At 39.0% G+C, this 72,089-nt stretch overlaps 1 protein-coding gene, 1 long non-coding RNA gene and 2 pseudogenes across 2 annotated transcripts; 1 reads left to right on the top strand and 3 right to left on the bottom strand.

Annotated features, from left to right (window-relative positions):
* Positions 1–31,842: 31,842 nt before the first annotated feature.
* LOC132636236 (uncharacterized) lies at positions 31,843–37,352 on the bottom strand. Its single transcript, XR_009581109.1, has 3 exons — positions 34,362–37,352; positions 33,348–33,414; positions 31,843–32,273 (listed from the first exon to the last, which is right to left on the bottom strand). It is a non-coding gene; the product is annotated as an uncharacterized LOC132636236 (long non-coding RNA).
* Positions 37,353–47,712: 10,360 nt separating this feature from the next.
* Positions 47,713–49,457, bottom strand: LOC132638520 (UDP-glycosyltransferase 91A1-like; annotated as a pseudogene).
* A 3,821-nt stretch (positions 49,458–53,278) lies between these two features.
* LOC132638518 (uncharacterized) lies at positions 53,279–54,276 on the top strand. Its single transcript, XM_060355366.1, has 3 exons — positions 53,279–53,367; positions 53,451–53,819; positions 53,903–54,276. The coding sequence occupies exons 1-3, from the start codon at positions 53,281–53,283 to the stop codon at positions 54,077–54,079; spliced, it is 633 nt and encodes a 210-aa protein (XP_060211349.1). The 5' UTR covers positions 53,279–53,280; the 3' UTR covers positions 54,080–54,276.
* Positions 54,277–54,489: 213 nt separating this feature from the next.
* Positions 54,490–65,975, bottom strand: LOC132636235 (pre-mRNA-splicing factor ATP-dependent RNA helicase DEAH1-like; annotated as a pseudogene).
* Positions 65,976–72,089: the final 6,114 nt, after the last annotated feature.

The raw sequence follows: 72,089 nt of genomic DNA, 5'->3' as shown, positions 1-72,089 counted from the left end.
GTCTTCTTTGTATGAATAATGAGGAGAAAGACCTGGAATTTCATTTAAAAGGGTGTGGGTAATGGGCCTAACCCGGTTGGGCCCGAGTTGGGTCTAGCCCACTGACCGTTCGACCTTAAAACGTCCATATCTCCTTGTACCGACGTCACCTGGGAACCCACGACCTATGGTTGGAAAGCCAATTCAATTATCTACAACTTCTATTTCTTGGTAATGTTCCAAATTCCAAACTTATAATACCGTGTTTGCCCCTCAAAGTCAGGTCACCCAAAAATATTTTCTTAAAAATATTCGTTTGGAGGGCTTCCACTTTGATTTGGCCCAAGGGTCCTTCATGAGTTGTGTTTAACTTTACATATGTGATTCATATAACTTGTCACATGTTCCAAAAATATATCGATGTGTGGGCACCACCCCATCAAATAATCTGACGTTCAAAAATACGGGATATAACAATTACTATCAAATTTCACATTATATACAATCATAGTACACATGTTATCACATCCTATACATCATCACGTACGTCATCATATACATCATCACATCATAATCTGTATCGTTACCCGCGTCCGGGTAACCCTTATATGCCGCCCACTAGTGGTGATCATGCCCGGCCCTCTCAGCTCGGTGTGAACATCGCAGCCCGCATTAGCGGTGACATACCCCGCCATATAGGCGCGGTGGAATCATATGCAGCCCGCATTAGCGGTGACATGCCCGGCCATATAGGCACGGTGGAATCTTTTCATCACAACATCAATCATAACACGTCATTATTATACATCTCAAGCCATAGCATCATGTTATCATTTCTTAGTGTTCCATGTATCCCATAGTGTTACAAGTTAGCATTACTTATCATCTTGTTGTCATAACGTACAATAGCATTAAGAGCATTCATTAGGCTTTAAGACAACCATACTATGTCGGGGTGACGTAAGGTCGTGAATCCCCGATTGTATTATGGACATTTATGAGTATCATGCCTCGCCTTGAAGGGAAGAAAACGTAAGGCGAGTGTTAACAATAATAGCATCATTAGCATTGTAGGAACATCATGCCACAATTTCTTGAGTCTCTAGACTCTAGCTCATTGTCATCACTATCATGCTCATAGGGGATTTAATATATAGAAGGACTCTTAAGCTTCATCTTATAGAAGGATTTGTGGAAAGCTTGAAGGATTCATGCCTTTTGAAAGAAGAGTTAAGCCTCGCATACCTTCGTCGTTTAAGCAATTTAGCGTCAGCTTATTCTCCTTCAATGTCACGCCTCTACCTTCAAAAATAGGATTCGTACGGTCGTTAGTTAACCAGCTATAAGAACGCACTATTATTTCTAGAGAAAATTGGGCAGCACTTCCTTTGTTTATACTACTTTTCCCGTATTCCATATCAACTCCCAATCACCCAATATAACAATCACAATATAGTAAATCACAATTATTATTCATATACAATGGCCATGATCCACCATTTCTCTCCATTTTTCCCCACATTTATGGTTTTGGGTTCGCTATCGGATTTTTCCATGTATCACACTTATCTCATGGTCTTCATGTCATTTGTAACATATTCATACTCACAACACACTAACATTCATGATTCAATTCAACTACCACTCACTCATAACTCTATTCACTCTTGAATGACCCATTTGCTATGTTCTACTATAATTCGGGTATCTTAACCTTCCAATACCTTAAACAACATAAAATGGTAATGAAACTTACCTTGGATGATGGTTGAACAAGTCTTGAGTGGAGTTTCTCCTCTAGCAACAAAACTCTATCTCACCTCTTTTGGTTTTCTTTTAGGAGGATGAACTTTACTTGGGTTTCACACTCTTGTTTTCATGAACTTGGTGTGGTTGATCTTGATTTTCACTTGGATTCTTGTATTGGAAGAGTTTTGGAAGGTTCTAGAGAGATGTTGGGTCGTGGAGAGAGAAGATGAAATAAAATAAAATGAACTTGGGTCCTTATTTAAAAATTGAAATCTGTCCCGACATCATTATACGGTCCATTATACGGTCCGTATAATCGACCGTAAAATTGCTCCAATGACTACCCTTTTTCTGTGTCAACTTGACGGTACATTATACGGGCCGTATAATTTTATACGGTCCGTATAATTGACCGTAAAATCATCCCTTCAGCAACCTCATTCTGCCACATTCTGTGACTCTTTTACGGTCCATTATACGGCCGTATAATGTTATACGGTCCGTATAATCGACCGTATGACCCATCAGTTCACTGAGTCTTATTCTCGTCATTTCGCTTGATCTCTGATCCTTATGGAACCTTCTCAACAATTATTTAGCACCTCAATACCAGTCTAAAGGACGTTGTCCCTCGTCAAAACACCTTATACGTCATACCCTTCATTAGCCTAATCACTGTACGCTAGCGGGGGGGATTTCCAAGGTGTAACATTCTTCCCCCCTTTGGAACATTCGGCCCCGAATGTTAAACACTCGGGATTCTAGAAAACTTTTGCCAGAGTTTCCCCTGTAATTTGGCACTACCAACCTGTCACAACAACCCATAATATCATTGCCTCACGGGGCTACATTACAATATCAACATATCTATGGCCACACACGACCCAAAGAGTAAAATAAAGCATACATACCTTATACCGTTGACGTCTCAGCTTGGATCTCCCCTGGGGGTTGGAACAAATGGGGGTACTCGGATCTCATCTTCTCTTCCGCCTCCCAAGTCATTTATTCCCGATTGTCGTTCCGCCATAAACCTTTGACTGAAGCTACCTCTTTATTTCGAAGCTTTCGCACTTGCCTATCCAAGATGGCAATAGGCACCTCTTCATAAGTTAGCCTTTCTGTTATCTGCACATCGTCTATCGGGACAATCTTTGTGGGATCTCCAACACACTTGCGGAGCATCGAAACATGAAAGACTGGATGGACTGATTCAAGCTTCGAAGGCAATTCCAATTCATATGCTACCTGTCCCACCTTGCGAATGACTTTGTAGGGTCCGATGTACCTAGGACTTAGCTTCCCCTTCTTCCCAAATCTCATTATCCCTTTCATTGGTGACACTTTCAAAAATACCCAATCGTCAGTTTGAAATTCCAAGTCTCGCCGGCGGTTATCCGCGTAAGACTTTTGGCGACTTTGGGCTGTCAACAACCGATCTCGAATCACCTTGACCTTTTTTACTGCTTGTTGGATCAATTCAGGACCCACTAATTGTGCTTCTCCTATTTCGAACCATCCGATTGGAGATCTACATTTCCTTCCATATAACGCCTCATACGGATCCATTTGTATACTAGAATGGTAGCTGTTGTTATATGCAAACTCAATTAATGGCAAATGATCATCCCAACTACCACCGAAATCCAACACACACGCCCGTAGCATATCTTCTAAGGTTTGAATGGTACGCTCGGCCTGCCCGTCAGTTTGTGAATGAAATGTCGTGCTAAGCTTCACTTGCGTGCCCAACCCTTCTTGAAAAGAGTTCCAGAACTTAGCTGTAAACTGTGCTCCCCTATCCGTGATACCATGGAGTCGCACAATTTCCTTGAGATACAGCCTTGCATAGTCTTCTGCTGAGTACGTGGTTCTAACTGGAAGAAAATGGGTTGCTTTTCTCAATCTAACCACGATCACCCATATAGAATCATATTTACCACGGGAACGAGGTAATCCCACGATGAAATCCATGTTAATCACTTCCCATTTCCAAGTGGGTATTTCTATCGCTTGCAATAAGCCTCCTGCCTTTTGATGTTCTGCTTTTACTTATTGGCAATTTGGACATTGTGCTGCAAATTCTGCTATGTCTCTCTTCATGCCATCCCACCAATACATCATCTTGAGATCATGATACATTTTGGTTGAACCCGGGTGAATAGAATATCGAGAGCAATGTGCTTCTTCTAGAATTCGTCAGCGCAATTCCGCCACATTCGGCACACACAACCTGCCTCGGTATCTAAGAATTCCATCACTAGAAACTTCAAACGGAGACTTTCCCTTTCCATGCGATGCGTCTCTATAATGACATAACTGAGGATCTTCATACAGCCGTTCCTTCACTTCCAGATCCAAGGACGAAATTGTGGAATCTTTGATACTAATACTTACATCACCTGAATCGATTACACGCACTCCAAGATTAGCCAATCGATGAAGTTCTTGAACCATCTCTTTCCTTTCCGGAGGGATTTCACATAAACTACCCATTGATCGGCGGCTCAGTACATCGGCTACCTCATTCGCCTTCCCGGGGTGGTATAAAATGTTAAAATCATAATCTTTTAATAATTCTAACCACCGCCTCTGCCGCAGGTTCAACTCCCTTTGCTTGAAAATGTACTGGAGGCTCTTGTGATCTGTATAGATATCAACATACACACCATACAAATAATGCCTCCACATTTTCAGGGCATGAATAACCGTAGCCAATTCAAGATCATGCATCGGATAGTTCTTTTCATGTTTCCGCAATTGTCTCGAAGCATATGCAATAACTTTATCATGTTGCATCAACACGCATCCTAATCCCACACCGGAAGCATCACAATACACAACGTAGCCATCTGGCCCTTCTGGAAGTGTTAAAACTGGAGCTGAGGTCAACCTGTTTTTCAACTCTTGGAAACTACGTTCACAAGCGTCATTCCATTGGAATTTAGCCGAATTCTGGGTTAACTTCGTCAATGGGGCCGAAATGGATAAAAAGCCCTCTACAAACCTTCTATAATAGCCTGCTAAACCCAGAAAACTACGAACTTCTGTGGGCGTCGTAGGCCTTGGCCAAGTCTTCACTGCTTCAATTTTCTGAGTGTCGACTCGAATACCTTCATTGGAAATAACATGGCCCAGAAATGTCACAGAATTCAGCCAAAACTCGCATTTCAAAAATTTTGCATATAGCTCTCAGGCTCGGAGAATGCCAAGAACAATCCTCAAACGATCTGTATGTTCTGATTCTGTGCGAGAGTACACCAGAATATTATCAATAAACACTATGACAAACAAGTCCAAGAGTGGCCTGAACACATTGTTCATTAAATTCATGAACACTGCCGGAGCGTTAGTCAACCCAAACGACATCACCCGAAATTCATAGTGGTCATATCTCGTTCTGAAAGCTGTTTTGGGAATATCCGCTTCTCTAACTCTCACTTGATGGTAACCCGACCTCAGATCTATTTTAGAAAACCACTTGGCACCTTGTAGTAGATCAAATAAGTCATCAATCCTTGGAAGAGGATATCTGTTCTTTATCGTCACTTTGTTCAGTTGCCTATAATGGATACACATTCGTAGAGAACCATCTTTGTTCCTCACGAACAGGACCGGTGCTCCCCACGGTGATGAACTGGGCCTAATAAACCCTTTCTCGAGCAAATCCTTCAACTATGTCTTTAGCTCTTTCAATTCTGGCGGAGCCATTCGATAAGGAGGAATAGAAATAGGCTTGGTATCCGGCAACACATCGATGGAAAAATCAATCTCTCTTTCTGGAGGAAGACCTAGAAGTTCATCTGGAAATACGTCTGGAAACTCATTCACCACTGAAACTGACTGGAAAATTGGTGGGTTTTCCTCGGTATCATGAACTCGAACTAAGTGATAAATAAAGCCCTTGGCTATCATCTTCCTTGCCTTGAGGTAGGAAATAAACCTACCATTCAGAGATGCTGTATTACCCTGCCATTCGAGCACGGGCTCTCCCGGAAATTGGAATTGAACCAATTTTGTGCGACAATCAACATTTGCATAACACGAAGCCAACCAATCCATACCCATGATTACATCGAAATCTACCATTTCTAACTCAATCAAGTCAGCCCTGGTCTGTCGATCACATATCACAATAACACAATTTTCGTACACTTGTCTTGCTATCACAGGATCACCAACTGGAGTGAGTACCTTAAAGGGTTTAATTGACTTGGGTTTTACCCCGATACAACCAGCAACGTATGGAGTAATATAAGAAAATGTAGAACCCGGATCTATCAACGCATACACACCACAGGAGAATATAGACAATATACCTGTGACTACATCCGAGGACGACTCGAGATCCTGTCGTCCCGCTAAATCATAAACATGGGGCTGAGTGGCACCCGAAGTAGATGCTACCCCTCGGCCTGCTGTCATCTGAAAAGTCTGCCCTGCGGGGCGTGCTGATAAGGAACCCGCTGCTAAGCCTGTGGGATGAACCCCACCTAGACCATATCGCGAGGGACAATCTCGCATCAAATGTCCAGTCTGCCCACAAACATAACAACCATCAGTGTCCTGACGACACGGCCCTGAATGTAATTTGCGGCACCGACTACATCATGGAACTGGCGGTCGTCTCTGGCTGTAATCACCCCCAAACTGAGAACCCGGAGCTCTCGAGCTCTGACCCTGTCCCGACGGAAAAGAGCAATCAAATCCCCTGTCCGCGAACCGGGGAGGTGCACTAGTCGCTAACTGGCCTGAATGTCGGGAATAAGCCTGCCTCGATCCCCCTCTGTAATCACCACATGTGCCCTCAGATCTAGCCCTTTTGTTTTGCCTCCTATCACTGTCGCGATCGCCCCTTTGTTGTCGTTGTCGCCCCTCTAAATTCTGAGCATGGGCCTGTATCCGGGAAATGTCCATCCCGTCTTGCAAGGAAGCCGTCAGACAATCTCTAAATAAATGCGGTCCCAAACCACTCAAAAATCTATGTACCTGATCTTCCATGTCGGCCACCATAGTCGGAGCATATCTAGCCAAAGAATTGAATTGCATGCTATACTCCCGGGCACTCATGCTTCCCTGTCTCAAATTCAGAAATCTATCCGCTCTAGCTCGGCGGACCTCGGGTGGCAAATAGTGGCGAATGAATGCATCTACGAACTCTTGCCAAACCGGAGGAGGCGCATTCTCCCCTCTTGATAACACCCAATTGTTGTACCATAACACCTCCACATCCCGGAGTCTATAGGATGCCAACTCCACGGATTCGGTGTCGGAGGCATGGACAATTTTCAATGTCCTCAATATTTCATCAATAAAATCTTGTGGGTCTTCCTCCGGCTTTGACCCGAAGAATTCCGGGGGATTTAGACTCATAAAATCACGGGCCTTTATACTTGCTACCCGATCACTTGAACCCACATGACCCACGTCGAGTATCTACGAGCCGCTAAGAGATGACACCTACAACTGTACACAAAAGAATCATCATAGGCACCTCCGGGATAATGGAGGGCTTCCAATCAGCTAGCAGCCTCTAAGAATCCGGAGCAAGATCTCCTCCCTGTCTACCTGTGGGCATGAACACAGCGTCCATAAAAAAGGACGTCAGTACGAATATTGTACTGAATATGTAAGGTAGGAATGAAATAAACAAACATAACAGAAAGATCATGAGTCATGGGACAAAGATATAACCTGCACACATGTCATAGGCAATCGTATTACTATCATATTTCACATTTTACACAATCATAGTACACATGTTATCACATCCCATACATCATCACGTACGTCATCATATACACCATCACATCATAATCTGTATCGTTACCTGCGTCCGGGTAACCCTCATATGCCGCCCACTAGTGGTGATCATGCCCGGCCCTCTCGGCTCGGTGTAAACATCGCAGCCCGCATTAGCGGTGACATGCCCGGCCATATAGGTGCGGTGGAATCATATGCAGCCCGCATTAGCGGTGACATGCCCGGCCATATAGGCACGGTGGAATCTTATCACCACAACATCAATCATAACACGTCATTATTATACATCTCAAGCCATAGCATCATGTTATCATTTCTTAGTGTTCCGTGTATCCCATAGTGTTACAAGTTAGCATTACTTATCATCTTGTTGTCATAACATACACTAGCATTAAGAGCATTCATTAGGCTTTAAGACAACCATACTATGTCGGGGTGACGTAAGGTCGTGAATCCCCGATTGTATTATGGACATTTATGAGTATCATGCCTCGCCTTGAAGGGAAGAAAACGTAAGGCGAGTGTTAACAATAATAGCATTATTAGCATTGTAGGAACATCATGCCACAATTTCTTGAGTCTCTAGACTCTAGCTCATTGTCATCACTATCATGCTCATAGGGGATTTAATATATAGAAGGACTCTTAAGCTTCATCTTATAGAAGGATTTGTGGAAAGCTTGAAGGATTCATGCCTTTTGAAAGAAGAGTTAAGCCTCGCATACCTTCGTCGTTTAAGCAATTTAGCGTCAGCTTATTCTCCTTCAATGTCACGCCTCTACCTTCAAAAATAGGATTCGTACGGTCGTTAGTTAACCAGCTATAAGAACGCACTATTATTTCTAGAGAAAATTGGGCAGCACTTCCTTTGTTTATACTACTTTTCCCGTATTCCATATCAACTCCCAATCACCCAATATAACAATCACAATATAGTAAATCACAATTATTATTCATATACAATGGCCATGATCCACCATTTCTCTCCATTTTTCCCCACATTTATGGTTTTGGGTTCGCTATCGGATTTTTCCATGTATCACACTTATCTCATGGTCTTCATGTCATTTGTAACATATTCATACTCACAACACACTAACATTCATGATTCAATTCAACTACCACTCACTCATAACTCTATTCACTCTTGAATGACCCATTTGCTATGTTCTACTATAATTCGGGTATCTTAACCTTCCAATACCTTAAACAACATAAAATGGTAATGAAACTTACCTTGGATGATGGTTGAACAAGTCTTGAGTGGAGTTTCTCCTCTAGCAACAAAACTCTATCTCACCTCTTTTGGTTTTCTTTTAGGAGGATGAACTTTACTTGGGTTTCACACTCTTGTTTTCATGAACTTGGTGTGGTTGATCTTGATTTTCACTTGGATTCTTGTATTGGAAGAGTTTTGGAAGGTTCTAGAGAGATGTTGGGTCGTGGAGAGAGAAGATGAAATAAAATAAAATGAACTTGGGTCCTTATTTAAAAATTGAAATCTGTCCCGACATCATTATACGGTCCATTATACGGTCCGTATAATCGACCGTAAAATTGCTCCAATGACTACCCTTTTTCTGTGTCAACTTGACGGTACATTATACGGGCCGTATAATTTTATACGGTCCGTATAATTGACCGTAAAATCATCCCTTCAGCAACCTCATTCTGCCACATTCTGTGACTCTTTTACGGTCCATTATACGGCCGTATAATGTTATACGGTCCGTATAATCGACCGTATGACCCATCAGTTCACTGAGTCTTATTCTCGTCATTTCGCTTGATCTCTGATCCTTATGGAACCTTCTCAACAATTATTTAGCACCTCAATACCAGTCTAAAGGACGTTGTCCCTCGTCAAAACACCTTATACGTCATACCCTTCATTAGCCTAATCACTGTACGCTAGCGGGGGGGATTTCCAAGGTGTAACATTCTTCCCCCCTTTGGAACATTCGGCCCCGAATGTTAAACACTCGGGATTCTAGAAAACTTTTGCCAGAGTTTCCCCTGTAATTTGGCACTACCAACCTGTCACAACAACCCATAATATCATTGCCTCACGGGGCTACATTACAATATCAACATATCTATGGCCACACACGACCCAAAGAGTAAAATAAAGCATACATACCTTATACCGTTGACGTCTCAGCTTGGATCTCCCCTGGGGGTTGGAACAAATGGGGGTACTCGGATCTCATCTTCTCTTCCGCCTCCCAAGTCATTTATTCCCGATTGTCGTTCCGCCATAAACCTTTGACTGAAGCTACCTCTTTATTTCGAAGCTTTCGCACTTGCCTATCCAAGATGGCAATAGGCACCTCTTCATAAGTTAGCCTTTCTGTTATCTGCACATCGTCTATCGGGACAATCTTTGTGGGATCTCCAACACACCTGCGGAGCATCGAAACATGAAAGACTGGATGGACTGATTCAAGCTTCGAAGGCAATTCCAATTCATATGCTACCTGTCCCACCTTGCGAATGACTTTGTAGGGTCCGATGTACCTAGGACTTAGCTTCCCCTTCTTCCCAAATCTCATTATCCCTTTCATTGGTGACACTTTCAAAAATACCCAATCGTCAGTTTGAAATTCCAAGTCTCGCCGGCGGTTATCCGCGTAAGACTTTTGGCGACTTTGGGCTGTCAACAACCGATCTCGAATCACCTTGACCTTTTCTACTGCTTGTTGGATCAATTCAGGACCCACTAATTGTGCTTCTCCTATTTCGAACCATCCGATTGGAGATCTACATTTCCTTCCATATAACGCCTCATACGGATCCATTTGTATACTAGAATGGTAGCTGTTGTTATATGCAAACTCAATTAATGGCAAATGATCATCCCAACTACCACCGAAATCCAACACACACGCCCGTAGCATATCTTCTAAGGTTTGAATGGTACGCTCGGCCTGCCCGTCAGTTTGTGAATGAAATGTCGTGCTAAGCTTCACTTGCGTGCCCAACCCTTCTTGAAAAGAGTTCCAGAACTTAGCTGTAAACTGTGCTCCCCTATCCGTGATACCATGGAGTCGCACAATTTCCTTGAGATACAGCCTTGCATAGTCTTCTGCTGAGTACGTGGTTCTAACTGGAAGAAAATGGGTTGCTTTTCTCAATCTAACCACGATCACCCATATAGAATCATATTTACCACGGGAACGAGGTAATCCCACGATGAAATCCATGTTAATCACTTCCCATTTCCAAGTGGGTATTTCTATCGCTTGCAATAAGCCTCCTGCCTTTTGATGTTCTGCTTTTACTTATTGGCAATTTGGACATTGTGCTGCAAATTCTGCTATGTCTCTCTTCATGCCATCCCACCAATACATCATCTTGAGATCATGATACATTTTGGTTGAACCCGGGTGAATAGAATATCGAGAGCAATGTGCTTCTTCTAGAATTCGTCAGCGCAATTCCGCCACATTCGGCACACACAACCTGCCTCGGTATCTAAGAATTCCATCACTAGAAACTTCAAACGGAGACTTTCCCTTTCCATGCGATGCGTCTCTATAATGACATAACTGAGGATCTTCATACAGCCGTTCCTTCACTTCCAGATCCAAGGACGAAATTGTGGAATCTTTGATACTAATACTTACATCACCTGAATCGATTACACGCACTCCAAGATTAGCCAATCGATGAAGTTCTTGAACCATCTCTTTCCTTTCCGGAGGGATTTCACATAAACTACCCATTGATCGGCGGCTCAGTACATCGGCTACCTCATTCGCCTTCCCGGGGTGGTATAAAATGTTAAAATCATAATCTTTTAATAATTCTAACCACCGCCTCTGCCGCAGGTTCAACTCCCTTTGCTTGAAAATGTACTGGAGGCTCTTGTGATCTGTATAGATATCAACATACACACCATACAAATAATGCCTCCACATTTTCAGGGCATGAATAACCGTAGCCAATTCAAGATCATGCATCGGATAGTTCTTTTCATGTTTCCGCAATTGTCTCGAAGCATATGCAATAACTTTATCATGTTGCATCAACACGCATCCTAATCCCACACCGGAAGCATCACAATACACAACGTAGCCATCTGGCCCTTCTGGAAGTGTTAAAACTGGAGCTGAGGTCAACCTGTTTTTCAACTCTTGGAAACTACGTTCACAAGCGTCATTCCATTGGAATTTAGCCGAATTCTGGGTTAACTTCGTCAATGGGGCCGAAATGGATAAAAAACCCTCTACAAACCTTCTATAATAGCCTGCTAAACCCAGAAAACTACGAACTTCTGTGGGCGTCGTAGGCCTTGGCCAAGTCTTCACTGCTTCAATTTTCTGAGTGTCGACTCGAATACCTTCATTGGAAATAACATGGCCCAGAAATGTCACAGAATTCAGCCAAAACTCGCATTTCAAAAATTTTGCATATAGCTCTCAGGCTCGGAGAATGCCAAGAACAATCCTCAAACGATCTGTATGTTCTGATTCTGTGCGAGAGTACACCAGAATATTATCAATAAACACTATGACAAACAAGTCCAAGAGTGGCCTGAACACATTGTTCATTAAATTCATGAACACTGCCGGAGCGTTAGTCAACCCAAACGACATCACCCGAAATTCATAGTGGTCATATCTCGTTCTGAAAGCTGTTTTGGGAATATCCGCTTCTCTAACTCTCACTTGATGGTAACCCGACCTCAGATCTATTTTAGAAAACCACTTGGCACCTTGTAGTAGATCAAATAAGTCATCAATCCTTGGAAGAGGATATCTGTTCTTTATCGTCACTTTGTTCAGTTGCCTATAATGGATACACATTCGTAGAGAACCATCTTTGTTCCTCACGAACAGGACCGGTGCTCCCCACGGTGATGAACTGGGCCTAATAAACCCTTTCTCGAGCAAATCCTTCAACTATGTCTTTAGCTCTTTCAATTCTGGCGGAGCCATTCGATAAGGAGGAATAGAAATAGGCTTGGTATCCGGCAACACATCGATGGAAAAATCAATCTCTCTTTCTGGAGGAAGACCTAGAAGTTCATCTGGAAATACGTCTGGAAACTCATTCACCACTGAAACTGACTGGAAAATTGGTGGGTTTTCCTCGGTATCATGAACTCGAACTAAGTGATAAATAAAGCCCTTGGCTATCATCTTCCTTGCCTTGAGGTAGGAAATAAACCTACCATTCAGAGATGCTGTATTACCCTGCCATTCGAGCACGGGCTCTCCCGAAAATTGGAATTGAACCAATTTTGTGCGACAATCAACATTTGCATAACACGAAGCCAACCAATCCATACCCATGATTACATCGAAATCTACCATTTCTAACTCAATCAAGTCAGCCCTGGTCTGTCGATCACATATCACAATAACACAATTTTCGTACACTTGTCTTGCTATCACAGGATCACCAACTGGAGTGAGTACCTTAAAGGGTTTAATTGACTTGGGTTTTACCCCGATACAACCAGCAACGTATGGAGTAATATAAGAAAATGTAGAACCCGGATCTATCAACGCATACACACCACAGGAGAATATAGACAATATACCTGTGACTACATCCTAGGACGACTCGAGATCCTGTCGTCCCGCTAAATCATAAACATGGGGCTGAGTGGCACCCGAAGTAGATGCTGCCCCTCGGCCTGCTGTCATCTGAAAAGTCTGCCCTGCGGGGCGTGCTGATAAGGAACCCGCTGCTAAGCCTGTGGGATGAACCCCACCTAGACCATATCGCGAGGGACAATCTCGCATCAAATGTCCAGTCTGCCCACAAACATAACAACCATCAGTGTCCTGACGACACGGCCCTGAATGTAATTTGCGGCACCGACTACATCATGGAACTGGCGGTCGTCTCTGGCTGTAATCACCCCCAAACTGAGAACCCGGAGCTCTCGAGCTCTGACCCTGTCCCGACGGAAAAGAGCGATCAAATCCCCTGTCCGCGAACCGGGGAGGTGCACTAGTCGCTAACTGGCCTGAATGTCGGGAATAAGCCTGCCTCGATCCCCCTCTGTAATCACCACATGTGCCCTCAGATCTAGCCCTTTTGTTTTGCCTCCTATCACTGTCGCGATCGCCCCTTTGTTGTCGTTGTCGCCCCTCTAAATTCTGAGCATGGGCCTGTATCCGGGAAATGTCCATCCCGTCTTGCAAGGAAGCCGTCAGACAATCTCTAAATAAATGCGGTCCCAAACCACTCAAAAATCTATGTACCTGATCTTCCATGTCGGCCACCATAGTCGGAGCATATCTAGCCAAAGAATTGAATTGCATGCTATACTCCCGGGCACTCATGCTTCCCTGTCTCAAATTCAGAAATCTATCCGCTCTAGCTCGGCGGACCTCGGGTGGCAAATAGTGGCGAATGAATGCATCTACGAACTCTTGCCAAACCGGAGGAGGCGCATTCTCCCCTCTTGATAACACCCAATTGTTGTACCATAACACCTCCACATCCCGGAGTCTATAGGATGCCAACTCCACGGATTCGGTGTCGGAGGCATGGACAATTTTCAATGTCCTCAATATTTCATCAATAAAATCTTGTGGGTCTTCCTACGGCTTTGACCCGAAGAATTCCGGGGGATTTAGACTCATAAAATCACGGGCCTTTATACTTGCTACCCGATCACTTGAACCCACATGACCCACGTCGAGTATCTACGAGCCGCTAAGAGATGACACCTACAACTGTACACAAAAGAATCATCATAGGCACCTCCGGGATAATGGAGGGCTTCCAATCAGCTAGCAGCCTCTAAGAATCCGGAGCAAGATCTCCTCCCTGTCTACCTGTGGGCATGAACACAGCGTCCATAAAAAAGGACGTCAGTACGAATATTGTACTGAATATGTAAGGTAGGAATGAAATAAACAAACATAACAGAAAGATCATGAGTCATGGGACAAAGATATAACCTGCACACATGTCATAGGCAATCGTATTACTATCATATTTCACATTTTACACAATCATAGTACACATGTTATCACATCCCATACATCATCACGTACGTCATCATATACACCATCACATCATAATCTGTATCGTTACCTGCGTCCGGGTAAGCCTCATATGCCGCCCACTAGTGGTGATCATGCCCGGCCCTCTCGGCTCGGTGTAAACATCGCAGCCCGCATTAGCGGTGACATGCCCGGCCGTATAGGTGCGGTGGAATCATATGCAGCCCGCATTAGCGGTGACATGCCCGGCCATATAGGCACGGTGGAATCTTATCACCACAACATCAATCATAACACGTCATTATTATACATCTCAAGCCATAGCATCATGTTATCATTTCTTAGTGTTCCGTGTATCCCATAGTGTTGCAAGTTAGCATTACTTATCATCTTGTTGTCATAACATACACTAGCATTAAGAGCATTCATTAGGCTTTAAGACAACCATACTATGTCGGGGTGACGTAAGGTCGTGAATCCCCGATTGTATTATGGACATTTATGAGTATCATGCCTCGCCTTGAAGGGAAGAAAACGTAAGGCGAGTGTTAACAATAATAGCATCATTAGCATTGTAGGAACATCATGCCACAATTTCTTGAGTCTCTAGACTCTAGCTCATTGTCATCACTATCATGCTCATAGGGGATTTAATATATAGAAGGACTCTTAAGCTTCATCTTATAGAAGGGTTTGTGGAAAGCTTGAAGGATTCATGCCTTTTGAAAGAAGAGTTAAGCCTCGCATACCTTCGTCGTTTAAGCAATTTAGCGTCAGCTTATTTTCCTTCAATGTCACGCCTCTACCTTCAAAAAGAGGATTCGTACGGTCGTTAGTTAACCAGCTATAAGAACGCACTATTATTTATAGAGAAAATTGAGCAGCACTTCCTTTGTTTATACTACTTTTCCCGTATTCCATATCAACTCCCAATCACCCAATATAACAATCACAATATAGTAAATCACAATTATCATTCATATACAATGGCCATGATCCACCATTTCTCTCCATTTTTCCCCGCATTTATGGTTTTGGGTTCGCTATCGGATTTTCCCATGTATCACACTTATCTCATGGTCTTCATGTCATTTGTAACATATTCATACTATGGCCACACATGACCCAAAGAGTAAATTAAAGCATACATACCTTATACCGTTGACGTCTCAGCTTGGATCTCCCCTGGGGGTTGGAACAAATGGGGGTACTCGGATCTCATCTTCTCTTCCGCCTCCCAAGTCATTTATTCCCGATTGTTGTTCCGCCATAAACCTTTGACTGAAGCTACCTCTTTATTTCGAAGCTTTCGCACTTGCCTATCCAAGATGGCAATAGGCACCTCTTCATAAGTTAGCCTTTCTGTTATCTGCACATCGTCTATCGAGACAATCTTTGTGGGATCTCCAACACACTTGTGGAGCATCGAAAAATGAAAGACTGGATGGACTGATTCAAGCTCCGAAGGCAATTCCAATTCATATGCTACCTGTCCCAACTTCCGAATGACTTTGTAGGGTCCGATGTACCTAGGACTTAGCTTCCCCTTCTTCCCAAATCTCATTATCCCTTTCATTGGTGACACTTTCAAAAATACCCAATCGTCAGTTTGAAATTCCAAGTCACGCCGGCGGTTATCCGCGTAAGACTTTTGGAGACTTTGGGCTGTCAACAACCGATCTCGAATCACCTTGACCTTTTCTACTGCTTGTTGGATCAATTCAGGGCCCACTAATTTTGCTTCTCCTATTTCGAACCATCCGATTGGAGATCTACATTTCCTTCCATATAACGCCTCATACGGAACCATTTGTATACTAGAATGGTAGCTGTTGTTATATGCAAACTCAATTAATGGCAAATGATCATCCCAACTACCACCGAAATCCAACACACACGCCCGTAGCATATCTTCTAAGGTTTGAATGGTACGCTCGGTCTGCCCGTCAGTTTGTGAATGAAATGTCGTGCTAAACTTCACTTGCGTGCCCAAACCTTCTTGAAAAGACTTCCAGAACTTAGCTGTAAACTGTGCTCCCCTATCCGTGATACCATGGAGTCGCACAATTTCCTTGAGATACAGCCTTGCATAGTCTTCTGCTGAGTACGTGGTTCTAACTGGAAGAAAATGGGTTGCTTTTCTCAATCTAACCACGATCACCCATATAGAATCATATTTACCACGGGAACGAGGTAATCCCACGATGAAATCCATGTTAATCACTTCCCATTTCCAAGTGGGTATTTCTATCGCTTGCAATAAGCCTCCTGCCTTTTGATGTTCTGCTTTTACTTATTGGCAATTTGGACATTGTGCTGCAAATTCTGCTATGTCTCTCTTCATGCCATCCCACCAATACATCATCTTGAGATCATGATACATTTTGGTTGAACCCGGGTGAATAGAATATCGAGAGCAATGTGCTTCTTCTAGAATTCGTCAGCGCAATTCCGCCACATTCGGCACACACAACCTGCCTCGGTATCTAAGAATTCCATCACTAGAAACTTCAAACGGAGACTTTCCCTTTCCATGCGATGCGTCTCTATAATGACATAACTGAGGATCTTCATACAGCCGTTCCTTCACTTCCAGATCCAAGGACGAAATTGTGGAATCTTTGATACTAATACTTACATCACCTGAATCGATTACACGCACTCCAAGATTAGCCAATCGATGAAGTTCTTGAACCATCTCTTTCCTTTCCGGAGGGATTTCACATAAACTACCCATTGATCGGCGGCTCAGTACATCGGCTACCTCATTCGCCTTCCCGGGGTGGTATAAAATGTTAAAATCATAATCTTTTAATAATTCTAACCACCGCCTCTGCCGCAGGTTCAACTCCCTTTGCTTGAAAATGTACTGGAGGCTCTTGTGATCTGTATAGATATCAACATACACACCATACAAATAATGCCTCCACATTTTCAGGGCATGAATAACCGTAGCCAATTCAAGATCATGCGTCGGATAGTTCTTTTCATGTTTCCGCAATTGTCTCGAAGCATATGCAATAACTTTATCATGTTGCATCAACACGCATCCTAATCCCACACCGGAAGCATCACAATACACAACGTAGCCATCTGGCCCTTCTGGAAGTGTTAAAACTGGAGCTGAGGTCAACCTGTTTTTCAACTCTTGGAAACTACGTTCACAAGCGTCATTCCATTGGAATTTAGCCGAATTCTGGGTTAACTTCGTCAATGGGGCCGAAATGGATAAAAAACCCTCTACAAACCTTCTATAATAGCCTGCTAAACCCAGAAAACTACGAACTTCTGTGGGCGTCGTAGGCCTTGGCCAAGTCTTCACTGCTTCAATTTTCTGAGTGTCGACTCGAATACCTTCATTGGAAATAACATGGCCCAGAAATGTCACAGAATTCAGCCAAAACTCGCATTTCAAAAATTTTGCATATAGCTCTCAGGCTCGGAGAATGCCAAGAACAATCCTCAAACGATCTGTATGTTCTGATTCTGTGCGAGAGTACACCAGAATATTATCAATAAACACTATGACAAACAAGTCCAAGAGTGGCCTGAACACATTGTTCATTAAATTCATGAACACTGCCGGAGCGTTAGTCAACCCAAACGACATCACCCGAAATTCATAGTGGTCATATCTCGTTCTGAAAGCTGTTTTGGGAATATCCGCTTCTCTAACTCTCACTTGATGGTAACCCGACCTCAGATCTATTTTAGAAAACCACTTGGCACCTTGTAGTAGATCAAATAAGTCATCAATCCTTGGAAGAGGATATCTGTTCTTTATCGTCACTTTGTTCAGTTGCCTATAATTGATACACATTCGTAGAGAACCATCTTTGTTCCTCACGAACAGGACCGGTGCTCCCCACGGTGATGAACTGGGCCTAATAAACCCTTTCTCGAGCAAATCCTTCAACTATGTCTTTAGCTCTTTCAATTCTGGCGGAGCCATTCGATAAGGAGGAATAGAAATAGGCTTGGTATCCGGCAACACATCGATGGAAAAATCAATCTCTCTTTCTGGAGGAAAACCTGGAAGTTCATCTGGAAATACGTCTGGAAACTCATTTACCACCGAAACTGACTGGAAAATTGGTGGGTTTGCCTCGGTGTCATGAACTCGAACTAAGTGATAAATATAGCCCTTGGCTATCATCTTCCTTGCCTTGAGGTAGGAAATAAACCTACCTTTCGGAGATGCTGTATTACCCTGCCATTCGAGCACGGGCTCTCCCGGAAATTGGAATCGAACCAATTTTGTGCGACAATCAATATTTTCATAACACGAAGCCAACCAATCCATACCCATGATTACATCGAAATCTACCATTTCTAACTCAATCAAGTTAGCCTTGGTCTGTCGATCACATATCACAATAACACAATTTTCGTACACTTGTCTTGCTATCACAGGATCACCAACTGGAGTGAGTACCTCAAAGGGTTTAATTGACTCGGGTTTTACCCCGATACAACCAGCAACGTATGGAGTAATATAAGAAAATGTAGAACCTGGATCTATCAACGCATACACACCACGGGAGAATATAGACAATATACCTGTGACTACATCCGAGGACGACTCGAGATCCTGTCGTCCAGCTAAAGCTTATACACGGGGTTGAGTGGCACCCGAAGTAGATGCTGCCCCTCGGCCTGCTGTCATCTGAAAAGTCTGCCCTGCGGGGTGTGCTGATAAGGAACCCGCTGCTAAGCCTGTGGGATGAACCCCACCTATACCATATCGCGAGGGACAATCTCGAATCAAATGTCCAGTCTGCCCACAAACATAACAACCAGCAGTGTCCTGATGACACGGCCCTGAATGTAATTTGCGGCACCGACTACATCATGGAACTGGCGGTCGTCTCTGGCTGTAATCACCCCCAAACTGAGAACCCGGAGCTCTCGAGCTCTGACCCTGTCCCGACGGAAAAGGGCGATCAAATCCCCTGTCCGCGAACCGGGGAGGTGCACTAGTCGCTGACAGGCCTGAATGTCGGGAATAAGCCTGCCTCGATCCCCCTCTGTAATCACCACATGTGCCCTCAGATCTAGCCCTTTTGTTTTGCCTCCTATCACTGTCGCGATCGCCCCTTTGTTGTCGTTGTCGCCTCTCTAAATTCTGAGCATGGGCCTGTATCCGTGAAATGTCCATCCCGTCTTGCAAGGAAGCCGTCAGACAATCTCTAAATCAATGCGGTCCCAAACCACTCACAAATCTATGTACCTGATCTCCCATGTCGGCCACCATAGTCGGAGCATATCTAGCCAAAGAATTGAATTGCATGTTATACTCCCGGGCACTCATGCTTCCCTGTCTCAAATTCAGAAATCTATCCGCTCTAGCTTGGTGGACCTCGGGTGGCAAATAGTGGCAAATGAAAGCATCTACGAACTCTTGCCAAACCGGAGGAGGCGCATTCTCCCCTCTTGATAACACCCAATTGTTGTACCATAACACCTCCACATCCCGGAGTCTATAGGATGCCAACTCCACGGATTCGGTGTCGGAGGCATGGACAATTTTCAATGTCCTCAATATTTCATTAATAAAATCTTGTGGGTCTTCCTCCGGCTTTGACCCGAAGAATTCCGGGGGATTTAGACTCATAAAATCACGGGCCTTTATACTTGCTACCCGATCACTTGAACCCATATTTTGTCGTTGTGCTTGTGCGGCAACTAATTGGGTCAATAACTGAATAGCCTCGGTCATTTATTGACCCGAAGCAACCGGTGGAGGGATCGGAGCTGGGGCTCCTCCTTGCTCTCCCACATTAGGCGGGGTAGAAGAAGCATTAGACAAAGCCTCATTATGCGATTCGCCTTCTTCTATATTCACTGAAGGCTCTCTTTCTACCCGCCTCCTTGCCGTAGTCTTACCCTTCTGGGCGGCTGCAGCTTTTCCCTTTGGCGGCATTTTGAAACCATAATACATTATTAGAGAGGATAAAATCTTACACATAGCTCTATCGCACGATTCCCTAAGAAGAAGGATGGTCATTTTTCCTAAATGCCCTGTAACCTCCTGTTTATTGATGTGGCGCACAACACACCATAAACAAGACTCTACTAGACACGGCTCGTAGACACTCCTAGGACCAAACTACTCTGATACCACTTTTGTCACGACCCAGCTAAGGGCTGTGACGGGTACCCGGGGCTAACCACCGAGCACCGCTCGTGCCATCACTTATTAAGCTTATATAGCAATCATTTATCTGATTCATGCTTAATTATAATAAAATCCATTTTATTTAGAAACGAAATGCTTTTATACATACGAGCCCTTAAGCTATCAAAATAATATACACACATATATATATACATAATCACCATGCCATGAAACCACACGACCCACGTCGAGTATCTACGAGCCTCTAAGAGATGACACCTACAACTGTACACAAAAGAATCATCATAGGCACCTCCGGGATAATGGAGGGCTTCCAATCAGCTAGCAGCCTCTAAGAATCCGGAGCAAGATCTCCTCCCTGTCTACCTGTGGGCATGAACACAGCGTCCATAGAAAAAGGACGTCAGTACGAATATTGTACTGAATATGTAAGGTAGGAATGAAATAAACAAACATAACAGAAAGATCATGAGTCATGGGACAAAGATATAACCTGCACACATGTCATAGGCAATCGTATTACTATCATATTTCACATTTTACACAATCATAGTACACATGTTATCACATCCCATACATCATCACGTACGTCATCATATACACCATCACATCATAATCTGTATCGTTACCTGCGTCCGGGTAACCCTCATATGCCGCCCACTAGTGGTGATCATGCCCGGCCCTCTCGGCTCGGTGTAAACATCGCAGCCCGCATTAGCGGTGACATGCCCGGCCATATAGGTGCGGTGGAATCATATGCAGCCCGCATTAGCGGTGACATGCCCGGCCATATAGGCACGGTGGAATCTTATCACCACAACATCAATCATAACACGTCATTATTATACATCTCAAGCCATAGCATCATGTTATCATTTCTTAGTGTTCCGTGTATCCCATAGTGTTACAAGTTAGCATTACTTATCATCTTGTTGTCATAACATACACTAGCATTAAGAGCATTCATTAGGCTTTAAGACAACCATACTATGTCGGGGTGACGTAAGGTCGTGAATCCCCGATTGTATTATGGACATTTATGAGTATCATGCCTCGCCTTGAAGGGAAGAAAACGTAAGGCGAGTGTTAACAATAATAGCTTAATTAGCATTGTAGGAACATCATGCCACAATTTCTTGAGTCTCTAGACTCTAGCTCATTGTCACACTATCATGCTCATAGGGGATTTAATATATAGAAGGACTCTTAAGCTTCATCTTATAGAAGGGTTTGTGGAAAGCTTGAAGGATTCATGCCTTTTGAAAGAAGAGTTAAGCCTCGCATACCTTCGTCGTTTAAGCAATTTAGCGTCTGCTTATTCTCCTTCAATGTCACGCCTCTACCTTCAAAAAGAGGATTCGTACGGTCGTTAGTTAACCAGCTATAAGAACGCACTATTATTTCTAGAGAAAATTGGGCAACACTTCCTTTGTTTATACTACTTTTCCCGTATTCCATATCAACTCCCAATCACCCAATATAACAATCACAATATAGTAAATCACAATTATCATTCATATACAATGGCCATAATCCACCATTTCTCTCCATTTTTCCCCACATTTATGGTTTTGGGTTCGCTATCGGATTTTCCCATGTATCACACTTATCTCATGGTCTTCATGTCATTTGTAACATATTCATACTCACAACACACTTACATTCATGATTCAATTCAACTACCACTCACTCATAACACTATTCACTCTTGAATGACCCATTTGCTATGTTCTACTATAATTCGGGTATCTTAACCTTCCAATACCTTAAACAACATAAAATGGTCATGAAACTTACCTTGGATGATGGTTGAACAAGTCTTTTGTGGAGTTTATCCTCTAGCAACAAAACTCTATCTCATCTCTTTTGGTTTTCTTTTAGGAGGATGAACTTTTAGGAGGATGAACTTATACGGTCCATTATACGGTCCGTATAAATTTATACGGTCCGTATAATCGACCGTAAAACTGCTCCAATGACTACCCTTTTTCTGTGTCAACTTGACGGTACATTATACGGGCCGTATAATTGACCGTAAAATCATCCCTTCAGCTACCTCATTCTGCCTCATTCTATGACTCTTTTACGGTCCATTATACGGCCGTAAAATGTTATACGGTCCGTATAATCGACCGTATAACCCATCAGATCACTGAGTCTTATTCTCGTCATTTCGCTTGATCTCCGATCCTTATGGAACCTTCTTAACAATTATTTAGCACCTCAATACCAGTCTAAAGGACGTTGTCCCTCGTCAAAACACCTTATACGTCATACCCTTCATTGGCCTAATCACTGTACGCTAGCGGGGGGAAATTTCCAAGGTGTAACATAAACATCTCATGCCGTCCACTAGTGGTGTCTGCCCATGCCATCTAGGCATGGTGTATATGCGCCCACCTTAGCGGTGTCTGCCCGGCCATATAGGCACGGTGTAATCTCATCATCATATACTTATCGTAAAGCATGCATGAGAATTCAAATAAAAGCTGCAATTCTATCGGCGTGACGTAAGGTCGTGAATCCCCGATTCCATAATGGAGTAGTCATGATCATCATGTCTCACCTTAAAGTAACTAGCATTAGGAGGTGAGACTAGCAACAATGGATAATAGCAAGGAATCATTAGCTTCATAAGAATATCATATCATAAGCTTTAGAGTCTCTAGATTTATATTCCTCATCATCATTTTCATATTCATAACACATCTCTCATCATTATCTCATGAGAAGCTCTATGTAATCATAGACTTATAGTTTTCCGGAATATAAAAGAGTCATGGAAGATAATGGAAGTCATACTGTAGGAATCATGCCTTAGAAAAGAAGGGACTAGCCTTACATACCTTTACGTCTCTTTAACTCTACCGACTAAGTGCTCTCCTTCCGAGCTCACAATTCTACATATAAAAGGATTCGTACTAAAATTAGATAACCGGAAGTATACTTAAGCTTAAGCTAAAGCGACTAAGTGCTAATGAAAAATTGGGAAGCATTTTCTTTGTTTCTACAACTTCCTCCATATAATCAACAACTCTCAAACTCCATTATCAACACCCATGACATCATAATCAATAACTTTTTCAAGTTAAACATTATTCAATTCTCAAAATCCCCTTCAAAAGTCATCCATAACCATAATTATGACACAGCGTCATACTCATTCACATATAATGCTTTTACAATATCTCTAATACCATTCTTAGCCAGACTATATTCCTAGCATCTCAAGAATCATGATTCAAGTCAAGTTACCCTTCAAGAATTTCACTAGTTCTATAGTTGCACTTCCTACTCTACTTTCTTCCATAATCCAAGTCTTTCAACCATTCAATACTCTTAATAACATGAAATGAACATAAAACTCACCTTTGTTTGTGTAGGAACAATCTTTGGATTAAGATACTTCGCTTAGAGAATACCCAACTTCAATTCCAAAGAGATTCTTAGCTTCTAGTAACCCTAATGGGCACCCATATACTTGATTTCCTTTGGTTATTGGTGTTTGATCTATGATATACCTTGGATTTATGTTGATATAGTGTGGAGAACGTTCTGGAGGTGTGGAGAGGGTTTTTTTGAGTAATTTGGGTCTGTTGGTGATGAAAAATGGGGAAAACCGAAGTGGGCCAAATATATTTGTAACTTGGAACTTTTCCACCGACACAAACTTACGGTGGACATACGGTTCGTATGTCATACTTACGATCCGTATGTTGGCCAAAATTCTGCACAACTCTCTGATTTTGTTTTACGCCTCTCAGACATGACAGACGATCCGTATGTCACTTTTACGGTCCGTATGCTAGGCCGTATCTCTGCCCAGTCAACAAACTTTCATGAAAAGTACTTTCTTCGATTATCTTAGCCTCGGAACCTTTAGGGTACATGCTTAATAATTTTAAAAATTCTTTCATTAACCTGATAGGGGCGTTATAGCCTCTCTGGATTTATATTAGTTTGCTTACGACGTAATCGACGCGGAAATTTTCAAGGTGTAACATTCCTCCCCCATTAAGAACATTCGTCCCCGAATGTTAAACTTTCGAGGATTCTACAGAAAATTTGCCAGAGTTTCCCCTGTAATAGGGCATTACCATCCTGTCACAGCAACCCAAAATAACATTGCCACACATGTCTACAATACCACAACATACAACATGGCCACACACGGCCCAAAAGCAATCAAAGTAAAGCATTACATACATGGGGACAATGGCGCCTCGTCTTGAACCTCTTCTGGGGGTTGAAATAAATGTGGATATTTGGTCTTCATATCCTCTTATGCTTCCCAAGTCATCTCTTCTCTATTTTTATTTCTCCACAGAACCTTGACTGAGGCTACATCTTTAGTTCTAAGTCTTCGCACTTGTCTATCTAGTATCGCAATGGGTACCTCTTCATAAGCTAACTTCTCAGTGATTTGGACATCATCTACAGGTACGACTCTGGAAGGATCTCTCACACATTTACGGAGCATTCAAACATGGAAAACTGGATGAACCGTTTCAAGCTCTGGACGTAAATCTAATTCATAAGCCATTTGACCCACCTTGCACACAATCTTAGAAGGACCAATATACCGGGGCCTAAGCTTACCTTTCTTGACGAATCTCATTACACCTTTCATCGGCGACACCTTTAAGAATACCCAATCATTGACTTGAAACTCCAAATCCCGTCGACGGTTGTCCGCATAGGATTTCTAGCTACTCTGGGCTGTCAACAGTCAATCTCGAATAAGCTTAATCTTTTCTGCCGCTTGCTAGATCATTTCTCGGCTTGTTACTTGTGTTTCTCCTACTTCAAACCACCCAATCGGCGATCTACACTTCCTTCCGTATAGAGCTTCATATGAGGCCATCTGGATGCTGGAATGATAACTATTATTATAGGCAAATTCGATAAGTGGCAAGTGGTCATTCCAATTACCTCCGAAGTCTAATATACATGCCCGCAACAAATCCTTCAAGGTCTGAATAGTGCTTTCAGCTTGTCCATCTGTTTGTGGGTGAAATGTTGTGCTAAACTTCACTTAAGTACCCAAACCTTCCTAAAAGACTTTCAGAATTTAGTTGTGAATTGTACTCCTCTATCAGTAATAATAGACATAGGGACACCATGGAGTCGCACTATCTCTTTAAGATATAACCTTGCATAATCTTCTGTTGCATATGTAGTCTTGACTGGTAGAAAGTGAGCCGACATCGTGAGCCTATCAACAATTACCCATGTGGAGCCATATTTGTGCTGAGAATGGGGCAAGCCTACAATGAAATCTATGTTAATTACTTCCCTTTTCCATATTGGAATTTCCATAGCTTGCAATAACCTTCCTGACTTCTGATGCTCAATCTTTACTTGTTGACAGTTGGGGCACCGAGCTACAAATTCTGCTATATCTTTCTTCATTCCATTCCACCAATACATTAATTTGAGATCATGATACATTTTGGTTGCTCCTGGATGGATAGAATAACGAGAATAATGAGTTTCTTCCAGAATCTGATGACGTAATCCCGCAACTTCCGAAACACACAATCTGCCTTGGTATCTGAGAACCCCATCTACAGAAATCTCAAATAGTGACTTCTCCTTCTGGGAAAATGTATCTCTGTAGTGGTTCAACTTGGGATCTTCATATTAGTGCTTTTTCACTTCCATGTCTAAATACGAAACAACTGATTATGGATAGTAACTCCTGCATTGCCTGAGTCCATTAGGCAAACTCCTAGGCTAGCTAGCTGGTGGAGCTCACGGACCAATTCTTTCTTTTCCGGCTGAACTTCACATAGGCTGCCCATGGATTTACGACTAAGAGCGTCGGCCACCACATTGGCTTTTCTGGGGTGATACAGAATACTGACGTCATAGTCTTTCAATAATTCCAACCATCGCCTCTGCCTTAGGTTCAATTCCCTTTGCTTGAAAAAATATTTGAGACTTTTGTGATCTGTGTAGATATCAACATGAACACCATACAAATAATATCTCCACATCTTCAAGGCGTTAATAACCACAGCTAATTCAAGGTCATGAGTCGGATAATTCTATTCACGTTTCCTTAACTGCCTGGAGGTATAGGTAATAACCTTACCGTGCTGCATCAATACACAGCCTAACCCAACACTGGAGGCATCACAATAAATAACATAACCATCCGCTCCTTCTGGAAGTGTCAGGACTGGAGCTGAGGTCAGTCTATCTTTTAATTCTTGGAAACTGCACTCGCAAGCATCGGTCCAATGAAATATTGCTGACTTCTGAGTTAGGTAATTTCATCAATGGAGCAGAAATAAAAGGAAAACCTTCCACAAATCTTTTGTAGTAACTTGCTAATCCCAGAAAGCTACGGACTTCTGTAGGCGTTGTAGGTCTTGGCCAAGTCTTCACAGCCTCAATCTTTTGGGTATCAACCGGGATACCGTCCACTGAGATGATATGGCCTAGAAAGGTTATAGAATTCAGCCAGAATTCACATTTTGAAAACTTAGCATATAATTCTCGAGCCCGAAGAATTCCAAGAATAGTACGTAAATGATTTGCATGCTCTGCTTCCGACTGAGAATATACCAGAATGTCGTCGATAAATCCAATTATAAATAAATCTAAGAAAGGCCTGAATACATCATTCATCAAGTGCATAACTACTACTGGGGCATTGGTCAACCCAAACGACTTAACTCGAAATTTATAATGACCATATCTGGTACTAAAAGCTGTCTTCGGAATGTCTTCTTCTTTGAAAACCATTTAGCACCTTGTAATTGATCAAACAAGTCACCGATTCTCAAAAGCGGGTACTTATTCTTGATAGTCACCTTGTTCAGCTGTCTATAAGCAATACACGTCCGCAAGGACTCATCTTTCTTCCTTACAAATAATACAGGTGCTCCCCATAGCGATGAACTAGGCCTAATAAATCCCTTCTCGAGCAGATCCTTCAATTGTGCTTTTAGCTCTTTCAATTCTGCAGGAGCCATTCTGTAAGGAGGGATAGATATTGGCTCGGTGTCTAGCAACACGTCGATAGTAAATTCAATCTCCCGCTCTAGGGGAAGACCTGGAAGCTCATCTGGAAATTCATTTACTACCAAAACGGATTGAAGAGCCGGCGGCTTCGCTTTGGTGTCATGAACTCGGACTAAGTGATAAATATAGCCTTTAGCGATCATCTGCCTTGACTTAAGATAGGAAATAAATCTGCCTCTTGGAGATACTGTATTACCCTTCCACACTAGGGCTGGCTCTCTCAGGAATTGAAATCGAACCACTTTGGTTCTACAATCTACATTGGCATAGCAGGAAGCCAGCCAATCCATGCCCATAATAACATCAAAATCTAATATTTCCAGCTCAATTAAATCATCTATGGTGTGTCGACCACACACCACAATCACACAATTTATATACACTTATCTGGCTATCACGGGGTCACCAACCGGGGTAGACACTTCAAAAGGTTTGGTGGCTCAGGTTTCACCCCAATACAATTAGCAACATAAGGAGTAATATAAGATAGAGTAGAACCCGGATCAATTAATGCATAAACATCATGAGAAGATACGGATAATATACCTGTAACAACGTCAGGGAAGGACTCGAGATCCTGTCGTCCGGCCAAAGCATAAATACGATTTTGAGGGCCACTCGAACTAGACGCTCCTCCTCGGCCCCTACCGTGTCCTGCTGAAGTCTGGAAGCCTGTGAGGTCTGCCTTATAGGGCGCATGGACGAAGAAGAGCCTGATACTGATCCTGTGGGTCGGGATCCACCTCTACCACTCATCGAGGGGCAATCACGCATCATGTGCCCAACTTGGCCACAAGCATAACAAGCATCCGAGCCTCGACGACAATGCCCCGAATGTAATCTACCACATTGGTTGCATCGTTGTACCGGTGGTCTCCTCTGACTAGAATCACCCTCAAACTGTGAACCCGAAAATCTCGAACTCCGACCCGGTCCAGAATAAATAGGGCGATCAAATCTTCTACCGGCGAATCGAGGAGGTGCACTTACTGCAAACTGGCCTGAATATCTAGGGTGCTGCAGCCTTTGATCCCTTCTATACTCACCACTAATACCCGCAGATCGGGCCCTCTTGCCATGCCCCCTATTGACATCAAGCTCACCCATGTGCGGCTGCTGCTGCTCTTCTAGATTCTGGGCATGAGCTTGGATACGGGAGATATCCATCCCTTCCTGGAGTGAAGCAGTCAAACAGTCCTTGAACAAGTGTGGCCCTAAGCCACTCATAAATCTATGCACTCTATCCCCCATGTCAGCCACCATAGTCGAAGTATATCTAGCCAATGAATTAAAGTGAAGGCTATACTCCTGGGCACTCATATTCCCTTGCTTAAGATTCAAGAATTTATCGGCTCTGGCCCGACAGACCTCGGGTGGCAAATAATGACGAATAAAAACATTCACGAACTCTTTCCAAACCGGGGGAGGTGCATTTTCCCATCTAGAAGAAATCCAATTATTATACCATAGGACCGCCACATCACGAAGCCTATAAGACACCAACTCCACTGACTCGATATCTGAAGCATGTATGATCCTCAATGTCCTCAACATTTCATCAATAAAGCCTTGAGGGTCTTCATCCGGCTTTGATCCGAAAAATTTCGGAAGGTTCAAGCTCATAAAATCACGGGCTCTAGCACTAATGGCCCTGTCACCAAGACCCGTACTCTGCCGCTAAGCCTGGGCAGCAACTAACTGCGTCAACAACTGAATAGCCTCTGCCATATTTTGACCCGAAGCACCTGCGGGAGGAATAGGGGTAGAATGCGAAGGAGTCACACTATGGGCCTCGCTATGTTCTAACTCAACTAGAGGCTCTCGGCTGGTACCTTCTCCAGCAGCGCCCACTATTGTGCGGATTTGCTTCTTTCTTGGCGGCATCGCTGAAATCATAACACACAATTAGGATAAGAGGAAATCTTACATTATAGCTCTATCGCATGATCTATGAAGGAGGATGGTCATTTTTCCCAAATGCCCTGTAGCCTCTTGCTTATAAGTGTGGCATGCTTCACACCCATAAACAAGACTCTACTGGACACGGCTCGTAGACACACCCTAGGGCGGAACTGCTCTGATACCACTTTTGTCATGACCCCACTAGGGCCATGACGGGTACTCAAAGCTACCCTGCCGAGCGCCACCTATCCTACTTACTATCAGGGTCATCCTGAATGCATATATTATTCTCAACACATTTAGCCATAAAGAGACCATAATCACCTCCAAAACATATCTACATTCATGTACATAAGCCCACAAGGCTATCAAAATGATGTAGTCATCATGAGACATCTACTACCCACACATACGTATCTACGAGCCTCTACTAGAATACTGAGACATAAGGACGGGACAGGACCCTGTCATACCCATGTATGTAAACAAAAGAATAATACAATAAGTAGCACCTCCGGAGTAGTGGAGTGCTTCTGTGTATCCGCTGGTAAATATCTCATGCCGCCCAGTAGTGGTGTCTGCCCATGCCATCTAGGCATGGTGTATATGCGCCCACCTTAGCGGTGTCTGCCCGGCTATATAGGCACGGTGTAATCTCATCATCATATACTTATCGTAAAGCATGCATGAGAATTCAAATAAAAGCTGCAACTCTATCGGGGTGACATAAGGTCGTGAATCCCCGATTCCATAATGGAGTAGTCATGATCATCATGTCTCACCTTGAAGGAACTAACTTTAGGAGGTGAGACTAGCAACAATGGATAACAGCAAGGAATCATTAGCTTCATAAGAATATCATATCATAATCTTTAGAATCTCTAGATTTATATTCCTCATCATCATTATCATATTCATAACGCATCTCTCATCATTGTCTCATGAGAAGCTCTTAGTAATCATAGACTTATAGTTTTCCGGAATATAAGAGAGTCATGGAAGATAATGGAAGTCATACTGCAGGACTCATGCCTTAAAAAAGAAGGGACTAGCCTTACATACCTTTACGTCTCTTTAACTCTACCGACTAAGCGCTCTCCTTCCGAGCTCACAATTTAACATATGAAAGGATTTGTACTAAAATTAGATAACCGAAAGTATACTTAAGCTTAAGCTAAAGCGACTAAGCGCTAATGAAAATTGGGCAGCATTTCCATTGTTTCTACAACTTCCTCCATATAATCAACAACTCCCAAATACCATTATCAACACCCATGACATCATAATCAATAACTTTTTCAAGTTAAACATTATTCAATTCTCAAAATCACCTTCCAAAGTCATCCATAACCATAATTATGACACAGTGTCATACTCATTCACATAATATGCTTTTACAATATCTCTAATACCATTCTTAGCAAGACCATATTCATAGCATCTCAAGAATCATGATTCAAGTCAATTACCCTTCAAGAATTTCACTAGTTCTATATTTGCACTTCCTACTCTACTTTCTTCCATAATCCAAGTATTTCAACCATTCAATACTCTTAATAACATGAAATTAATATAAAACTCACCTTTGTTTGTGTAAGAACAATCTTTGGATGAAGATACTTCACTTGGAGAAAACCCAACTTCAATTCCGAAGAGATTCTTGGCTTCTAGCAACGCTAATGGGCACCCATATACTTGATTTCCTTTGGTTATTGGTGTTTGATCTTTTATATACCTTGGATTTATGTTGATATAGTGTGGAGAACGTTCTGGAGGTGTGGAGAGGGCTTTTGGGAGTAATTAGGGTCTATTAGTGATGAAAAATGGGAAAAAACCAAGTGGGCCAAATATATTTGTAACTTGGAACTTTTCCACCGACACAAATGGTAGACATACGGTTCGTATGTCATACTTATGGTCCGTGTGTCTGACCGTATATTGGCCAAAATTCTGTACAACTCTCTAATGTTGTTTTACGCCTCTCAGACATGACATACCGTATGTCACTTTTACGATCCGTATTTTGGGCCATATCTCTGCCCAGTCAACAAACTTTCACGAAAAGTACTTTCTTCGATTAGCTTAGACTCGGAACCTTTAGGGCACATGCTTAATAATTGTCAAAAGTCTTTCTTTAACCTGATAGGGGTATCATAGCCACTCTGGACTTACATTAGTTTGCTTACGACATAATCGACGCGGAAATTTTCTGTCACGACCCAACCCCGTAGGCCGTGACTAGTGCCCGATCTGGGCACCCAAACACATCTATCAAATGCTATCTCAAATTTTATCAAACGCATTCAAGTATATAGCAGAAGCCGACAAGGCTATATTTCAAATTTAGATAATTTCCAGAAAAATTTCGGCAGAATTTCCTTTGTTTTACAGTCTATCCAAATTAACCCTGCGCACAGATAATACCAACAATGACCACCCAAGGCCAACAAAGCAACATTTAAACATATGCGGACCGGCCGCCGCGGCGAATGGGATCGCCCAAACACAACATATACACGCATTCATACAGGAAGACCCCCAACCCACAAACATGTCCACAGACCTCTAAACAGACCGACAGAATCATATGACGGGACAGGGCCCCGTCGTACCCCTGAGTGACGTACATTTATACAATAGCAGGAGACTGTACCAAAAAATATAGGCTCCGGATAAGAGAGCGCCTCAGAATAGCAAAATAAGATCCTAAGCGAGCGGATCAGCGAACCTGTCGTATGTACCTGCGCGGCATGAAAACGCAGCCCCGAAGAAAGGGGGTCAGTACGAAATATGTACTGAATATGTAAAGCCTGAATTACAGAAACAAAATCATAACTGGTACAGAACGTACAGAAAAAGTGAGTAGAAAATCCAAAGTATCAAATACATATTTTCAAAACATGCGGAGTGTGTACAGAAACATATGTCATATCAAATCCAGCCCCTGCCAAGGGACTCGGCAGACAGAACGTGGTCACCCTCCCGACGCTGGTGCCACCACACAGAAGAATCAGAATAGGGGCATAACCCCGTAACATAGTATATCATATCAGATGGCCATAGCAAATCATATCAGAACATGTGTACATGGCACAGCATACTCCACAAACCCATGTACACGTATACCTGCCCCCTCACATCGAGGCACGGCGAACAATGCAGAGGATTACGCATGACAACATATCCTGGCCCGGGCTCAGTGTGGGAAACATTGGGGCATCCACGAATAGAGTAGTGAGAAACTAAATGCAGTTAAAATATCATAAATATTTTCAGAGACTCGATGAGGCATATCAACGACAAACCAATTCAATGATGTCAGACGGGACATAATAAGTGAGTTTCGGATGTCATAATGAATTACAGAAGCATAACCTTTCTGAAGTCGTTCCGAGTGCCAAAACAATTTATAAGACTTAATGAATTATTTAAAACAATTTTTGTTTAGTAGTTAAAAGAGTAGTCAGAACATTTCTTTCCAAAAACTGCTCGAAAACGAGCCTTAAGTACAATAAGGGTAAAACCGAGACTAGTGGGCCCACCTTGGGACAAGCAAGGCGGTGGGCTCAAATTACGCATTTTAGGCTTATGGGGTCACCTACGAAGGTTCTACGGACATTCTCTAACTTTTCATAAAGTTTGGGGAAGGTTTGCATAATTTTCAAGAAAGCATACAAAAAGGGTTCAATTCTATTGAATGAAAGAGGGATATTTTCAAATGCGGATTCCGATGAGCAGAATATTTTCCGAGGCTCGAATCCGATCCTAGTACACCTAGGACATGCCAAAAGAAGAAAAGGGATAGTTTTACATACCTCGAACGCACTTCCAAGATAGCCAATCTAAAGCTAATCCAAATCTACGCCTCGGGCTCCCCAAGGTCTACAATTACGCCAACGAATACCAATCATTAGCTAAGGGCACTTAAGCCATTCATTCCAAACTAATCATTAAATTCTACAGAAAATTCAGCAGCACTTCCCCTGTAAATAGGCCATCCCGAGAATTTATCTCGCTCAAAATCAACAACAACCACAATAACCAACCTAGTAACATTGATAACCAATTCGAAAGGCAAAATAATAATAGTAACTCTCTTTTACATCATTCAACAACTTTCATAAATTCAACTCGACGACTTACCTTCAAGCCAACATCGATGCTTATATATTTAAATACTAACCCAAATTCATACCAACAATACTTAAAGACATTCTAAGCAATTCATACAACATTTCCAACAATCCAAAATTTTTCCATTCCTTTCCACATAATGTAACTCTTCCATTCTAACTTCACATCATCCAACTAATATCAACATTTTTCCATATTCATTAACTAACTCAAGATTACCCAAACATATTTCAATAACATTTTAAACAATATCCAAGGATTCGAACCATTCCGCCCATTTCCATATTCCATTCGAAACTTCTACAATTGCAACGAAACTACCAAATCGCATTGTTTTCTTCCAAATTCATTAATAACAACCATAGTTCACATTTAGCATCTTACTTTCATAATTGCATAAAAATTATATAAAAATCACATAATTTCTCATAACATACAACCAATTTCAACACCAACTCAACTCGTTAACCTTTTATCTACGTCATCAATGTCACAACGACACCTCTAACAAGCTAAATAAATTTTTAATTCACCATTCTCTTTCATTACTATGGCTCACGGCCACACTCCTCTTCACACGGCTCAATTTATAATTCAACATCAACATACATAACCCGTTTGTATTCAACACACATCTACCAAGCTATACAAGTCTAAACTACCTCCAAAACATGTAGAAAAGAATTAAATCTTACCTTAGAGACAAGCTCTAATTTTTCACCATGAAATGCCTTCAAGAAAGCCATGGCCGTGAGTTGCCATGGCTACCATGAGCTCCATCTTTTTCCTCCTCTTGATCTTCAAATCTCTCCAATTAATTGTGTAGAAGGGGGCAAAAATGGGCTGGGCGTGAACAGTGGCCGTGAACAGTGCCCCGAACCCCTCTCTCTCTAGGCTTGAGAGCCCCTCTCTCTAAAACCTAATTTGCAAGATTAATTGTAGTGTAGTCATCCACTTATGCTCATTTATATAATCTTTACAAAGTGGACATGTGTCAAATTTTCATGACATGTGTCCATCTTTATTCAAGGCCAACCAAATCTCGCCACGTGTCGTGGGGCCCACTTTCGATAATTAAATTAATTCCTAATCTCCAATATTAATATTTTTATGCTAAATAAAATTTATAAGCAATTTTTGTGATAATCAAAGTTGAAAATTAAAAGCACTTATTTCATGTCCGAAAATAATTTCGCCTTTAACTTGAGTCGATTTGCTTGCGGATAATTCGTCGTATAAATGTACGGGGTATAACATTTTCAAGGTGTAACAATTCGTGCGAGGTACATCTAATCAATATGGGTCCGTGAGATGAGATTCTACCAAAGACGAAGTGAAGTAAAGTTGAAGGCCGAACAGTTCGAATGAAGGAGTATAGAAGAACGAGAACAAGACTGCTGAATGATTTGGGCTCAAGGCCTCAAAAAGCTAAACTTTTCTTCCCCTTCTTGTAATATAGAGCCTGTTTGGATGGGCTTAAAAAAAGCGGCTTATAAGCTGAAAACAGCTTATACGCCAAAAAAATCAACTTATAAGCCAAAAAAAAAACGTTGGGGTAGCCCAACTTATTTTTTTGGCTTATAAGTTGTTTTCAGCTTATAAACTGCTTTAGATAAGCTAAGCCAAACGGGCCCAATTATTTTTTTGGCTTATTTTAAGCACAAAATGGCGTATAAGCTGGCCAGCCAAATACTCAAAAAAGCTGAAAACAACTTATAAGCCAATCCAAACGGGCTCATAATTATACATTATTTTTTGTATGATATGCAAATACATTGATATAGATATTGGAACCCCTACAGGTTAGAACCTATGGTTATAACCTATGATTTGGGTAAACGATGTTTCAAAACTTTATCCCAACGATAAAAGAGTTGTATCCCACTTGATTAAAATAAATAAAAGTGAAAGTATATTTTTCTTGCAAAAAGTTGATTATTTTTTAATACCTCTTTAAAAGTGTATTTTAATTTGAGAAATCTGAGAAAAGAAAGTAAAAGAAACATTTGGGCTAGACCCGAGTTAGGAGCCGTTTGGACATGATTTCATCTCATGAGATGAAATCGTGAGATGAAATCATGTTTGGACATGCATTTGAATTTCTTAAGTTGCAGTTTTTTTATAAACATAAAAACCCCATAAGTTGAGAAAACCATCAAAAAAATTCCAATTCTCATAAAATCTTACCAAATAAGTAAATCATAGTTCATAATAAAATTAATATGCTACTAGAAGGCCTTTCTAAAAAATACAACATCAGTTGATCAAACTTTAGTTTAATAAAAAGGAAAATTTAACACGAATAGTAATGTAACTACTCTTTAATATAATCCTCTCACATGATACGAACAATATATCTACCAACTTATGGTTGGTAAACATGATTGGTAAATATATCTACCAACTTATGGGTCTTTTTTTACAAAATGTAAACGTATGGGTTAAATTTTATATTTATACTTTTTGAAATCATGATTTCAAATCCCAAATCATGCCTTTCTGGATGCTTTGGGATTTCATCTCATGAGATGAAATCAGAGATGAAATCGCATGTCCAAACGTTGATTTCATCTCATGAGATGAAATCGCATGTCCAAACGCCTACTTAATGAATTCAAATAATTGAAATTTCTTTCAAACTCGAGTTTGAGAAAGTAGTTCTGAGGATATGGTTGACTGGAGTGATAAAATGCGGATAATGTACAAATTAAATTAAGGCTATACAGATATATATATATATATATATATATATATTTCTTCTTATATACAAACACATGGCATTAGTTTTAAATAGGATATACCCAGTATACTATCCTCATAAGTAAAAGGACAAACTATTTTATCACGGATGTTTTAATCCGAACTTGAACTACCCTTACTTAAAGGGAAATTCTTTAATTCTTTTAAAGCCAAAATGATATGCCACGACAGTATATTTTTATACGGGAAACTAAATAAAACATAAGCAATTTATACATAATCACACATTGAAGCTCGAAGGTCAACTATATTTTACGGATCCTTAATACTGGGGTGCCTAACACCTTCCCTAGGGGATCACCAGAACCCTTACCTAGAACTCTGAATTACGAAGGATTTTTCATTGTATTTGAATAAACCCTTCACCACCGGTTTTCCTAATTTCATTAAAATTAGGTGGCGACTCTTTTAAAACAAAGTTCGAAAGAGCACCAAAGATTTTGAAATAGCTTTTTCGAGCGCTAAGCCCACCCGCAAAAATGTGTACCGTAATAACGGTACCACGAGTTCGACAACATCCAAAGGGGATTTGTGGGCCTTGAGTGTATCGATGCCCTTCTACAAGCAATGGCGAAGACAGGCTTCTCTGGGCTCACAAAGATCGGGGGGCAGATCCATGGGTATGTCACCAGCTCCAACGTGCAGCGCTATTGCCCAACCTATTATTACCTTACCCCACCGCACCAATTGTCCCTCTCTCTTACACTACCCAAGGTGTTCTTTATTTAATTGGAGGGAAAATGGAAACACCACACTAAGGAACACTAGTTTTGGGCTTGCATGTATACACTACTGACCGGCGGGACCCTAAATTAAGAAGTGATAACTTATAAAACAAAAATCCAATACTAAAAAGATTTAGGAAAAAGAGATGAGAATAAACAAGTAAACTTCAACAGAAAAATATCTATAAAGTACTGTAACTTTTTCTACCTCTTGTTAAGGAGCTAAGGCTAGAAAATTCTTCTAGGATTTATCCATTATTGTTGTTGATATGAAACCTGAGCATGAAAACTCAATAAAAGATTTTTTTAAGACAAACTACCCAAATCTACTTGTTCATTGCAGAAAATAAATACAACCAACACCATGATATCTTAGAGAGAAAGAGTACAATTGAAGACAAAGAAGATTTAACTAAACTAGAACCTGAACAACATCATTGACATTCATAAAGATAAGAAAGTAGAAACTGCATTAAAGCTAGGTGGAGTGAGTACTTAGGTCCTGATATTTCTCCAACAATAGGTTCTAAGGCTTCTAGAAATGGTAGCTCTGATGGTAGTGCCTATAGCTCTAGCGGGTCAACTAATAAAGTCTTGAACTTGCAATAGGTAAACCAACTCACTCAAGTAGCTGAAGGGTTGATGGCAAAAATGTATAGGTTTAATCATATATTAGATTACCCTGATGTCATTGGACATGCATTCTCTGAAGCATTTTGAAAGTCTGATGTGTTTCCAAATCATCCAAAAATCTGTATTTTACTATCAAAGAAGTTTCTAGAGCACCACAACAAGTTACAGCTCCACAACAAGTTACAGCTAGAAAGAGTAAGAAAATATGGCCCTCTTTTTATAGGGTGTGGTTTGTTATTCTTTTGTTTCTCAAATGTTGTTGTAGTACTTGTATTCCAGTTTTAGCAATTTCCACTAAGTTTCTGTTTCTTTGGGTCATCGTCAATATTAACAAGTGAAGTCAAGGTCCTTGAAAAGGATAAGCATTACTGCTCACAACCAGCTTTGACAAGCAATATTTAGAAAATGGCATGTTGAAAATTTTAGTTGCAATACTTGTTTTCTTTCTTCAATCCTTCATCTAGTTGTTCCAGCTGAAGCCATGAGAATTACATTTTCACCTCTCACAAATGCCAGTACTGAAGTCAAAGTGAGATGTGTAAAACTGAGAGGAAAGCCCTATTAAGATTCAAGCAAAGTCTCATAGATCCCATACCAAAGAACCTAACCAAACTAATTTTGGTTCGGTATGCAGTATGCACCCATAAAGAAAAAAAAGTGAAGAACTGAACGCCCACCTTAATTAAAGCCTGTGAAGGAAGTCTACCTCCTAAACCAAATAAGCTACATAAGATGAAAGTAAAATATACATCGCAATTAATTTGTCGAGATCTATCAAAAACTAGTGCTAGAAATTACTTTCCACAAAGAGATATCACAATCAATAAGTAAATGGAAACTTGTTACCTTCAGAAAGTAATGATCACTAGAAGCATTCCTCTATTAATGTTCTTATACGACAAAAGTAGTGAGAAACCAAGAATGAAACAACAACAACAACAACATACCCAATGAATCCCACAATGTGGGGTCTGGGGAGGGTAGAGAGTACCCAGGCCTTACCCCTACCTTAGGTAGGGACGCTATTTCCGGAAGACCCTCGGCTCAAGAAAAGGCATAAGAAAAGTTAGATACGGGCAAACAATTCAAACCAATAATGAAAATGAAAACAACGAAAGTGAATAAGCTATAATAAACCATTTTGTGCAAACAGCTACTCGTAGAAATCAAGGGACAAGAAACTAAAGATCAATGCAACTACTTGCAAGAAATGATAAATGCGACTACTTACTAGCCTTCTACCCTGATCTGAGTCCTCCATACCCTACTATGTAAGGTCATGTCCTCGGTAAGCTGGAGATGTGCCATATCCTGTTTAATCACCTCTCCCCAATACTTCTTTGGCCTACCTCTACCTCTTTTGAAACCGTCCATAGCCAGCCTCTCGCACCTCCGCACTGGGGAATTTGCGCCTCTCCGCATCACATGCCCAAACCATCTCTGCCTCACTTCCCGCATCTTGTCCTCCATCGAGGCTACTCCTACTTTGTCTCGGATAACTTCATTCCTAATCTGATCACTCCAAGTGTTTCCTACACATCCATCACAGCATTCTCAATTCTGCCACTTTCATCTTCTCAACGTGAGACTTCTTGACTGACCAACACTCTACCCCATACAACATAGTCGATCTAACCACCACTTTGTAGAACTTGCCTTTAAGTTTTGGTGGCACCTTCTTGTCGCACAACACTCCGGAGGCAAGCCTCCATTTCATCCACCCTACACTAATACGATGTGTGACGTCATCATCAATCTCCCCATTTCCTTGTATAATATACCCAAGATACTTGAAACCATCTATCTTCTGTATGACCTGGGTTCCAAGCTTCATTTCCACGTCATCCTCATACACTACATCACTAAACTTGTTGTCAAGACCCAACCGGAGGGCTATGACTGGCACCCGGTGCTAACCCACCCGGGCACCTCTTATCGTACATGTGTATTCACATCTAGGTGGACCACATAACTTATTCATGAATTTTATACATCAATAATGCTAAACTCGTTGGGAAACCCCATATTTATACCATCATAACAACTATACCCATATCAATATACATAAGCTGATGAGGCCATCAAAATGATGTACAAAATATAAGCCGACAAGGCTAAAGACATCTAATCATACACAACAATCTACGAGCCTCTAAGAAGAGTAGGTAACATCATATAGGTGGGACAGGACCCCGCCGTGCCCATGTATGTACACAAAAGAATAATACCAAAAGTTGTGGCTACGGATGAAATGGATTTCCTCTATGTAGTCCTTAAATAAGAAATGTTATGGATCAAGCCTGTCTCCCCGGCCACCTGCGGGCATGACGCAGCGTCCACAAAAAAAAGGACATTAGTACGAATAATGTACTGAGTATGTAAAGCATAATCAACATCATAATAGGAGCATAAGAGACAGCATAAGAAATAGCATAAGATGGGAGAATCGGGAGATAGTAGAGCCATCATCATAATCACTTACTTGTCTTTCATAGGGAGCTTCCATTTCTAATGCGTGCTCGTGTACACACATATAAACATATACACATATATCTACATCAGTATCCATATTCGTATCCGTATTCATATACATATCCATATCCATAGCATACCCGACCATGGAGGTTCGGTGGTTTCACATACCCGGCTATGACAAGGCTCGGTGATTATACATATCTGGCCCTACCAAGGCTCAGTGTCATCCGTACCCAACTGCAGTTATGTGCGCGCAATAGATATCATACCCGGCCATATAAGCTCGGTGTTACATAATAGTCATACATACTGAGACACGTATACTTAAAAGTCCATAAGTATCATCAACATCATTACCATTATCGTTTTTGTTTACATCTATCCTTGGAGGGTCAGCTATCATATAAAGGATGCAATGGAAATCATGAAAGTATCGTGGATCATGAGCTTTAGTAGCTTTAGAGATAGAATCATTTGAAGGACATTATAGAACTCATGAAAGGACATATATATAACCAAGGAACCCTGCCTTATTGAAAGAAGGGTTAGCCTTACATACCTCTTTGTCTTCTCAACTATCTAACGTTCACCGTTGAAGCTTGAATAATCTACATTTAGAAGGATTCATGCCATGGTTAAGCCTTAATGATACTTTTAAATTCAAACTAGAATAATTCATAGTCTAATGAAAATTGGGCAGCATTTCCCCTATTTCGTCAACTTCCACCATATCACAAAACAACTCCCAACAACCACAATAACATCCATAATACACTCATAATATTCAATTCAAGTAATCACATTACACTAAGCCTTCAATATTCACCCCCATGTTCAACTTATACTAGTAACTTTATACCCATTTTAGCACATTTACATATGATGCTTCTTCATTACCATTATTACCTTCCATAATAATATTATATCCATATTATACTAGTAATCATGACTCAAGTTAGCTCACTACTTAAAAACATCACCAAAGTTACATTTAGACTTCATTTTCTACCTTTTTCTTCTACCCAAGTCTTTCAACCTCTCCATAGTCCAAAAATCATGAAATGATCATAAAACTTACCTTTGATTTAGTAGGAATAACCTTTGGATGGGAATACTTCACTTGAAGAAAAACCCTAGTTTCAATCCATAAAGTTTTCTTGACCCTAGCAACCCCTAAGAGCTTCCTTATACTTGATTCCCTTGGATTAATGATATGAGCCTTTGATTTTCCTTGGATTCTTGTATATGAAATGTGTGGAATGTTCTATAGCCTTGGAGAGAAGTGGAGAAGTGTGGAAATGAAAATAATGAAGTGGGATCACATTTATATACTTGAAAATAACTCAGCCTGTCGGGTGTTATACGGACACTTATACGGTTCGTATAACATTGTATGGTCTGTATAAGTGACCGTGGTTCACCATCATGGAAAACATCCTCCTGTTGCGTGTTATACGGACCCTTATACATACCGTATAATGTTATACGGACCGTATAAGCGGTCGTATAATCCCACCTCTCAGAAATTGCTTCCGTCGTTCGTTCGATCTTCAATCCTTATGGAACCTTCTTGACACTTGTTTAACACTTCATTACCAATCTAAGGAGAGTTAAAAACTCTCCTTTAAGACATCATTAAGTCAACATTAGCTCGGTACTTTACGGAACTTTCCAAAACGAAACATATACTTTGCCCTTCTTAAGGAACTTTTTTCTCTTACTTCCAACATCTTTGAAATCTTAACTAGGATCGTTAAATAACCTTTCTTACTTATTGAAACATCGTATTCGTCTCACCCTACATTAGTCTATATATCACATGATGACATGAAATTTTTCCGAGGTGTAACACTTGCACTCCAAGTACTCCGTCTTGGTCCTACTCAACTTGAACCCTTTAGACTCTAGGTTTTGTCTCCAAACCTCCAGCTTAGTGTTAACTCCGCTGTGAATCTTGTCAAACAGGGATATATCATCTGTGAATAACATACACCATGGCACCTCACCTTGAATTTGCCGCATCAATCCATCCAACACCAAGAAAAATAAAAATAGGCTAAGAGTTGATCCCTGGTGCAACCCCATCATAACCGGGAAGTGCTTCGAGTCTTTTTCCATAGTCCTTACCTTGGTCTTGGCCCCATCATACATGTCCTTGATCACCCTAATGTACGCCACAGGGACACCTTTATCCTTCACGCATCTCTATAGAACCTCTCTCGGCACTTTGTCATATGCCTTTTCTAGGTCGATGAACACCATGTGCAAGTCTCTCTTCCTCTCCCTATACTGCTCCACCAGTCTCCGTACAAGATAAGTATCTTCTATAGTAGAACGCCCCGGCATGAATCCGAACTGGTTCTCTGAAATAGACACGTCTCTCCGCACCCTCATCTCCACCACCCTTTCCCACACTTTCATAGTGTGGCGCTTAGCAGCTTGATCCCTCTATAGTTGTTGCAACTTTGAAAGTCGCCCTTGTTCTTGTACAATGGAATCATTGTACTGCATCGCCATTCTTCAGGCATCTTAGCCATCTTAAAGATGACATTAGATAACCGAGTCAACCACTCCAAACCTACCTTGTCTGCAGTCTTCCAAAATTCCCCAGGAATCTCGTCGAGCCCTGTCGCTCTTCCCCTACTCATTCTACGAACAGCACCCTTAACTTCCTCAATCTTTATACTCCTACAATATCCAAAATCACGACACCTCTCGGAGTACTCCAAATCTCCCAACACAATGTCTCTGTCCCTTTCGTCGTTCAAGAGTCTATAGAAGTATGACTGCCATCTCTGTCTAATGAGAGTGTCCTCCACCAGTACCCTATCATCCTCGTCCTTGATGCACTTCACCTGATCCAAGTCACGCGCCCTCCTCTCCCTCGCCTTGGCTAGTCGATACAACTTCTTAACCCCGCCTTTGTCCTCTAGTTCTGCATATAGGCGTTCAAAAACTGCTATGTTTGCCGCTATAACCGCTAACTTTGCCTCTTTCCTCGCCCTCTTAAACAATTCCCTATTCGTCCGCTGCTCCTCATCATTCTTGTTGTCTACCAACTTCGGATACACTACCTTCTTTGCTTCCACCTTCTCTTGAACTTCTCCATTCCACCATCAGTCCCCTCGGTGCAGGCAACGGCAACCTTTCGAGACCCCCAGCACCTCTCTAGCTGCTTCCCTAATGCAACTAGCCGTCCTATCCCACATTTCGGTCGCCTCCCCACTACTCTCCCAAGCTTCCATAGCCCTAAACTTCTCCCCCATCTCCAGGGCACCTATCATGGTCAAACTCCACCATTTGATCCTAGGTCTGCCATCCACAACCTTCTTTCTCTTCCTTATCTTGATCCCCAAGTCCATCACCAAGAGTTTATGGTGGGTCGTTAGGCTCTCACTCGGAATCACCTTGCAGCCTTTACAGAGACCTCTATTGCCCTTCCTAAGGAGTAAAAAGTCTATTTGCGTCTTAGCTACCAAACTACGAAAGGTTACCAAGTGATCCTCCTTCTTCAGGAAACTCGAATTGGCTACCACCAGCCTAAAGGCTTTTGCGAAATCCAACAGTGCAACTCCTCCTCCTTTCCTGTCCCCGAAACCACAACCTCCATGCACATCATCATATCCCCCGAAATTGACCCGATGTGCTCTATAAAGAATTCATTTAAAACTAAAATAATGTTCTAAACTATTTCCTGAATTCTTATTTCTGTGTGAACTTCAACTACAGCTTGTGTATGATTGCGGAGGTTTGAGGACACAAAGAGAAAGTAAACTGAGGTGGCATGATTAGCATAACAGATAAATACAATTGAACACAACTCTATAACCATGGCAAATAAAAGAAACTATTTTCTTATGTAAAGAGAAACACTAAAATAAAACTAAATTTGAAGTATACATGTACAGCTGTAACATCACATTTTAGTTTCTCACAAGCAGACCAACATTTCACAACGGCATATTTAGCAGCTTCCAAGAAAGGTCAGGTGCTTACAACTACATGCTACAGTATATTACAAGGAGACAACAACTTCATCCACCAGTGCCTATGCACACAACGTACTATAAATGATAAAAATTGATTGAGAACATTTATTTGATAATAAAATGATCCTAAAGCAACAACTACTGCTAGTTCACTAACCCAAGCTAAGGTCAGCCTATCAAGCACTCTGTATCACAATGTTCAAGGTAGTATCTTATAGCTTTCTAGTTCTTATAGAATTTGACATCAATACATAGTTTAACAGTTTTATAACCTAACATTTCAACAATTTGAAACAAATAATTGCAAGACCGTTAATTTGGCTAATCTAGGGTTACAACTAACAATTCGAAGTGGCAAAAATGAGGGAAAAAACATAGTGGATTGTTTGAAAACATACCGGAGTTTCACTGCATATTAGAGTCTGAGAATGAAGCGTTGAAGTCTGAATAGGCCGTGAGAATTTCACCGTGACTCTATTACCTCTAATCGCTCCCAATTCGTCAGAAAATTAAGCTGCTTTTCTAACCAAATCAGAACTACAAAAAAAAAGAGGTAGAAACTTACAATTCGCCACATAGGAGTTGCCTGCTGATTCTCGCACATTGCAGTTGGATACTTCACAAGAGATTAAAACAATGTAAGTAATACCCACCAAAGATACAGAGAAAACTAAAGAATGAAATTAAACCCTAAAAAACAGTTCGTATTTTGGCATGAAATGAAACAAGACGGAGAGAACTTTAGGGGAAAGCGGGAGGGAGAATTTGTGGAAAGCGGGAGGAGAAATTTGGGAAAGGATAATTTCTGTGTGTTCCCCTTTTTTCTTTTTTCTTTTTCTTATTTTAGGAACTATGTAAAGTAAGAAAAAATTTGAAATAAATTTAAAACTAAAACTAACTCATCAAAAACAAGTTAATATATTGTGTATAAAATAAATCATTTAAGTAAAATGAAAGATAGAAACATGGTGTCGTGACTTATTCAGTTTAGCCAATATCTAGATTGGACCTCATATTATACATATGATGGACTGAGTTTATGTTAGTATCTATAGGTGTCCTCGTTTAAAGTTATGATATATGATATCTAAGATCACATGTTCAGTATTCAAAGAATGTTTTAGGTCTTTAGATGTCACGACCTAATTATTTATGTCGTAATGGTACCGCAGTTCTAGCACGACCACGATCAACAATAGATGTTATGATTTTGCTCTGTGTCACTGTACAAATCCTACAATTCCAACCCGTCCACTCGAGCTATTTCTACTCTGGTAGTGGCCTCAACATTGGGCACAATTTATCAACAATTTTTTAATCTATTGGTAAAATATACAATAGACAATTGCTTAAGGAATGTTGAAATTCGTGGTGGATCTTGAGAATCCTCTATTTCGATGCTGAAAATCATTTAAGTAATAGATTCGCTAGATAATGCGGAAATCATCATTATGGACCCACGATTGGCATCAAATTATAAAGCGTAAAAATCACTCTATGATCAATTATGGATTAAAGCTAATAATGATGCATGAAATGTAAAGAACAACATTAAAATGGCGAATATTAAAGTAAAAGGGATAAGAAAGCATATTTGTATTATTGGTAACTAACTACATATAGAATAGTATAGCCTCCTTGTGATGCAGGAATAAGATAGGCAGGATCGTGTATGTAATGTAGCCAAATATGTTGACTAGCTAGTCCTTCAGAGTTTGTTAAAAGGAAAATACACAGTGCTATTTTGTAAGAGTATAAGCGTAAGACGAGTAACGAAAAATGTAGTTAAATATATTGTTTTATGTCCTGTATGATAGTGTTCAATGCCTCTCTAACCGATCATTTGTCTATAGTTGTGAGGGTGCTTGGTGTTCACCGGCTAACTTGTAGGTATTCGATTAGTCTATTAAATGAAGTTACCTATTGGGGTCGATATATGCTCCCCTGATCTCACGAAGGTTGTTAATTGTGGATATTGTTGAAGATCAAGAAGCTTAAACAATTAATGGAATAATTAATTTATCTCAATTCTACTTTAATTTGGTTAAATTTCAAATTGTATTTGAAATTGATTTTAAAATTGCAATAAAGTGCCCACAATTTAAATACGGAAAAGTACCAAATATACCCATGTACTATTGGAAAAGGGTCAAATATACCCTTCGTTATACTTTGGGTCCAAATATACTCCTACTGTTAAACTCTGGGTCTAAATATACCTCTCCTCCGTTAAAGTTGTCTAAGGTGGACATCCAATCCTACGTGGCAATGACATTTGATGAGGTGGATACCACGTGGCACGCCAACTCAGCACCCCAAACCCATTTTACCCTTCCCCTCTGTTTGTTCTTCCCCCACTAAAATTTTCTTCCTTTCCACCACCATCACTACCATAACCGCCACCAGTTAGAGCTCTGGAAAAAAATGTTCTTCCAATTATGCACCACGTTATCAAAACGTTAGAACATGAAATTGAGTGGCACTAATCTTTAAATTTTGGACCAATCAAGCCAAGTTAAGCAAAAATGACTTCAATCATGGTTAGTTGGATGAAATGTCATCCCATCCCAGAAATATCAGGAGTTGAAGCTGAACCACTAAGGAGAAGATGGTTGGCGTAAGCATTAGATATCATATTTGAATTCTTACGAAATTGAAGTTGCTTGTAGCTGAAGATTGTTGGGTATTATATTGTCGGGGGATTCAAGCTTCGAAAAAGTAACAACTGGTAATGGTGGTGGAGGGGAAGGACATTTTAGTGGTGGAAGAATAAATAGAGGGTGGAGCAAAATGAGTTAGGGGTGCTAAGGTGGCATGCCATGTGACATCCAACTCATCAAATGTCATTGACATGTAGGATTGGATGTCCACCTTGGACAACGTTAACGGAGGAGGGGTATATTTAGATCTAAAGTACAACGGCAGGGGTATATTTGGGTATTTGACCCTTTTTCAATAGTACAGGGGTATATTTGGCCCTTTTCCGATTTAAATATGATTATAACCATATTTTAAACTCCCAAATTTTGCTGAATTCTTGAAACATCATGTCCTTCCTTATTCCTTCGTCCCCTTTGCTTTTTTCATAAGTATCATAGCTTTTTCGTAAATATTTGCTATCAGCAGACACTCGAACATCGATAACTTGTCACCATAAATAATCGTAGCAAAAGATCATTTATATTTAGCTACGAATTCTTTTCGTCGTCAATAGTTAAATCATTCAACTACAAATTTAAAATCGTCATTATTTAAAACATTGCATATTTTGTGACAAAAAATTGTTGTCACTAAGTCACATGCTGATTAAAGACGATAAATTGTTCGTCACTAATTGTTTATATTATTAGTGACAAAAACTAACGTCACGATCAAACATAAAACTTTGTAGTTATATCTTACAACATTTAACTACAAACTCTAATTTGTCGCTATTATAAGAACATACTTTTTGTGACGAAATTTTTTCGTGTTCAAAATTTAACTAATTTTAAGACAAATAATGATTTGTCACAAATTGGGTACATTATTAGTGACAAAATAATGTGTCACTGAAAACACAAAATTCATGACTAATTTAACTCAATAAATGGCCCAACTCATTTTTTGGTGGGAAACTAACTTTGCACAATGGAGCATTAGTTACTGGAGGGGATCCAATCCCAGTTCCAGTTTCATGTTATAGTCTTCCTATGGTTTTGAAGGTAACTTAATAAATTCTCAACATAATTATCTTGTCTTCCGTTGTCACAAAAAAGATATTTCACCTCTTTAACCTTCTCCCTGTATATCTCACCCTCTTCTTCAGTGAGTACCAAGCTCAGTGACTCAGCCACCGAGTCACGAGTGAATGACCCGTCTCGATCATCTCTCGATATCGAATACGCCATCTTCTTCTCCTCCAACAACCTAGCATTTATCCCTTGATCAGCCAAAAATGTTAACAGAACCAATGGCTTCTCAAATTGTATTGCTTCAACTACTGAACTCCAACCCGAATGAGTCAAAAATCCACCCACTGAGTCATGACTTAGTAGCTTGAGTTGTGGTGCCCAACTCGTGCACACAATTCCCCTTCCCTTTGTTCGATCTTCGAACCCTTCTGGTAATTGAATCAATTCATCATCAGATTCCCCTCGTTTAGTTCTTAAAATCCAAAAAAATGGTAACCCAGAAAGCTCTAATCCGAGTGAAATTTCAGTGAGTTCGTTTTGACTCGGTTTTGCTTCACTACCAAATGCTATGTAAATCACTTTTCCTTTTTCTTGCTTGCCAAGCCACGATTTTATCTCTCTCCATGTGTCGGTCTGCGTGGTGTCGTCTTCATACGCTGTTGTCGGTAGCTGCCCCACCGGTAAAACTGGTTTTCGGTGAATATCCTCTAAAACTTTCAGCCATTGTGGTTCAAATTCTGAACAACTCCTTACAAGCAAAATATCACAGATTTCAAGAGTTTTATGCAAACGAAAAATATCAGAAACGTCTCTTCATCTCCGTTCATGGAAGCTTCGAAGATTCACAAAACTTCAAACAGCTTGAAAGCAACTGTGGTTTCAAATGGTACCCATTTTGGGGAAACGGTGTACTCTTCAGGTGTCTTCCGAATTTCATAGTCATTGTTTAGTCCAGGTACAGGTCCCGTGAAACCTAGCACCGCGGCGATGAAAATGCTGAAATAAGCCGTTGGAATATTGAATTTTTTAGCAACTGCAGGAATCCAGTACGAACTAAAATCGAAGAGTATAAAATCAGGAGCTGAGTCTTCAAGAAACTTAGCCATGGGTACTTCAAGTCCATCTTGTGCAATTTTAAGTAAGGGACATCAATAGTGGCTTCTGCATTTCTCGGTAGCTTTTCGATGTGTGGCATAGGAAGTTTGACGAAATTTAAGAAGGCATCAAGATTTGGTGGAAGTTTTGGGAGACGATCGATGTTTCTAGGAGTAGAAATGAAGGAAACTTTATGACCCTTTTGAGCTATAAGCTTTGATAGCTCTAAGTATGGAATCATATGGCCAAAAGCTAGCCATGGGAATACTGCAATATGCAGCTTTTTATTGTTTACCTCCATTTTCATGCTATGTAAATCTCTGGTTTTTCTGTTTCTTGCAACAATTAGCAACTAATGGACTTTATAAATTCATGAATCTCAAGAATAGTTCAACTAAGATTAGATTTAAATAACTAGGATAAGATTTAACACGGTTTTAATTATTTTTCAAAAGCCAATTGGATTTCTATATTTTTATATTTGTTCCTTCTCTAATCATTCAAGTGTATATGCTTTTATATTGATCGTTGATTGTTTTTTCCACCCAGAAAATGATTTTAAAATGTTATGAAACCACTTGTATTGTATTTATATAAAAATTTGGAAGATCTCGGGATCATAACAAGATTTTGGGGGTCACCCCAACTAGAAAAAAATAATATTTCTATCCAAAAAAAAATTCATTATTAATTGATAATATTATTTTAGAGTAATACGTTATCAACACGATTTAATTATCATCTAGGTTCAGCTCACACTAGCTATCACTGCTCTGCTCCAAACTCATCGGTAGACATCTGTGGTCGTCCAGTTCTTTCACTTGAGCACCTAAAGTGGATCTTGTTTCATTTAGACACCTCAGGTGGGCAATACCTGTTCCAGTTAGACAATTTTTGCACCAGATTTTTTAAATCCCGAGCGCGTGTATATCAGTTGTCTCCTACGTGGATTAAGTGACCAATTACATTGTACCAACTCATTTAAATTTTGCCAACTCAATTAATTATGTGCCAACTCAGTTGCCAACTCATTTTAATTGGCCACATCATTGCTCACGCGGGCAAATGAACTAAAGACCAAATTAGGGCTCAAAATTACCCATTTCTATATACACACTTCAGGTGCAAACGATCAGGCGATTTGCCACGAAAACCGAGGTAAAATTTTCGTCGATTTCGTTCAATATCTTCTCCATTTTCACTTAATTCTTAGTTAATAATCACTCATAACGTATTATTTTCATTTATTTGCAGGTTTTAGTCTGGAAATCGACCCTTTGGACTTTCTTCGTTTCAACTTCATTTGCGACATTGGAGAAATTTAAGGTTCTACTGAACTTTTCTCGTGTTTGTATGCTATATTGTGTTTAAATTTGGGTGTTTTGGTACGAAACTGGTTGTTATCACTTTATTTGTTTACTAGGATTTATTTGGGAATTTCAGTGTTAAAGTTCGGGTTTTTTTGGGTATTTCCTTGTTGCTTGTGTGTTGTGGGGTGTTGGGGAATATAATGGACGACTATACTCTTACTTGTTTTCACCATGGGGGTACAGTTGTGGAAAACCCTGTAGTGGGTCCCACGTACAAAGGGGAATTAGAGGTCTTTGGTGCTGCTATCGATAAAGACCATTTTAGTCTTGTTGAGTTGGAAGCATACACTAAAGATCTTGGGTACACAAATGTCCTTGGATTCTACTGCAAAAAGGTTGATGATAGTGCCTTTGTTCAGCTTACTTCTGATAGATAATTACTAGGGCTTGTGAATGACTTAAAACATGGTGATGAGTTTGATGTGTTTGTGGTCCATGGCATTGATGAGGTGGAGGAGTTGCCACAACCAATTGGTTTGTTGGTAGGGCCAGAGGGTGATGACTGTATTAATGACCCATGTGGCACTGATGAAGCTGGGGCAACACATGTGGGTGAGAGGGGTATAAATACTGATGTAAATGTTCCAGATGGGGCTGAAACATTTCCAAAGGAGGCCGAAACACCTCCAAATGAGGCTGAAACATTTTCAATTCCAAATGTGGGTGAAACAGATCCAAATAGGGGTGAAACAGATCCAAATGGGGGTGAAACAAATTTGAATGGGGGTGAAACAAATATGAATGGTGCTGAAACAGATCTGAATGATGGTGAAACAATTCTAAATGAGGCTGCAACAAATGGGGATCAATCAGATGTTGCTAGTAGTTCTGAATTATATTTTCCAGATCTTGATGATTCAGATGTTGATGAAGAATTGAGAAACCTTAGAGCTGAAAAGAGGAGTAAAAGGAACCCCAATCCTAGAAGAAAAAAAACTAACACAGAAGAAATACCATTAGGTGAAGCTGGTGTTGATAGAGGCTTTGAAGATATTGGTAGAAATAAGTCTGCTAGGTATGTGGGAAGATTAGGTGGAGATGAGGATTATATTGACAGTTCAGATTGTGGTAGTGATGACAGTGACGATGAGTTAGATGCTAATGCTGTAAGGGGTGTTGATCTACCAGCAAGAAGGAAGAGCACAAAGCTCAGGTGTGATCCAGCTTGTGTAGTTGCTATTTTTGAACTTGGTATGGTTTTTAAAAATGAAAAAGTATTTAGGAAAGCATTGGCTGATTATGCAATAGAATACAAAGTTAGTCTTAAGTTAAGGCCTAATCAACCTGGTAAAGTAAGGGCTCAGTGTAAGGGTAACAAACAATGCAAGTGGTTGTGTTATGCTGCAACAGATAGAGATTCTGGTGACTTTATGATTAAGAGCTACCATCCTGTACACAAGTGTACAACTTCTAACAAGAACAAAATGTGCAACACTAAATGGCTTGCTGCTAGATTTAAGGATTGAATAATTAAGCAGCCATCTTTGAGAATATGGGAAATACAAGACATGTGCAGGGATAAGTTAGGACTTTATGTTGGTAGGACAATTTGCTACAGAGCTAAAATGCAGATACTAAGAGAGGCTATGTGTGATTGGAATTTAGAGTTTGCAAGATTGTGTGACTATGCTGATATGATAAAACAGACAAATCCTGGTAGTTCTGTTTGGGTAAGGATGGACAGAGAAAGTTGTACAGGGAAGAATTTGTTTGTGTACTTCTATGTCTGCTTGGATGCATTGAAGAAGGGGTAGATGGAAGGTTGTAGGAGAATAATAGGTTTTGATGGGTGTTTTCTAAAGGGTGCTTGTAAAGGTGAACTGCTAGTAGCAGTTGGCAAGAATGGAAACAATCAGATGTTTCTTATAGCCTGGGTAGTTGTTGACTCAGAGACTAAGCATAGTTGGAGTTTTTTCATTAATTACTTGAAAGAGGATCTGCAGTTGGGTACTGGAGATGGTCTTACTGTGATGGCAGACATGTAAAAGGTAATGTACATAGTAACTTGTTTAATTTCTCACTGTTTCTTACTGTTGAGTGTTTCTTTAATAATTTCTTTTCTTTGAAGGGTTTTCATGCTGCTGTAGAAGAATTGTTACCTGATGCTGAGCATAGGAGATGTGCAAGACACATCTGGTCCAATTGGCATCAAGAATGGAAGGGTGAAGAGAGAAGAAAACAATTTTGGAGATGTTCTAAGGCCAGTTTTGAAGTGACATTCAGGTCAGAGCTTGATAAAATGAGCAAACTTGGTAATGATATTTGTGCTGATTTATTGCATTATTCAGAAAAATCATGGGTGAGGGCATACTTTAAAGAGCATTCTAAGTGTGATGTTGTTGAGAATAACATGTGTGAGACCTTCAATTCATGGATCTTGTCTTGTAGACACAAATAAATTATAACCATGTTGGAGGAAATTAGGAGAAAGATAATGACTCGACAATGTGATATGATTAAGTTTGCCAACACTTGGATATCTGATATTTCACCTATGGCTAGACTTACCTTAGAGGATAATAAGGAAATGGCTAGGGGCTGCAAGGTTCTTTGGAACGCTGATGTTGGATTTGAGATTGGAGAGGGTGAGTATAGGCATACAGTTAACATGAGTACTAAGAGTTGTAGTTGTAGAACTTGGCAACTGAGAGGAATTCCATGCCAGCATGCTGTTTGTGCATACTACCACATAGAACTAGAGCCTGAACACTTTGTGGAGCATTGGTATAGGAAGGATACATTCTTAAAGGCATATAGTTATTTCATCCAACCAATTCCAAATATGAAGATGTGGCCTGAAACAAACAATCCAAAGATTGAGCCTCCTGCACCTAAACCAATGCCTGGCAGGCCGAAGAAGAAAAGAACAAAAGGCAAAGATGAACCAAAAAAGATGAGGTACGGAAAGGTGTCCAGACAAGGGGGGAAAATAACTTGTTCAAAGTGTCATCAACAAGGACATAACAAGAAATATTGCAAGGTAAAATAGTTTTCTTTGAGTTGGTTAACTTGTTTATCATGTATTTTGGGTTTTTAAGTTGGTTACTGCCTTTAAATATGCAGGTTGTGCCAGGTGCAGAAGCACCTAGCCAAAGTTTACAACACCCTGCAGAAGCACCTAGCCAAACTGCACCTACAAGCTTAAGCCAGCCTACACCTTCAGCAGCAGTTTGTGATGATACAACTAGAGTTAGGAGGGTGAATCAATCAAAAAGAGTTAGAAGCTCAAGCCAGCCAGCCCCACCTACAGATACAAGTATTCCTATTACAAGAGGAATAACAAGTCAACTACCTTCTAGAAGAAGACAAGTTGCTGGACAGAAGAGAGACAAGGTTGCAACTGGAGAGGAACCTGCAACTAGCGGACACAAGAGGGCAGCTGATGTTGGATTTGGCATATACACAAGTACAAGTGGAACTCAAATACTAAATGTAAGTCAATTTTAACTTTGGTCTCTAAAACACAACTACATGTAACAAAACTGATTATGCTTCATTTTTCTGCTAAAATGCAGCCAGGAACATCAAGCCAAAGGATTCTAGAAACTGGTTCAGCTTACAAGGATGCAAGTCCAACAGGCATAGACTTTGGTTATAAAGCTAGAAGATTGAGATGGAAAAACAAGAAAGCTGTCACTGGCCCCCAATTGAAGCAGATGGCAAACAAGAAGAAGAAGAATTGGCAGTATTAGGATAGGATGTAGTACTTAATTGGCAATGTAATATGGCACCAAACAATTTCTCTTTTTGGATGGTTATTTTGGCAATCTGCTACTTGTATGTAGCAGTAAACAATTTGCAGTATTTTAATGTTTGCTTTTGGCTACTTGTATGCTAACTTTGAGCTCATTCTTGAGCATGTTAATATATTAGCTACTATTTGGGGTTACTTTGTGCCCATTATATACCTGTTATTGGTGTTTAAACAGTTCTGCTAATGTAATTATAGCTGCTGTTGGTGTTGAATAACATTGACCTACCTGTTGTTGGCAATAATATGTAGCATAAACAGAGCATTGTTGGCAAATACAAAACAGAGCAAGCCAGGTTTTTATGCAACTGTGTGAGCTCAAAACAGAGCATTGTTGGCAAATACAGTATAGACAAAACAACATTTCATTTCATTTCATTTCATTCAAAATGCTGGTTTACATGAGTGATTGTTGGCCAAAGTTTAGCCATGCCAAAATACAAAATTGTCACAACAATGCAGTAACCAAATTACATTCCGACAATCCTAACAATATTACAACTACACAACTTAGCAAAAGGCAAGTACTTAAGGAGCACATATTGTACTGCTCCATCTAACAATTTGGCTTGATTTTCCATATCCCCAGCATCACAAAACCAGCAACAATAAGCATATTTCTTGCTCGAATTCTTTTCTCCTCAAAAGCCTTCACTTTCTTCAACAAACCCCACATCACCCTATTTGCTTGCGCAGGGTGCCTATCTTCAATCCAAAAGAAGTAATCACAACCACCCATTTTCTACAAAACCAATTTTCAACCCAACAATTAATCATCTAATAAATAATTAAATAAGGAATGAATGAAGATATAAGCTTACCTTTGGTATTTTACAACATAAAAATTTGTGACCTGGGTTTAATTGGGTCCAAGAAGTCTTCAATAATGCTTCATTACCACATCTACAATATCGGGCATGTTCATCAAAAAACTCCATGAAAGAGTCGGATAAGCTCGACATAATAGTAACAGCAATGGAAGAACGGACGAGGTGCAGCAGAAAATATTAGCTTGAATTTGAGGGGGAAAATTGATCGTGAAAAGAGGCTAAAATTAGGGCTAAATTGGATTTTATTTTGAAGTGGAGAAGATGATATGTATAAATGGGGAAGTAATAATACCGTTGGCTGCCACAAAGGATTAAAAAAAAAGGTTACACGCGCGTTTTTTTGACTGATAACAGGCGACATGCCAACGGTGCAAAAATTGTCTAACTGAAACAGGTATTGCCCACCTGAGGTGTCTAAATGAAATAAGGTCCACTTTAGGTGCTCAAGTGAAAGAACTGGACGACCACAGATGTCTACTGATGGGTTTGGCCTTCATTTTATTTTAAGTTATCTTGACATGTTTTTCTCTAGAAGGTATGGCTGCCTTTCATTGTTGATGACTACTAATTTCGAGATATACCGTCAAATCTCTCTCTATAATTGTCATCCGTTATAACAAGATTTCACCATGACGGCCTGATCTTCTCCAGAACCGATTTTTCATGTTATATTTTACTTCTATATAAAAACATTTTACCTATAGCAGCAGTGACATTCATTATAGCGGTAGACTCTTTGTAAAATCACCTCTATATAATAGCCATACTCATATATTGTGTAATAATATTTTTTAAGAAATATATTATGCATAAGAAATAAAATATTAAAATATTCAGGGTGATCATCATTAATGTCATGTACACATTAAATTTCAAGTACGAATATCTAAAAGGAAAAAATATTATTTCTCATAGTAATCTTATTTAGTCTTACAAATCACCTATTTCGTATCTATCGATTTTGTATAAATTTGATACTTACTTCCCTGATTTTGGTAGTTGTAAAATTAGTCCATTTTAAGTTTAAAATGTTGTGCTCTCTTTCCTTTATTAGTCTTAATTTATTTAACCAACTAATATGATAATATCTCTGATTTTTTTGGTTGTGCTAGAATTTTAGTCTTCTCAATTTTTAATTAATGAAGTATGAAATTCAATTGAGATTTTAAAATTAACAAGTATTTTGTTTTCGTTTAATACATAAAAGGTAGAGAAAAATAATTTTGCGTACTTTTGTTTATAACAACTAAATGAGATCTAAACATAAAAAATGTCAGTATACATATATAACAACACCTCATTATAGCAGCCAAACACTACCATTATAAAGGTTTGACTGTACCAGTTAGTCTAGATGCTATTGAACTTTATTGTTTGGTCGGTGGAAAAGGAATAAAGGATTATAATTACGGGATAAATTGTGACATTATTTTATCTTATTTGGTATAAATTTTTTATTTCTGAATTAGCAAATTCCAAATTATTTTTATCGCAGTCGTGTTAATATTTTGCAGCACACTCTATGTGAAATAACAATTTATGAAATTACTAATTCCTAAATAACAATAAAAGATATATTTGCCCTCTCCTTCAAAGCTGAGCTCCCAACATTTTTAAGATAGACATTGTTAAAATTGAATATGAAGGTCTATTTCAATTAATTCAACGTAAACCAAACCAATTTTTTATGTTATATACCCTATATCTTTTTCGTCTAATGAACCAAATATCTATTAATAAAAATAAATTTACTAAATACTTTTATTATTATTTAATCTCCATGTTATAACCTCGAATAGCTTGATTCCCAACCAAACGGCCGCTAAATGTTGTTATCTAATCAACTCTACCTGTCCTTATATTTTTAGGGTCCATTACATGGACTTGTTTAACCATTTCATTTCTCAAGGAAAAAAAAATATGGATAAGGCATAAAAACACATTTAAATTAGAGTAAATTAAAAATTACATATCTAAATTACGCGAGCGTCCTGTAACCTCTCTGAACTTTTTTTTTTTTTTACCCTTTTAATAATGATCTGATAAAGAAAGCAAGTTAAAACTTGGTCGATGCATATACTAGTGTTTTAAAAGGCGGGGGCGTAACACGGGGCATTTTACACATGCCTCGGCGAGGCGTAAGCCCCATGGGTATTTAATTTTTAGTATCTCATAAAATAATATACTAACAATAAATATTTTTTAATAGGTAAAATTACATAAAAAAAATTAAAGAAACCTGTAAATAAATGAAATATATATATATATATATATATATATATATACGTGTGTGTGCGCGCGCGCGCGCTTGATCCTCACAAATAACTAATCAAAGCAATCCATTATTGTATTATACGCAACTTACAACTTGTAATTATATATAAAATAATTTTACAAGTATAACTAATACAATGAAATAAAAGGTATTATGAAATGCAAATCAACTCTAACATCTTAACTTTCAAACAATGAAAAAATCACAATTTTTTAAAACAATATTACTATCATACTATTCATTTTATCTTCATATAAGCAAATAATCAATAAACTTTATATGTATTATAATTAAAACGTAACTCCTTCGTGAATAAAAATAAAATTACTTTCAAATATCGAAATAATAAAATATGACAATTTTGATACATAAGACAAAAGACCAATGACAAGTGAAAATGTACAATTCGGCTATATATTTTTTAAAAATATATTAAGTGATATTCACCCTCACGATATTCTCAAATAGTAAATATGCAATACTACAACTTGTTATTTGAGTTATACCAATCTTCTTATTTCTATAGATGAAAGACTATTAAGTATCATTCATTTGTTAAAGAATTATGAGGGTCAACGATTTTAATTAAGGAATTTAACACATAATCTGTGTAAGAACTGTTAGGCGAGCCCCGAGCATTGGGCGTTAGGTGTGTTTAGGGCGTAAGCCTCATAGGAACTAAGCCTCGCACGTGAGCCCCGGGGTGTTTTGTCAGTGCCTCGCCCCGGGGCAAATCCTGAAACTGCCTTTTAAAACACTGGCATATACACGCTTATACAAGACCAAAAAAGAGGGGTTTTATGTCCATTATTTCATTTTCTACCTCTTGTCACCCACAAATTGATGGGCAAATTGAGGTGGTGAATTGAACTTTAGGTAACATGCGGAGGATTGTTTTAAAAGGTAAATTAACTTCTTGGGATGATTATTTGCCTTTGGTTAAATTTGCTTGTAATAGAATATTCATTCTTCTACTGAATTTTCTCCTTTCGAAGTTGTTTATGATTTTAATCCCCTTACTCCCCTTGATTTAGTGTCATTGCCTACTAATGGTGTTGATAGTCTTGATGAAAAAAATAAAGGTAAAATGACGAGGAAGATACATGAGCGAACTAGACTGGCCAATGGAAGGAGGAATGAGCAAGTAGCTTTGAGAAGAAACAAAGAGCGAAAATAAATCATCTCTAAGCTTGGGGATTTAATTTGGACTCACATAAAGAAAGAAAGATTTTCTTCTAAAAGGAAGTCAAGATTGCATCCTAGAGGCGATGGACCCTTCAAAGTTCTCGAGTGAATTGGAGACAATGCTTACAAGTTGGATCTACCTAGTGAGTATCAAGTAAGTGCTACTTTTAGTGTTGCTGACTTGTCCTTGTTTGATGTAGGGTTAAATTCGAAGACTAATTCTTTTCAAGAAGAAGGGGATGAGAGCTTCATAGGCAAGGATGAAGTTATAGAAGCCCTAAGAAGCCTGTCGTCAAGGTCACAAGCTAAGGAGTTACAAGCCAACGTTGTTGGGCTTCAATTGGAGATCAATGAAATGTTTATCATGGAAGAAGAGCTCAAGAACGAATCCAGAAATTATGAAAAAAAATGGGCTAAATGCTACACATATTTTATATTTTATGGTCCAAGAACAAAAGAAGGAAAATTGGGCCCATATGGAGCCCCAAAGAGCTGAAAATGCCAAGTAAGGGCTAATTCATGCCCAAATTGGATGAAGTTAGGCGTGTGTTTTGATGCCTATTTGGTCAACTTTTCCTTATTTTATTAGGGAATAAGTATGGCTATATTTTACGTGCTTCCTAGTTTAAAAGTTTTTAGTTTAAGGCTTCATAGTTAGGTTTTACTATGTATTATATCCATAAAGTAGGATTCAAATCTATGTTATTTGTGATAAGTTTTCCCGATATATAGGGATGGATTTTGTTATTTTTCATAACACAACATTATTATTATTTGAGAGTTTTTCCCCTTTACATCTTCGCGTGTGGCTACTAGAAATTTATCTTACAACTTTACAAAAATAATTTTATTTTAAGAGGTAAGATTAATTCTTTACTTGATATCTTTAGTTCTTATTCGTAAAGTAAGGTAATTAATCTTATACTAATTGTTGTCTCTAATTTCTTCAAAATACGGCTCTAGATCGCCTTTAGTCTAAGTTTTTGAATTTACTCTATTAGTACCATAATTAGTTTTAATCCGCTAATTTTTTAATACTAACATTAATTAGGATTCTTAGCACTTACTTTTGAAATTTGGAGATTTTATTCTCGAATTTTGCATATCTTTACCTTCTCGTCTTTAATCTTTATATCTTCGCTTCCGCATTATTTTCTTATTTTTATGAGATAATGGTCAAAAACACACCTCAAGTATCACTTTTTGTTTTTTAGTTTCCTATCTGAATTATCAAGTGTTAAAGTTTCCTACCTAAACTATCACCAACTAGTTTGCAAAACACACCTCAACTATCAGTTGTTCACTTTTCCTACCTAAAGTATTATTTTATGAGATAACCGTCAAAAACACACCTCAAGTATCTCAATTTTTTTTTTTTAGTTTCCTATCTAAACTATCAAGTGTTAGAGTTTCCTACCTAAGCTATCACCAACTAGTTTGTAATACACACCTCAACTATCAGCTGTTCACTTTTTCTAGCTAAAGTATCACTAATTAATTTGCAAAACACACCTCAACTATCAGTTGTTTACTTTTAATGAGGTTTGTAGGTTTGTTTTGCAAACTAGTTGGTGATAGTTCAGGTAAGAAAAACAAACAACTGATAGTTGAAAGTGTGTTTTGCAAACTAGTTGGTGATAGTTCAAGTAGAAAACTAAAAAAAAAAGTGATACTTAAAGTGTATATTTGACCCTTAATAAAGTAATAACCCGATTCTTATCACAATGTCATTAAAATACAAAAACTTCTAACCGTCCAAAAATTAACTCATCAAGAAAACCAAAGTAGAAGAATTATTCAAATAGCTTATGAATTGCCAACAATATTTCTAGAAAGTCCAATCAAATCAGGAAAACTACTGGGAAGCTTCTCAAGTTTATGCAAAGGATCAGAAAGGGAGTAGAGAAGACATATCTCGATAGCCAATAGCTCGATTAGCAAATATACTTGTTGATAGCCAATAGCTCGATTAGCAAAATTTGAGTTTGGCAAAAGAACCAAATAAAAAAGTCACCTTGCTTCAGATAGAATTCCATCTATTCCTGTGGCATGAAACCGTCATAAAAAATTAAAAAAATAAAAAGGAACCAAAGTACTAAACCGGAGTCCTTTAGGAAACTAAAAGGAAAGAGTTTCTTTGAAGCAAAGATTGATATATAAAGAAACTGAAGAAAAGGCCTAAGAACATCCCAACGGAGACAAAACACAAGGTGATTTCTTCTATCTATTCAAGCATTGGTGGACAGAGTTACTTGGTACTTGTTGCTGGTGCGAGGTGACATGTATCTCGTGTAATTAATTGAGGTGCGCACAAGCTAGCAAGGACACCACGATTACAAAAAAAAAAAAAAAAAAAAAAAAAAAAAAAAATATATATATATATATATATATATATATATATATATATATATATATATATATATAAGATGCTGAAGAAAGGGCATAAGAACTCTTATAAGATGACTTAAGCTCTATTGACAGCTTAACTTCAGAATGTCACTGATACTGAATTTAACAACTTGTATTTCTTCAGATAAGAAAAAACTCGTAGTTCATTATAAAAGTGGAAAATGTTTATCCAGGCTTTGCAGAAATTAGCAGTGAAGATTATCTGATAGAGCTACATCATAAGATGATATCACGACTATGAAGAACTAAAACAAAGAAAAGATCAAACGATTTCACCCAATTCTACCAAATGTGTCAATATAATGTAAGGAGCAGAAGTATAGCCAGATAGAGCATTCAGTATTTGCTTAACTATTTTTTTGGTAAATAATTAATTTTCATTACCAAAATCGGATAGGCAATACAAATCATGATGACTGGGTAATGGACAATAGCTCATCCACATTAACTTATTCATGCTCTCTCTCAACAATAAAACACAACTAGTATTCTAGTTAAACACATCACTACCATAGTTTTTAACCTTAAGCTTGATTGTATCTCAATTTAACCTAAAGCTTTCAAGTGTGAGCATGTCCTCATTCTAAACATACCGCTGTAAACATAATCCGGTACCACCCGCCACTTTTGGAACACGGCTAAAATGAAAAACTATACACCAGGGTCCAGAGGTACTCACACACATGGAAATATGATAGACTTTCCTTGTTCAGTCAACGTGATTGCCTAGACAGTATGAAACTGGATCTGCAGTGTTCTTGAAAAGCTAATAAAAAAGATTAGAAGTAGAAAAGATCATTACAAACAGTTGATTAGTCAGTCAGCCAACCAACGAATGAGTTAAAATGAAAAAAAAAAAATACTTACTGAATTCCAAAAAAAATAAGAACTTATATAAGAGGGATTTCTTCCTTACAGGAAGACAAAATTACCTCCCAATTTGATCAGACAAGTCTGTTCTGCTTCTTTTCTAAGCTAAAACTTGTTGATGCTTTTAATCTGAAGTACAACATGGTAGAAACATGCCAGAAGGAATAACCTCTCATGAAGAGAATCTTTCATAAGTAAGGTGCTGTTTATTGAGTAAAGTCCGCAACAAACGTGTGCTGGTAATTACAAGTGGAGAAAATGCGTTAAACTTAGACAAGGAAAAGGATCAGAATCAAATAACTATTAGTATTGAACTATTTAATTAAGAGTAATTTAGTGAAAATACCTCTTACATTCTAGGGGGGAGTGGATTTCGAGGGAGTAACTTAGGAGAATAGGACAGAGGACGAAGTTATGAAAGACGACAATCTATCCATTGACAGCAACTCAGCGAGAAACACAAAGACGAGAGATGGAAGGGGGAGCGCACAAAGATGGGAGATGTGAAAACCATGTTCAGATCTGATCATAGGTAAACAATGTCTGGAGTTAGTGGAAAACTGAAATTGCAAAAGCATCGATCTTACACAATATTTTCATGAAGATCTTTTACGGAGAACAGAGGAGGTACTAATATAATCAAATCCCGGGATCAACATCCATAAAACCTTCCTTTCTCTACAAGCATTAAACTCAAGAAATTAGGACATGCTGATATTATATCATTCCTTTGGAAGTTGCAATTACTGTGCATTCAAAAGGAAAAAGTGGGGAAAGAGAAAATATAAAGGTAACATGTGCTCAAAAGATAGGAGACAGACAAACTGGGGAGCCTGAAGTAGACAAACATAAAAAAAAAGGATTAGTTTGTTCTCACCATTAAAAAGATAAGCTTCAGCAACACAAAAAACGTTATCAGCCGAGAGCTATTCCTGCAATTTAGTACTAGCAGTCTACACTTCAAGTTTTGACAAGAAAAGTAGTTAGGAATTTAATATCTTTAGTAGGCTGATTTATCTTCTTGCAGCTACTGAATGTTCAGCATAAGATGTATTTCGTGATATGCCAAATAGTTGTCATACATCTTCAAAGCAGTTAAACAAGATTTTCTTGAATGTTATGCAAAGTATCGATGATGTCTACTAATTTGCAGGAAACATACCACTTTCAGATATAACCCAGTACCACCCGCAACTTTTGGAACGCGGTTCCCACCAAAGATACCTCCGGTACTTTGCCTTGCATCCTCAAAAAATTGTCCAACAGAATATTCAAATGACGCATACACAAAGGAAATAAGAAAAATGCTCAGCATCAGAAGACTGAAAACTTTAAGGACACAGTTATAGCATATACAATAATTCACTAAATATGAACACCACAACAGAATTAGCAAGAGAAGCAATCAAATCGAGACCTATTTAGACGATGCAAGGCCAATTCCACGAGGCATTTTCTTTGAGCTAGAGTCTTCAACGTCTTTCAACTGATAATAGTGGGGAGCTACTTCTACAAGCCATTCTGGTTTCAATTCAGTAACCTGCCGCATGTATTCCTTAGTTGTCAGGACCAGGCCATGATAGACAACCCATCTAGGAAGCACCTGTGATAAACCTGAGCTGGGGTGAACATGACATGTCTGGGTATGTTTAACAGTTCGATAACATCCATTCTTCTCTAGTCTTGCTGAGTGGGGAAAAAATCCTGATATTATAGACTTCTTAATAGCTTCCAAGTCATTAACATTTGATGTCAAATCAATTCCAACCCTTTCCAGCAGACCTTCTAACTGATCTCGGATATCTCTAGCTTTTTTCATGCTTCTGACCTGGATGTAATTCTCATAGCACCACTGGGTTGAAAAGTTTGTTTCCTTCCAGGAATTGTAAACCTTAAGCAAAGCACTATGATCACCCCAATTGCCAATGTGAAAGCTCATCCAAGCATTGTCAGCTTGGACTTGTCTGTCCTTTGGACGATAGAAGATTGAATTCCCCACGGAAAGCATTGCAGCAATACTTATTATATCAGCTGAGCACTTGTACTTGTCAGAGGCAACTATCATCTTGGACAGCATTGGATCCAGAGGAAATTCGGCCATTTTTTCACCCACTTTGGTTAACTTACCATCTTTATCAAGGGCACCAAGTGCAAATAACAGTTCCAGGGCTTTAAGTAGAGCTTCAGCTGGTGGAGGATCCATGAAGTCAAAGTTCAGCAAGTTAATAATCCCAAGGCTCCTGAGTAAGAGCACCACATTCGCAAGGTTGGTCCTTTGTATTTCTGGAATTGTGTTATCTTCCAAACCATTCCTATAGCTATGTTCAGTGTATAACCTGAAGCACTTTCCAGGACCTGTTCGTCCAGATCGACCAGCTCGTTGGTTGGCAGACACCTTCGAGATAGGAGCGACCAACAATGACTCCGTTCCTGTTCGAGGGTTGTAACAGTGGATCTTACAAAACCCTGTATCAATAACATACTTTATCCCATCAATTGTCAACGATGTCTCGGCTATATTTGTAGCCAGAACAACCTTACGAGCCCCTTCAGGAGTGGGCTCAAATATCATGGCTTGTAGTTCAGTTGGTAAGTTTGCATATATTGGGCAAGTTATCAGCTCAGCTAGTTTCTTCCCCAGTACCCTTATTCGCTGCTTAATAATATCCTCAGCTGTTTCAATCTCCTCCTGCCCTGTCAAGAAAATTAATATATCCCCATCACCCTGTGGTTGAGTTGCATGGATTTGAAGGGCAGTAATTACTGCTGCATCCAAGTAATCTGAGATTGGTTCTTTTATATGGTTTACCTCAACTGGAAACCGCCTTCCAGGTATTCTAAAAATCGGAGCACAGTCAAAATAATCACTAAACTTCTCTGCATCGAGGGTGGCACTAGATATAGGCAACTTGAGATGGGGGTCGAGCACGAGCAACATCTTTAATCAAGCCAAACAGGACATCCGTTGACAACGTTCTTTCGTGAGCCTCATCAACCATGATGACACTATAGCTTGCTAAATCAGGCTCTCTAAGGAACTCTCTTAGCAACATTCCGTCCGTCATATACTTAAGAACAGTTTTCTCACCTCGAAACGAACAGAGTAACTGACTTCATGTCCAAGTTTAACTCCCATCTCATGGCAAACACGCGCAGCAACCCTCATTACAGCAACTCTACGAGGTTGAGTACAACCAATCTTCCCATAACCCGCCTCATGCAAATATTGAGGTATTTGTGTTGTCTTTCCGGAACCCGTTTCTCCAACTATAATAAGAACCTGATGATCATGAACAGCTTGGACCAAAACATCTTTATAGGGATAAATTGGTAACGCCTTCCTATCCTCTTTAAGTTTTGATTTTCTTATAAACGATTCACCGTTACGTTGCTGCTTCTCAACATTAACATTATCTCCATCCGAATCCATTATACTTGCCTTTATGAATTCAATTTGGTCTTCAAACACAAATTGATAGACCGTTTGCTTTCTATCTTTTGACCCATAATTAAATTTTGCTTTGTTCATTTGATTTTCTTTCCATGCTTGTTGTGGATGAATGTCATGTTCCTCCCTGCAACGATGCGAAGCTACAGAGAATCTCTTTTTCTGATTAACACGACCACCTTCAAGACTATCATAGTCGTCAGGAATCTTATACTCATCAGCATCTTCTTCTGACTTACTAACTAGTTCAACAATCTTTTGCTTGTATAAATGTTCACGTTTCTCTGCTTCGGTTAATTTGTCGATTCTCTCAAATAAAAATTCCTCATCTTCTATATCATGTCTGAGTTCGTCTAGTTTCTTCTTCTCCCTTTTTTTCAAATACTCTTGCCTTGAAACTTTACGTAAATTTTCAATCATACAGTTTTCTTCTTCTGTATTTCTTCTAACCGCCCGTTTTTTAACATCGTCTTCGTCTTCAATGCTCGTCCTTTTCGACTTATTGGTATCCTTTTTCTTCACTGAATTAACATTGTTGTCCAAAAGCGTGTAGTTCTTCTGCTTCCTCACCAACACTGTGGCCTCCTTTTTAATTTTGTCTGCAACTTTCTTTGTGATCAGAAACGGTAAAACCAAACTTTATTTTACTTGGATGTAATAACGAGACAACAGGCAATTCTGAGGATTGAGAACGAGATGGCAAGACTTAGATAATCATCTGATATATGTGAGTTACTCTCTTTTCCTAGTTATAATGTGAGTGAGAATGAGAAAAATTCTCTAAAATAGTAGCACCCTCTTTCATAATTTATACTATACTTTCTTTTTTAGCCTGTCTAAAAACAACAAATGTCCCAAAAGTTCTTGTGGAGCAAGACAAATAGATGCGGTGGACAAATTTTTCTTTAATTGTTTTCTTTTTCTTGTCAAACTTGGTGGCCAAGCTGGTATTTGGGGATCACTTTCTACTTCGAGCATTTTGTCTTATTCTATAACAGAGAGTTAGCAGGCAGCACTCCGTCAACATGCCTGCTTGCTCCCGAGGTCATTTCCGGTATTTCAATGCTCTTGTGCTTTAATTATATTATACTTTCTCCGTTTTAATTTATGTGAATCTATTTGATTCGGCACGACATTTAAGAAAGAGTGAAAACTTTTAAAATGTATGACTCAAAATAAGTCTTGAATATTTATATGGTTATAAATTATTTCATAAAGTGAATTTATTTCTAAATTAAAAAAAAAAATCATTCATTTTAACATAAATTAAAAAAAAATAGATTCACTTAAATAAAACAGAAAGAATACTAAATGGTGTAGCGTGTGTCCTTTTATCTTTATGGACAAAAAAGTAGGCTGCTTTTATTGAATTTCTTACTGTAGTTTATACTTTGGGGCTAAGTGGCCCCACCTGAGCTTTAACTCCACGCATAATGGTCAACAGATGTAGCAGCCTTTTGATGCTACGACCATGTGTGGGCTCCATTTAAATGAACCATTTCATACTCACTTCTGTATTTAATGTATGTAATTAAAGAACTAATACTTCTGTCTAAAACTCTGAGGGAGCAAAATATCCAAAGAATTAGAAATGCTAAAAAATATTTACCAGTTCAAATCCAATTATTTCGAAAAACAAATTGACAGCAAACGAGGACTTGGACTCAATCCAAAATCTACTTCTGTTCTACACGTAGGTATGATAAAATTCTTATTTTTTGATTTTGAGTACTATCTTCAAAATATTAATACAGGATAACCTATCACCCTTAGCTCAAAGATTTAATAATCACATACTCGAGATTTATACTCATATGATACTCCTTCTGAATAAAAAATAGTATTTACTTAGTCATTCGCACACTCCTTAAGAAAATGCTTACTCCTACATAAAAATAGATAATTTGATTAAATTATCCCTAATTAAATAGGTATTGGAATTTGATCACATAGAGCTTAATAGGGATAAATATGAAAAAATAAGGTTAATTCTTTCTTTATTTGATAAGTGAACATTTTTTTGAATTTAAAAAAAAAAAAAAACTAAGTGGGCATTTTTTTTTTTATCCGGAGGGAGTACTAAAATAAAGCTTATTTTACATTATCAATCCAAATTCATAAATAAAAAATATTCACCAATTTCATTATTTTCACCTACTCTTGGGCCCGGGATTTTAAAACTAGCCAGAGAAAAAGTGGGAGAAATTGGCATGACCATTTTTTGGACTGCTTCAAGTTTTACCTATTGTCTCAAAATTATTTAACGTTTAAACGTTTAGTCACTTTTTAATATGAAAAAATTCTTCATAAAAATATTCTTACTTGAAACACGGTAAAACTCCAGCATAAAATATTAGAGTTTAAAAATTTTATAAGTGAAACTTCATTACATTTTACTGGAGTTCAGAATTTTCTTACCGGTGAAATCCTAACACAATGTGTTGGAGTTTGGAACTTTTAAAACTAAAACTCAAGTATATTATGCTAGAGTTTCAACCCTAATTTAAAAGAAATAATACATCCTAGAGTTCATAGTACATGAGTTTAACGGTTTGATTTTAAAATACAAAAGATCTATCCATCACTAAGTCATAATACATGAGTATTTAGTGTAGTTAACCCTTATTATTATTAATGTTAGAATTCTTGAGTTATTGTTTTATTTCAATTTTGTCTTAGTGTTATTTGATCAACCATATTCGTGGGCAATTCGCAGAATTGCCCTTCTTTTGGGGTGGTCTTTAAATTTTGCCCATCATATTTGAAATCTTTAAATTTTGCCCTTCGGCTAAATCTCATGGGTTTCAGGTTCGAACCCCCACACAGTCAAAAAATTTTTAAAAAAATCGCAAGGCAGAGTTTAAATTTCGCTATGCTCCCATCGGCATACACTTATGAAGGAATTACCAAAGTTATGTTGAACCCGGCATACTTATGCCTTATGGGCAGACTTGGCATAAGTATGCCGGTTCCGGCATAACTTTGGTAATTCCTTCACAAGTTTATGTCGGATCCGACATAAAAGTTTGCCCATTAAAAGTATGCCCCCATCGGCATAAACTTGTTAAGGAATTACCAAACTTATGCCGATGGGGGCATACTTATGCCTTATGGGCAGACTCTGCCTTGAAGCATATATATGTATTTTTTTTTTAACTTTTCAAGGTAAACTTTTAGTAATGCCTTAACTAAAAGTGTGTTCCATAAAACATAACTAAAAGTATGCCCTATAAGGCGTAAGTTTTCCTTAAGGCATAACTAAAAGTTTGCCTTATAAGGCAAAGTTTAAATTTTGTTATGCCCCCTCCGACAGACTTTTAGTTATGTTTTATCTAAAAGTCTGCCGGAGGGGGCAGACTTTGCCTTGAGGCATATGTATATATTTATTTTGTACTTTTCGAGGTAAACTTTTAATTATGCCTTAACTAAAAAATGTGTCCCAAAGACATAACTAAAAGTATGCCCATAAGGCGGAACTTTTCCTTAAGGCATAACTTAAACTTTGCCTTATAAGGCAAAGTCTATGCCTTAAGAATAGTTCTTGCCTTATGGGGCATAATTTTGTTATGCTTTAACTAAAATTCTGCCCCATAAGGCATAACTAAGTTATGTCTTAGGAAAAATTCTGCCTTATGGGGCAGACTTTTAGTTATGCCGGATCCGGCATAACTTTAGTTTTTTCTTAAAGATAGTATGCTGGATCAGGCATACACTCCCCCAGTACTATCTTGCGAAATTATTTTTTAATTTTATGCCTGAGCGGGGGTTCGAACCCAGAACTTCATGTATTCGTCCACCTTTCCAAGCAAAGAGCAACACTTAAAGACCACAAATATGAAGGGAAAAATTTAAAGACCACAAATTTGAGGGGCAAAATTTAAAGACCACCCCAAACGAAGGGCAATCCGCGCAAAAAAATGCATATTCGTATGTTGATCGTATTTGAACAGGAATGGGCTAAGAGCCCATTTGGATGAGCCTATTTTAAGTGGCCTTTAAGCATACGTCATAAGTTAGGAATTGTAGCTTTTAGCTTTTGACTTATTTTAACTTAAAAATAAGTGTTTAAAAATACTTTTTCACTTTATTCAAACACTACAAACTGGCTTAAAAACACTTAAAATAAGTCAATCAAAACGGACTCTAAATCCCCATTTGGTGTCAATTACTTGGCAAACAAAGGTTCTTGCGGAGCAAGACAAAAATGTGGCGGCCAAGTTTTCCTTAATTGTTTTCTTTTTCCTTTTTAAACTTGGAGGCCAAGCTCTTATGTGGCGATCACTATCCACTTCAAGCATCAGGAGGAAGAGATTGGCAAATGACCATTTTTTGGACTGATAATCAAGTTTATTTAACGTCTCAATATTATTATGGGAAAATGACATAAATGGTCGTCCGGCCCAAACTATTGACAACTGGATGGCACAAGAAACTTAAAAGATAGTATTTTTTAGCCTTTTTAAAGTAATTTCATTTTTAGCCTTTCTTTCAACTAATTTCAGCATATGTCTAGAAATTGTTTCATTGTTATATAGAGAAATCTATCATATGTATAGAAACTGTATCATTGTTGTATATCATATGTATCCCTACAGTATGTGTTTAGAAAATGTATCATTGTTGTATAATTTCTGGTTAACAAATGTATAATCAACGTATATTTACTAATTATACACATATTCTACTTGTTTTAGGATATTTTTTGAAGCCTTTTTTTTTCATCACCTTTAAGTCACCACAGAAAAGTCTCGATCTTTTTGTAGTGAACCTTTAGTGGCGACTTTTGATTTAAAGTCGCCACAAAAAAGTCTGATCTTTTTGTAATGAACCTCTAGTGGCGACTTTTTAATCTTTTGTGGTGACGAGTCTAATTTTTTTTTTGTAGTAAATGGGTTGCTGGGCTAGCGTCTGAGAATAGTTTGGGTCGAAAGGTAACATCGCGATATTAAGCCCAAACATGGCCCAAACAAATTCTTAATGGCTAGTTAGTGTCCTTTTCCCTATTATTTAACGTTTAGTCACTTTTTAATATGAAAAAAAATATTTTGATAAAAATATTCTTATTTGAAATAAGGGAAAACTTCAGCATAGAATATTGGAGTTCAAAAAAATGAGATAAAATAAAAAACACATATGAAGTATCATTTTTTTTTTTGTGAGCTGCCTACCTGAACTATTAAGTATTTGCATTTTCTACCTGAACTATCACCAATTATTCCGTCCGTCCCAAAATAATGTCACCTTAGCAAAAACCATGCCCATTAAGAAATCAATAAATACAATGTGGAGTTTACTAAACTACTCCATTTATTAGATGCTTTTTGAGAATTGAGCAATTTTTAAAAAAGATTACTTCTTTAATGCTAAGGAGATAGTTGGAAACATTTGCCAATATTTATCTTGAATTCCTACGATGACATTATTTTGGGACATACTTTTTTTTGCTAAGGTAACACTTATTTTGGGACGGATGGAGTATTTATTAAAACACACCTAGAATCTGACAGAGCAAGTGGTTGAATACAATGTTCATAAAATTTCGTCCACATGATAGCTATTCATTAATTTTGAGGTGTCTTTTGATAAATAGTTGGTGATAGTTAGGTAGAAAATGCAAACATCTGATAGTTCAGGTAGGAAACTCTAAAAAAAAGTGATAATCCAGGTGTGTTTTTTAATCATTATCTCTTAATTTTTTTTTTTTTTAAATTTCAATTAATGCCTTTAATTATCTGCGTGGAGTGTCAGTTGGCACCATTTTTAAACAAAAAAAAAGTGGGGGGAATTTCATAAATATACGATTGGGTCACTTACATTATAAAAAAATAACCCAAAACTTACATTGCAAAACTCTAACCCAAAACTCCCCTCTTCGCCCCTCTCTCTCCACTGCCTCCTTCTTTTTCGTTTTTTTTTTTTTTGGTTGGAGTTCGCCACTGCCTCCTTTTTAATTTTTTTTAAATGTTTTTATTATTATTTTTTTAATAAAGTATTATAATTCATATACCCATATACAATATTATACAACATTATAATCCATATATTCATATACAATATTATGCACTCATATACAATATTATACAAAATTTATAATCCATATACCCATATACATTCATATACACCTATATACAAATATTATACACTCATATACAATATTATAACCCTTATATCCATATACACCCATATACACCCGTATGCAATATTATACACCCATATACATTCATATACAATATTATACACCCATATACAATATTATACAATATTATAACTCATATATCCATATACATCCATATACACTCATATACAATATTATACACCCATATACAATATTATAACCCATATATCCATATACACCCATATACACTCATATACACCCATATATAGTCATAGCCGGAGTTCCGTTCTCCGGCGTATACACCCATATACACCGACATACAATATTATAAACTCATATACACCCATATACAGTCATCGCCGGAGTTCTGTTCTCCGGCGAACTCCAACACCACCACCAGAACCAACTGTTCAAACATCAAAGATCCGACGTGACAAAGAGAGAGAGGGGAAATAAAAAAATTAAAACAATTTTTTTTTAAAAAAATTAAAGATCCGGCGTGACAGAGGGAGATGGGAAATTAAAAAAAAAAAAACTAAAAAACTAAAAAATTAAAAAACAAATTAAAATAATTTTTTTAAAAAAAGGAGGCAGTGGCGAACTCCAAAAAAATAAAATTAAAAAAAGGAGGCAGTGGCGAACTCCAAAAAAAAAAATTAAAAAAAAAAACGAAAAAGAAGGAGGCAGTGGAGAGAGAGGGGGAGGAAGAGAGGAATGGGTCATTTCTTGAAAAGTAATTTTTGTTTAAACTGAAGATGAGCTACTGTGGGCAAGAAACTCAAATATGGGCTAAATTTGGTAGCATTGGTACCCCAATTG

The sequence above is a fragment of the Lycium barbarum genome, chromosome 4 (genome assembly GCF_019175385.1).
Source record: "Lycium barbarum isolate Lr01 chromosome 4, ASM1917538v2, whole genome shotgun sequence".
NCBI lineage: Eukaryota > Viridiplantae > Streptophyta > Magnoliopsida > Solanales > Solanaceae > Lycium > Lycium barbarum.
This window is presented reverse-complemented; position numbering and strand designations above follow the sequence as displayed.

Excerpts from the sequence above, each read along its gene's own strand:
- LOC132638518 (XM_060355366.1), top strand. The coding sequence starts at position 53,281 with ATGAGGTACGGAAAGGTGTCCAGACAAGGGGGGAAAATAACTTGTTCA. Across the intron at positions 53,368-53,450 it reads ATAACAAGAAATATTGCAAG|GTTGTGCCAGGTGCAGAAGC; the intron begins GTAAAATAGTTT and ends TTAAATATGCAG. Across the intron at positions 53,820-53,902 it reads GTGGAACTCAAATACTAAAT|CCAGGAACATCAAGCCAAAG; the intron begins GTAAGTCAATTT and ends GCTAAAATGCAG.